This window comes from Typha latifolia, chromosome 2, assembly GCF_019914945.1.
Source record: "Typha latifolia isolate L0001 chromosome 2, TyphaL0001v2, whole genome shotgun sequence".
In the NCBI taxonomy this organism is placed as follows: Eukaryota; Viridiplantae; Streptophyta; class Magnoliopsida; order Poales; family Typhaceae; genus Typha; species Typha latifolia.
In genome coordinates this window covers 6,166,270-6,238,358 of record NC_133087.1, presented here as the reverse complement: position 1 = coordinate 6,238,358, position 72,089 = coordinate 6,166,270, and the positions used below count along the sequence as shown (strand labels likewise).

The 72,089-nt window shown below is 38.2% G+C and overlaps 6 protein-coding genes across 6 annotated transcripts; 4 read left to right on the top strand and 2 right to left on the bottom strand.

The window, feature by feature from the left end:
* Positions 1–4,639: 4,639 nt before the first annotated feature.
* On the top strand, positions 4,640–5,554 carry LOC140781430 (mitogen-activated protein kinase kinase kinase 20-like). Its single transcript, XM_073127384.1, has one exon. The coding sequence runs from the start codon at positions 4,640–4,642 to the stop codon at positions 5,552–5,554; it is 915 nt and encodes a 304-aa protein (XP_072983485.1).
* A 1,250-nt stretch (positions 5,555–6,804) lies between these two features.
* Positions 6,805–7,770, bottom strand: LOC140781429 (mitogen-activated protein kinase kinase kinase 20-like). The gene has a single exon (XM_073127383.1). The coding sequence runs from the start codon at positions 7,768–7,770 to the stop codon at positions 6,805–6,807; it is 966 nt and encodes a 321-aa protein (XP_072983484.1).
* A 21,391-nt stretch (positions 7,771–29,161) lies between these two features.
* On the top strand, positions 29,162–33,389 carry LOC140782882 (uncharacterized). Its single transcript, XM_073129731.1, has 8 exons — positions 29,162–29,444; positions 29,542–29,634; positions 31,489–31,567; positions 31,697–31,775; positions 31,889–31,928; positions 31,987–32,139; positions 32,692–32,829; positions 33,008–33,389. Exons 1-8 carry the CDS (start codon positions 29,338–29,340, stop codon positions 33,279–33,281), a joined length of 963 nt encoding a protein of 320 aa, XP_072985832.1. The 5' UTR covers positions 29,162–29,337; the 3' UTR covers positions 33,282–33,389.
* Positions 33,390–34,107: 718 nt separating this feature from the next.
* On the bottom strand, positions 34,108–35,073 carry LOC140781427 (mitogen-activated protein kinase kinase kinase 20-like). The gene has a single exon (XM_073127382.1). The coding sequence runs from the start codon at positions 35,071–35,073 to the stop codon at positions 34,108–34,110; it is 966 nt and encodes a 321-aa protein (XP_072983483.1).
* Positions 35,074–45,001: 9,928 nt separating this feature from the next.
* Positions 45,002–56,061, top strand: LOC140782524 (uncharacterized). The gene is made up of 13 exons (XM_073129137.1): positions 45,002–45,610; positions 45,703–45,798; positions 45,903–45,980; positions 47,587–47,667; positions 47,749–47,968; positions 48,047–48,105; positions 51,125–51,174; positions 51,277–51,364; positions 51,444–51,701; positions 51,787–51,879; positions 53,550–53,654; positions 53,845–53,961; positions 55,760–56,061. The coding sequence occupies exons 1-13, from the start codon at positions 45,545–45,547 to the stop codon at positions 55,823–55,825; spliced, it is 1,377 nt and encodes a 458-aa protein (XP_072985238.1). The 5' UTR covers positions 45,002–45,544; the 3' UTR covers positions 55,826–56,061.
* A 13,102-nt stretch (positions 56,062–69,163) lies between these two features.
* LOC140782139 (uncharacterized) lies at positions 69,164–70,262 on the top strand. Its single transcript, XM_073128553.1, has one exon. It carries the CDS (start codon positions 69,451–69,453, stop codon positions 70,021–70,023), a length of 573 nt encoding a protein of 190 aa, XP_072984654.1. The 5' UTR covers positions 69,164–69,450; the 3' UTR covers positions 70,024–70,262.
* Positions 70,263–72,089: the final 1,827 nt, after the last annotated feature.

The window sequence follows — 72,089 nt, the reverse complement described above, 5'->3', positions numbered from 1 at the left end:
CGCTAGAGCTAGATGGTTGCCGTCTACCATCATCAATAGCCTACTCAAAGGGATTCTCCTACCTCAACAATGGCATCTCAACTAGGTCAAGTGACCATCATCCTTTTTAATTTCATCCAGTGATCAAGGCTGCGGAGAAGTGCAAGCACAAGACCAAGACCAAGATGGAACAATATTTGAGGAAGTTCAAAGATTCTCCTTACAAGGTGGAGGACATGATGAACTTAAACAATACTAACTACGCAAGGAGAAGTTGCATGACCTCCACTTTCATCGTGCACTTAAACCTTTCAAGAAACTTGCAAGAAAGTTAAAATGTTGGCTGTCCATTTTGCCCCTCAAAAGATTGTGCTAATAAGTCTGAAAAAGTTAGAAGAAATTGTTTTCTCCTTTGCCTCTTTTTCAAAGTCATTGGTTACGGAAATATTTATAAAAATTAAAGAAAGATATCAAGAGATTGAGGTGTCGTCTCATCCTAATAATTATGTCTTGAAAGAATTTCCGATTAAGCTAGTTTGCATTGTGAATGACTCATTTACTTAAATATAGTAAATATGCTGAATAAATGATGTAGATTCAATTATTAGTTTTGTTTCATACTAGACAAATGAATATGAGAATCACTAAGCTACTAGGCTTATATGTGTGGATTCCCGTCGAGAAAAATTTATCCAAATTAAGATAGATTTTTATTGGTCAGGAACTTATATATGATTTTGTTTATGAATTTGTCACTACATAATATGCTTCTCCAAAGGCTGGACGTTATGGGTTTTCCTTTTGATAGCGTTAACGAGTTGGATGGCACCTAGCTTTAGTTTGTTTTCAACCTCATCCTTGCTTTTGTTGACCTACATAACACTTCTTCCTCTTCCTAGTAATATGCACTACGTAGAACATAGCAAATTATTTTACCCTTAATTTGTGACAAACTCATGTCACTGTTCGAGGAAGATTCTTTGCTACTACTCGTCCAATCTCCCCCAGCATTAATTTAGTCTTACTTTGAAGGCTTCATCTTTTAGGAGTTATTGCTTTGCTTGTACTTTGCCGGTTGTTCAGTGATGGTGAGGCAACATGTAAGGTTCTTTGTGCCTTGTCCGATTATTGATGAAGTAGAAACTGTAATCTTCCCTCGACATGTTGAAGATCAATAATATTAAATGGGTGAACTCTTTGATGTAGTCTTTGAATGTTCTTATTTGCTTCAAGTTTCGTAGATCCTCATGAGGAACTCTACATTTGTAGGGTAGAACTGAGCTTTCAACTCTTAGTTCAAGTCCTCTCAAGATTAGATAATGTAAAGATTTTTCTTGACTTCCACATAACATTGATTCCACCATAGCATAGGATCATCCTCCAAGTACATGGTTGCGACTTGGATTTGATCATCCTCATCTTCAAGCCTCTATGCTTTTCGAAAGTATTGGTCCATATGCCAAAAGAAAATCTCAACTTTCTTAGGTCTCTTGCACCTTTGAAGCGTTTGGGCTCAGTTATTCACATCTTTGGCGTGCTTCTCATTGAATTATCACTATGTGCTACTGCATTTTCAGGGAGGACAGCTTGAGTTTTGAGTTCATCAATACTTTAGCTCACACTTTTTCTAAGTAGTTGCTGTCTGCAATAGATTTCACATCGATGCATAAGTGCAGCCTTAAACTCAAAGATTTGAGCTTTGAAGCATCTATATCGGTATGGATGCTTTCGTAATAGCTTTTATGTTCTTGGTGCACGAGAGTCCTTCTTTTTTTCCTTTTTATTTTGAGAAATGTTCGTAGATAGATGATGCCTTAACCTTCAAATAGTGGTTAAAATATGATACAAAATATAAGAAGGTAGAGATAATATCCTAAAAGAAGCCCTGCTCGTAGGGATAATATCCTAAAACAAGCTCCGCTCTTGGCTGAAATATAGACTGACCAACAATTAATCCTAAGTATCAATATGTAAAATACAAGTACTCATGTAAAAAAAACGAAGGGGATAGGACATTGGCCATAGAGTAAGCCTCCCTATTGGTCTACCAAGACTACCCTGCATAGAAGAAATAGTTGCAAGAGACTTAGACTCAGAGCGCTTCTCAACAAAGGGTCAGCTTCCTATAGCTTTCACAGGCTAAAATAGACCAAACACACATATAGGCCAGCCAAACCAACCGAACAAACTTCGATCAAAATACCGTGTCAAATTCTGCCCCTAATGGAACCCTACTTGACAATAGAAGAACCTAGCACGGCAGCAAGGCAACCACCCAACGACTGCCCTAGCGGGTCCACCACCAACAGCAGTCGCAGCTAAGGAGGCCCGACAACGTGGTGGTCCAAGAGAGTTAGTAACCCACGAGAGCCCTTCTTTGGATGACCATTTTGGAGTGCTTAAAGAAAACTTTGGACTCACGTAGGATTGGCTGGAACATTATTGACGACGACAATTTTAGACATATTAGCCTCGATGATTGTCTCACTCTGAAACTAATTGTTAGAAAAATACCCTCCCTTTTGGTCTCTATGTGTGACACTCTAAGAGATGAAAAACTCTTTAAGGCAAGTACAGCATTGAAAGGGATCTTGACTAAGATACCTTTGTAGAAGGGGTTACCTTAGGAGTTCCCTGCATTGATTTGGGGCAATCTTCATTTTGGACTGCTTTGGGAATTCAATTGCATGTTGCAATGATCTTATGAGTTTTGGGGCATTTTTGTTATTCTAAACGTAAGGGTCAGGGTAGAAATATTCTAGTTCCTTACGAGCAATTTCAAAGCACTCCTCATCTAAACTTGAGTGACCTTATTATAACAAATTTAATTACGCTCATAGGCACATGAATCTATTGAGCAGATGGGCAATCAATGCATTAATTTGAAAATTACTTATTTGAAATCTTGAAGTGTTTGAAAATTTTAAAGATAATTTTAATCGAGTTAGAAAATTGGTAGAAAATAATTAAATTTTTTGTGTGCAAATTTTCACTTCAAATGAGTATGAGAGAGGTAAGGTTTTGGTATCCATTTTATAAATTACACATTTCTATTAATTTATATATATCTCTACTTTATTTTCAACTAATCAACATGAAATTAATCATTGGTGAATTGGGAGATTATTTTTAAATGAATAATTTTTTTCATAGAAATTAAGTTTTTCCTTACTATAAGAAAATATATATTGAGAATTTTATATCATTAGATGTATCCCTTATAAGAAAAACAACTAAAATTTAATATTTTAACAACCAATTTATAATTAAAAAAAGAAGAACATTTAGCACTTAAGAACAATTAGCAGATTTAGATTAATAAAAATATATTAACTATATACAAGGCTTAATACTCAACCTTTATAAAATTAGAAATTTATTAGCAGCGAGGTTAATAATAATTCAGTTCTAACAAAATTAAGAGAAATTGATTAAAAAAATCTTGCATTTTACCTTTTATTCTTAGTTGCACCATAGCATACGAGTATTTATTGTTAGAACCCTGCATTTTGAGTTTAATCATAAAAAAACACTAAATGTTAATTTTCTTAACTAAAGACAATCAAATACATTAGTTAACTTTATACTTGTAAAATTAGTAAACTACCTAATTTTGATCCAAAAAGACTTTCTTGTCCCTACATAAATTATTAAAATTAGTTTAATCTATCCAATATTATATGCAATACCATTTGGTGTTTATATATCTTATTTTATGCAAGATAAAATTATTAATAGATATTTCATACTCTTTTACTTAAAAGGGAGGAAATTTTAGGTATTTATATATATTTATTAATTTTAATAATGATACGTTAGGAATATTAATACCATAATTGTTATTCCGAAAGAGTCAAAAGAATTTAGTGGTAGTTTTGATATTTTAAAAAATATAGTGGTTTTTATCAAGAAATGTTTATAATATTTTGAAAGTTTTGGAGACAATTATGCAAAAATCTGTTTTATTATAATATGTTTCATGAGTTCATCTTTATAGAATTAATTGTAATTGGATTAAAAGAAAAAGAAATGCCGTGCATATTCGTAGAGTACTAATCAGGATTAGGATTAGGTTAGGATTAGGATAGGATTCATGCCTATATAAAGAATCCATGTATAGCAGGTAGGTTTAGAGGAGAGTAAACAAGTAATTAGTAATTAGTTAGCTATGGCTTCGACAAAGCATAATAATAATGTTATCTTGGGATATTCTGCTTAACTTCATATATAATGACTCCGTACTCTTAGCTGGTTGAAGCATAGCAATTTTATTCAATCATGTCTCCGCCGTAATCATATATAATGTGGATAAAGATAAGCAACTAGTTAAGCAGATTTTAGTTATTTACGTATATTTGTTAACTTATTTGAAATATTTCGTGGCAATTCTGATCATTTAAACAATGCAGTATCAATTACGATGTTTTAAAATTTTCAGTGGCAATTAATGTAAAAATTCTCCTTATTATAGTTTATTTTATGAGTTCAGTTTTGTAGAATGAATTTTAATTGGATGAAAAGAAAAAGAAAAAGAAAAAGAAAAAGAAATGCCATGGCAATTCGAATACGAATCAGATTAGGATTCGATTTGGGATTCGTGCCTATTTAAAGAATCTACGTAGGTTCTAAGGAGAGATCGTAGTAGGCAGAGGAGTTTGCTATGGCTTCGACCAAGCGGAAGATAGGCGCAGTGCTAGGGAGGGGAACCAGCGCAACGGTGAAACTCGCCATATTCGACGGCGACCATGACGAGGAGTCAATCCCAACCAAGTTGATGGCCGTGAAGTCCGCAAAATCTAATTATTCTTCCATGCTGAAACGAGAGAGGCAAATCTTGGAAGAACTCGACGGCTGCTCTCAAATCGTTCACTGCTACGGCGACGATCTTAGCGACAATAAATATGGCAAACCGGTGTACAGCATCTTCCTCGAGTACGCCCCTTCGCAGAGCCTCTTCGACTGGATGAAGTCCTCCAAGTCCGCTTTCTCAGAGAGCCAAGTGAGACGCCTCACCCTATCCATGCTCAAGGGTTTGGTGCACATACACAGCAAGGGCTATGTCCACTGCGACATCAAGCCGCAAAATGTCCTCTTATGGAGCTCTGATGAGGTGAAGATTATAGATTTCGGGTGGGCCAAGAGGTCGGGGCTGAGATCGTGTGGCACGTCGACGATCAGAGGCACGCTGCTCTACGTTGCTCCGGAGGGTCCAGCGCAGAATGTGTACGAGAAGCCCTCGGATATATGGTCTCTCGGGTGCACCGTCTTCGAGATGCTGACCGGAAATCCTGCCAGGTGGGTGCCAGACAATGCAGATATGCCGATGTTGTTGCTTCAAATCGGGTCTGGTGATTTGATGAGGAGGATACCGGAGACGGTGTCGGAGGAGGGGAAGGACTTCTTGAGGATGTGTCTTTTGAGGGAGCCGGAGAGACGGTGGACGGCGGGGATGCTGTTGAATCATCCCTTCGTCTCCTCAGGCTCGGCAGCGGAGAGGCCGCCGCTGCCGCCTCCGCCGTGCATCCTGCCTCCTGGCGAGCGGTCATGTTGGACGCGGTGTAGGCGTAGCTACTAATGGATTGTCATCAAGATAATTAGTTTATGGTGGCATCTCAGTTGCATTACCTTCCACCCCGACCGAGCTTAATCTTTGAATAGGATATATTTGAGGACATTGCTGTTGTTATATAATATAGAATTATATTGATGTAATTGAATTTATCAAATAGTGCGGTGAATTAATATGGTACCACCGGGTTGATGTGATTAACACTCTTATTCAACATGTACACACTTATTTCTTGGTCATGTCTTCTTCTTCTTTTTTTTCTTCTTTTTTTTAAATTTGGGTATCTGTGAAGATAGGGATAATAGAAATTTGTTACATCAAGTGCGTTCATCTATCGTTTCACCTCGAGTGTGTGATTTGAAACATGCAATATCCTTTTCTGATATTGTTTTCATTCATTTAAATGCATAAATGAAATTGTCATAATAACTGTAGCTTCAAATTATAAAGTTTTCTATAACCCTTCTAATATAGATACTAAAACATTTTTAAAACAAGAATAACCTTGTAGATATGGAGAAGAAATCCCTTATGCATTAATCCGGACTAAGAAATCAAGAAATCATTTAATTACAACTGTCTTATTATATTCTCTTCCTTCTCATATATTCACTCTACTTGACTTCAAATGATGTAGCCTGGTAGGAACAAGTCAACATGAGAACTAGAATTTAGTCTAATTACGTACTAGCCATCTTATGAGGATAGTCTAAACTAACTTAATTAGTAAACCCAACACCATAACATAACTCAAGATCAAATCAATGAAATATCACCCTTAACGCCCCCATCTTGCTTGGGAGACCTTTAAACCAATATATATATATATCAGGAATTAAATTACATTTGCCTGAAAGCTAGCTAGAAACGACCAATTAATTAAAATTAGTGAACAGGAACTTAGCGGTTCATGAAAAGAAATAAAGACTGCACTTATACTCAACTAGATGATGCATGCGTGATATGTAATATTTTACAAACTATAATTATCCAAGATAATTTGCAAATTATGTACATATATATACAGATCGAATCTGTCTGAATTGTAACAGTGAATTAATTCCTGACCAACAAAAGATCGTGTATTCATAGAAAATCTTGATCAACAAATTAATGTACATATAACAGAACATCTCAATTAAGGGGCTTTCAGATCCACCAACTTGTATTATATCTACAAAATATACAACAAATTAAACAATGGGCAAACTATATACATTCGTCCTCCAGATTAAAGAATTAAACCATGGATCAGGCTATACAAAGCCATGCAGCGGAGTTGCCACCCTACTAAACTTATCTCCCCCATGCTTCGAACCATCAGAATTACGCTCGTGGAAGCACGAGCATTGCATCAATAACGCAGACGCCTCCATCGGCCTCAAACCATCAGCCGAGACGAACGGATGCTCCAACAGCATCTCAGCCGTCCATCGCCTCTCCGGCTCGTTCTCCAGACACCTCCTCAGGAAATCCTTCCCCTCCTCCGACACCGCCTCCGGTATCTCCGCCGACAGATCCCCGCGTCCAATCCGAAACAACATGGCGGGCAGCTCCATGTTGCCCGGGAGCTTCCGCGCCGGCTCCCCGGTCAGCATCTCGACGACGGTGCACCCGAGCGACCAAATATCCGCTGGCTTCTCGTACTCGTTGCGCTTCACGCCCTCGGGGGCCACGTAGAGCGGGGTGCCTCTGATCAAGATGCCATGCGACCTCTCTCCGGACCTCTTCGCCAGCCCGAAGTCGGTTATCTTCACCTCGTCGGAGCTCCACACCAAGACGTTATGCGGCTTGATGTCGCAGTGCACGTAGCCCTTGCGGTGTATATGCGCCAAACCCTTGAGTAGGGATAGGGTGAAGCGTCTCACTTGGCTCTCCGAGAAGGCGCCTGAGCCGGCGGACTTCATGCAGTCGTAGAGACTTCCAGAAGGAGCGTATTCCAGGAAAATGCTGTAGGCCTCCTCGCCGAATTCGTCGACGGGGTGATCGTCGCCGAAGCAGCGAACGATTTCAGAGCAGCCGTCGAGATATTCCAAGATTTGCTTCTCGCGCTTCAGCACGGAGGATGAATCAGAAGATGTCGAGGACTTCATGGCCATCAACTTGACAGGAACCAAGTCCCCGTCGCCGCCGTCGTCGTCGTCAACGATCATTGCCAAGCTGACGGTTGAAGTGCTTCCACTCCCCAGCATTGCACCTCTCTTCCGTTTTCTCGAAACCATTGCTAACTACCAACTAACTCTTCTCTCCTCCAGTCTTTTACTAGCATCAAATCCTAATCCGAATTCCACTCTTATTGGACGGATTTCCGCGTCGTATTCTTTTTTCCGCGTATTTGCATGCTTTTGCCGTTATCCGATGGTAATGTAACTAAATTTTCTTCACAAATAATAAGAGATAAGTAATAAAACCGTTATGCACATAAAATCTCCGCCGTTGGAAATCTACTTCTCGCTTGATTTGATTTCATTAATTGACATGGAAATCTAACTTCCTACTGCCACTCGGAAAGCTACTTGGCTGTTACTATTCTCCGACCGTAAGACAAGCGTAATGTAGCTATCGCATCAACCGATTAATTTAAGGCTTTTTTTATTTACTTCTAATTTGATTGACCTTTCCGTACATCTATAATTAATTTTTAAGGCTTTTATTTTTATTTGCTTCTAATATTACTTTCTACCCTGAGGCTCCACCTACTCTTACTATTAGGCCTTGCCGATATATCTATACTCTTTTTAAACTTATCAAACTTATCTTTAGGTATAAAGACATAAATAGTCTCTTAAAATGATAACGTTCAATTCCAGATATGTAACAGTAAAAGTGACAAAATACCATAAAGTAATATTATATATACATATGGGGAGCATTCATATAAATTACATATCTATGCAAAAAGATTAAAAAAACAATTCTTTGAGGAGTATATATTCAAGAGCATCTATAGGGTATAAAAGTAATTAAAATAAGCACTTGGAAGGTTATAAATATAAAAATTCTCGGATAGAACATGAAATTGATGTAGCCAACAAGTGAAGACCTAGGAAATGAATCCACTGCAGATTAATTAAAATTTTTTATTATATAATCTTATTTTAGTGGTCATATGTCACTGTGATTCCATACACAGCTACCAATTGTAATTATGATTCAAAGCAAGATACGTGTGATAAGATTAGTATTCTTATTGGCTGATTGAATAATTTTCATCTTGGATGCATTAAGAAATCTAAGTCCTCTTATCAGTAGCTTTTCCAAAAAATATATTGTTGAAATTTGGATAAATACTTTGCCAAGAGTTTTTCTTTGGAAGAGAAATTTTATAGGCACATATTTTAAAGACGACTTAAAATAAAATTTGAGAGAGAAAATATGGAATAACTTTTTGACTCAAGTTTTACACTTATTTATGATAGCAAACATTACAACAAAAGAAAATATGATATCAATAAAGAACACAACCTTAGCAAATACACGAGCGCAAAAGACCAAAATTAACGTGCAAAATTCTTGAGAAATTGCGCAAGAACTCTCAAATAACAACAAAATGCTTCCAAAGAAAATAAAAAAAATAAATGGAAGTAAGTGAAGAACGAAAAAGGTGAAACACCCATGACCACAACGAGAAGGAGCGAAGCTGTCACCAATAGAGGAGGAGATGAGGCATCTAAGGTTGAGCTAAGAAGCAAGGAGTTGAACTCGAGAGCCAATTAGGGTAGGGGGCCATTGAAGCCAACTGGGGTCAAGATGGGTAGGGAGGAGTCAGACACGAGGGAAAAAGGTGATAAAAATAGTGATAGAAGAACGACAATAGCACTAAAGAGCATGACAAAGAGAGAGGATGGAGCGAAGTTGGAGGAGAAGGAGAGTGAGCTGGCAACGAGGGCGAAGAGGAAGGTAAATGAGATCAAGAGGACCCTTTAGAATGAGAAGAGAAGAAAAAGGAAAAAAGAGGAAGGTAAGGTAGAAAGCCTCTCCTCCTCTACTAGCTAGCTGCTAGGAGTGAGGAGGGGAGGAGTTTGCTGACGGCTTGAGGAAAAAAGAAGACGAGAATGATACGATTCGGACTTCACCGACGTCGTCTCGAGCATGGATTCACTTTAGGAGTGTTTTTATTTCATGTTTTAGTGTTTAATTTCCATTAAAATAAGTTTTCTATAAGTCGCGTTCGAACGCGGGTGGAGTGAGTTCGAACGCGATTTGTGAACGGGGTTGTGAACGTGGTGAAGAGAATGTACTGTGCGTTCGAACGCACTGTGAACTCCTGCATCGCGTTCACAAATACCGACAGGCACGTTCGATCGCGCGTTCGATCGCGCGTTCGAACGGCTACATCGCGTTCGCAAATCCAGAAGAGCGAACTCGGTGCGTTCGAACGCGGTCGGGCGAGTTCGTACGCGGTCGACGAAAATTGTGTTTTTAGGGTTAATTTGAGTTGTTGGTTAGCCTATAAAAGGATGTGGTAGGCAACCAAATTGATTATTGATTATTGAGAATTGAGTTTGCCTTGCCTCCTTCGTCTTCTTCGCTCCCGTTCCCTCAATCCTCGGCGACGCCGCTTCTAATCTCTCTCGACTGGCCAATCACCCTAGTCCCTTAGGAGTGGCCCTCTCCTCCCCCTTCTTCCAATCTATCCAACACTTGCCCTAACCTTTCCATCATCCATAACCCTTCCACCAATACTTTTCCACCGGTGCCACCCCATTAACGCCGGTCCTCCACCAACCACTATTACCTAGGATCTCGTGCCTCCATCCACGGATCCAAAATAGAGCATCCTGATGTTCGTCCACTAAACGGACAATATCTCGAGATCCCCAACTCAGATTCGCCTGAAACTTGATTTGTTGGAAGGCTCTTTGCTAGGGCTACAACATATCAAAATTTCACATCGATCCAACGGCGGCATATTTCGGGATCTTATTTCAAAGTTCCGTGTAAGATTAGTCCAGATCTGAGAATCGGAAGAGATCGATCCATAGCCAAAGGCGTGATCGTATCAGAGAAAAATCAAAGCCAAACAGTAGAGCTGGCTTGATGTAGTGCTTTTACTTATGTCAATCACGTGATCCTCCTCCCTTGTCCTTTACCAACAGATCAACAATATTCCTCTAAAATTCTAACATGCACTGATTCAAAGTTCAAGTTAGTACACCTGACTTATTATAAATAGGCATCCAAATGAAGAGCTAGCTCTTTAGTTCTGAATGAACTTATGATAAATTGAGCAAAATACTAAATACACTATTTAGGTCAAAGATCTAGAATCTACTAACAAGAGCAATAAGATTATTTTAACAATGAAACAGGAATACAATGCCCAAATAATTTCTTACGTCTTCTGATGTCCAAAAGAGAAATACTGACAACATACAAAGGGGGGATTAGCTAGTTACATACATACATAACATACAATCTTTAGTTTACCAAATAAATGATTACTGCTTAGAAACTAACATTACATTTTTAACATCTAACCAAGCAATTAGTCTACAGGAAAAGTTCTTCAAGATGATGATCCATGCATGATCTTGAAGATGTTCCAGGAATGTCATTTCACCACTACATGGAAGGACATTATCCTTTGCTTTGTAGATTATCTCTTCAATCTTGGATTCCTTCTCGAGTGTTTCCCTACGCAAGATGATGAGTCACTCCAAGGTGCAATCTTCAAACTGTATTAACAAAGAAGCAAAAAAGAGCTACTCTAATCATTAATAAATTTGAGACATGAATTAGGAGAGTAATCATATCATAGAGCTGAAGTACCAAATAACTATGACTAAGATGGACAGAACGCAAGTTAATTCCTATTAATTGATGATGTCACACTTACATTAGCTTACCAATTACATGATTACATTTAAGATAAGCAAAATACGAGATTGTCACCTCTAAGGCTATAATGTAATCTAAAGAGTAGTATGCCTAAACTAGCAAAATTAACAATATAATTTGCAAGTAGTTCTAAAGCACATATATTTTTCTTATTCCCCGTATTGGTATCCATTGTATATCTATCATATATCCATGCAATCTTAATACATATTGAATACGACTAGAGGAGTATCCAAATTAAAAGAAAAAAATTTAAAATTTTCAATACAGCTTTGATATGATGGGATACAAGATCAATACGTTTTTACGTTGTTTGGGGTTTAGCAGGTCGAGTTTGCAAAAAAAATAAAAGTCTCAACCTGTTAACCAGTTAACTAAAATGAAGTGAAAATAAAGGGTTAATGACCCTACATTTTGTTTTGATTAAAATCTAGTTTCCTTCTCACGTGACGAAACCTAGTATCTACTATGTGTTTGTTATTTTCATAAGCACTAGTTTGAGGTCACATAGACCTTAACAATTGTTCTCCACTATGATGATCTTTAGTTACTTTCTATTGTCATTAGTTTTATCTTCACTTTCTTAATATCATGTTCTGATTTGTAGCAAAGACTCTTCTAATCTCATTTTGTTCTAATTCTAATCATTCTAGTCACAGTGTATGAACTTATTTAGTGTGTGTATATATATATATATATATATATATATATTGGTTACAAAGGTTATTGCATTAACCTCAGAAAAGGACACAAAGCAACTCTAAGACAAAAAGGATTGAGATTTCCCTAAGTTTGCTAACCAGTAAGCAAGATAGTTAGCTTCTCTAAAATAGTGAGAGAAGGAGTTAATGTTTAAATCATACAATAAATTAAAAATATCTAAAAATATAGAATGCCATCTCTAGGGAAAGCTCGATTTTGCCTAAAGGATGTTGATAAGAGTCTTGCAATCTGGCTCAACGATCAGAATGCCATCTCCATGCACTTTAGCTTGAGTCAGCACAGTTTTGAAGGCTAAAGCTTCGACATGAAGGGCATTGTCAGCTAGCCCCAGAAGAGCACCCGAGAGGATAGGGTTACCCTGATGGTTGCAAATGATGTAACCCAAACCAACCTACTGAGATTTAGCAGAGGAAGTCATATCAGAGTTTAGCTTAAGATGCTCCTCCATGAGGGGGATCCATCAAGCTCATCTCCCATCATTCTCGTTAGATCTATTCAACTTCCCAAGATGCTGAAAGTTCTCGAGGGCGAGTACCAAGGTGCGATATAATAGTTGGCTAGTTGAGTAGTCTTTTTGTTGCTTCTTCATTCTTTTCTTTCCAAATTGACCACATTCTTGTGGCAGTAAGACATCTGATCATCTTAGCTGCCACTTTGTCCATGTGCTGTCCTTCGTGGAGCCAATTACCACGGCACCATGAGTCTTGGAACCTAAAAGTGATATCGAAATGATTTTTCAACCCATATCCATAAGCTATCCGCCCTGCTGCACTTGATGAATAAGTGTTGCTTAAGGATAATTTATGGAGCCTGCCCTTAGTAAGAAGATGGTTCCAAATAAGTGTTAATGAGTTCATTAGTATTGGTCCTAATTTTACTATTTTACTACATCTTTGCTGTATGATTGATCCTTGTTGTCAATGACTTCGCGAGATAATTGATCTTTGTCATGAAGAATAATACAGTTATTAGTATAAAAGTAATTAAAATAAGCACATAGAAGGTTATAAATGTAAAAATTCTCAAATAGAACATGAAATTGATGCTTGCATGGGCCAATGTTCCTTCATCAACATGGATAAAAGGCTTGTGGGTAAGAAGGTCGACTGGCTCATTGCTCACTAGTCCTAGCGTACAGGAAGGTTAGATGTGTTTTGGGCTTATCCTAAGATGGAGGAGCCTAGCAATTGGATCTGAACACCTAGTCCTTTGGGTAGGGCTACGGCCTCATCCATCTCTTATTTTACGGATGAAGCTAGACTTATGCCCACTTCTCCTTGGGAAGACTAACAAATCCTTTGGAAGCTCCTGATTACTCCAAATTAAAAATTTTCTACTGAAAAATTATTTGGAATCATCTTCTTACTAAGGACAGGCTCCATAAATTATCCTTAAGCAACACTTATTGATCAACTGCAATAGGGTAGATAGCTTATGGATATGGGATGAAAAATCATTTCGATATCACTTTTAGGTTCCAAGACTTATGATGCTGTGGTAATTGGCTCCGCGAAGGACATCACTTGGACAAAGTGGCAGAGATGATCATATGTCTTATTGCCACAAGAATGTGGTAAATTTGGAAAGAAAAGAACGAAGAATTTTTTTTAGAAAAAAAACTACTCGACTAGGCAACTATTATAACGCGCCTTAGCTCTCGTCCTCGAGAACTTTCAGCATCTTGGGAAGCCGAGTAGATCTATCGAGAATGATGGGAGATGAGCTAGATGGATCCCCCTCATGGCGGAGCATCTTAAGCTAAACTTTGATGCAACTTCCTCTGCTAAATCTCGGGAGGTTGGTTTAGGTTTCATCATTTGCAACCATTAGGGTAACCCTATCATCTCGGGTGCTCTACTGGGGCTAGTCGACAATGCCCTTCATGCTGAAGCTTTATTGTATGATTTAAACATTAACTCCTTCTCTCACTATTTTAGAGAAGCTAACTATCTTACTTATTGGTTGGAATTCTTTAGAATTAGGGTTACTTATTATTTTTGGACTTGTTGGCTAGCCTCTATATATAATTGGATGACAGCCAAATTCAGAATGCTATTTGAATATTGAATTTTTGTCTCTCTATCATTATCTACCCTAATCTCCCTCCTCCCTCTTCACCATCTTTCCACCTCTATCGTTGGCAAGGTCTCTCATAACTTTTAATCACCCTCGTCTGGTCGATTCCCCCTCTTCTTTGAGATCTCGACCACTTCTTCCCCTTCGTCTATATCCCTTAAACACATCCACTCTCCACCTTCATCTCCATACTCATCCATAACCCTATCATTCACTCCACCCGTCACCACCATCGTCATCCGCGTTCTTTCATGTTTTTGTCCTAGTTATAGTTCGAATCTGCGAAGGGCGTACATACAAAAATGATAGATCAGTGAGTTATGGATCAAATCCACTTATTTTATAATTTTCTAACTAAAGGAGAATATTTGATGAATATTTTTCTACGGTTATGCGGACTAATTCTAATAATAAATCCAGATCTTGAAGGAATCATTTCGTAGCCTATCTTTTAGTATAATAACCTATCAATTTGGTCTTAGAGCCAAGTGAACCTCAGAGCTCCATTAATGGTTGAAACAAGGAAGATGACATTAACAAAGAGACCAATAGAGAGCACACCGACAAGGGAAGATTCAACACACGATAACTCTAACCATGAGGCCGATTCCTTTGGAGCGACCATGGTAGGATCCGGTCAACCAACGTCCATGGATGTGAATATGGGCTTGGCGGATGAACTTAGGGGCATATTCCAAACATTGTTGCATAGAGTTGATGCAATACAAAAGGATCACAATGATCTAAAGGAATATGTCATAAACCGATCGGTTTCATCATCTCCTCGACGAAGATCGGTACCTCAAAAAGGACCAGTAGTGGAACCACACCGATCTGGTACCCCATAGGTCCAATTGCGATATGTTAGTGCCAATGATCCCCTCTTACCTATGCCTTCATATCATCCCCCACCTCCGATACAAAACCCAAGACCAACGGTGGTGGAACCCGAGAGGCGAGTGGCACCGGTGCACTTCGTCGATGAGAAGGATTGATATTTTGAGGATAAGATTGATCCCTTCGGAGATAGTGATGGACGTGCTCGAGGATTTAGAGAAGGAGATCAACATGCATAAAGGTTTAAACGTAAACCAAGGATCTTTCGCGAACCCGACAATGCTATTCGGGGGAGAACCTCACACTTGCACTTTCCAAAATTTCAAGGTGGTGATCCAACGGATTGAGTGCTTTAAGTTGAATCATATTTTCTTTTGTTGTAATGTTTATTATCATAAATAAGTGTAAAACTTGTCTTAAAAAGTTATTCCATATTTTCTCTCTCAAGTTTTATTTTAAATTGTCTTTAAAATATGTGCCTATAAACTTTCTCCGGAATAAAAAACTCTTGGCAAAGCATTTATCTAAATTTCAACAATATTTTTTTGGAAAAGCTACTGCTAAGAGGGCTTAGATTTCTTAATGCATCCAAGACGAAAATTATTCGATCGGCCAATAAGAATACTAATCTTATCACATGTATCTTGCTTTAAAGCATAATTACAATTGGTAGCTCTGTATAGATTCACACTGACATGTGACCACTAAAAGAATATTTTATAACAAATTTTCAATTAATCTGCAGTGGATTCATTTCTTAGGGCTTCACTTGTTGGCCACATCAATTTCATATTCTATCTTAGAATTTTTGTATTTGTAACCTTCCAAGTGCTTATTTTAATTACTTTTATACCTATAGATACTCTTGAACATATACTCCTCAAAGAATTGTTTTTTTTAACTTTTTGCATTGATATGTAATTTATATGAATGCCCCCTATATGTATATATAATATTACTTTATGGTATTTTGTCACTTTTACTGTTACATATCTGGCATTGAACGTGATCATTTTAAGTCTTTATATCCTTATACCTAAAGATAAGTTTAAAAAGTGTATAGATAGATTGGCAAGGCCTAATAGTAATAGTAGGTGGAGCCTCGTATTAGAAGTAAATAAAAATAAAAGCCTTAAATTTATTATAGGTGTACGGAGAGGCCAACCATTTTTTAAAATCCAAACTACCCTCTCGACTTCCTTAATTATCTATTGTATCCCTTGATTTATTAATAGATAAAAATTCCTTTTAAATGAATAATCGGTTGGTGCGATAGCTATAGTATGCTTGTCGAGTTAATTATAGTTACGGTCGGAGAATAGTAAAGCAGGCTTGATGCAGCGCTCTAACCCATGTCAATCACGTGATCCTCCTCCCTTGTCCTTTACCAACCGATCAACAATATTCCTCTAGCAATGGAAGTCCAAAAATTCTAATATGCACTGGTTCAAAGTTCAAGTTGGTACACCTGACTTATTATAAATAGGCAGCCAAATAAAGAGCCAGCTCTTTGGTTATGAATGAATCAATGATAAATTCAGCAAAATACTAACTACACTATTTAGGTCAAAGATTTGGAATCTACCAGCAAGAGCAATATGATTATATCAACAATGAAATAGGAATCCAATGTCCAAATAATTTCTTGTCTTTTGATGTCCAGAAGAGAAATATATATATATATATATATATATATATATATATATATATTTGGTTAGAAAGGTTAATGCATTTGCAACCATCAGGGTAACCCTATCCTCTCGGGTGCTCTTTCGGGGCTAGGCGACAATGCCCTTCATGTGGAAGCTTTAGCCTTCAAAGCTGTGTTGACTCAAGCTAAGGCGCTTGGAGATTGCAGTTTGATCGTTGAGCCAGACTGCAAGACTCTTATCAACATCCTTTAAGCAAAATTGAGCTTTCCCTGCAGATGGCATTCTATATTTTTAGATATTTTTAATTTATTGTATGATTTAAACATTAACTCCTTCTCTAACTATTTTAAAGAAGCTAAATATCTTGCTTACAAGTTAGCAAACTTAGGGAAATCTCAATCCTTTTTATCTTAGAGTTGCTTTGTGCCCTTTTCTAAGGTTAATGCAATAACCTTTATAACCAATATATATATATACACACTAAATAAGTTCGTACACTGTGACTAGAATGATTAGAGTTAGAACAAAATGAGATTAGAAGAGTCTTTGCTACAAATCAGAACATGATATTAAGAAAGTGAAGATAAAACTAATGACAACAGAAAGTAACTAAAGATCGTCATAGTGGAGAATAACTGTTAAGGTCTATGTGACCTCAAACTAGTTCTTATGAAAATAACAAACACATAGTAAATACTAGGTTTCGTCACGTGAGAAGGAAACTAGATTTCAATCAAAACGAAATGTAGGGTCATTAATCCTTTATTTTCACTTCATTTTAGTTAACTGGTTAACAGGTTGAGACTTCTATTTTTTTTTTTTACAAACTCGACCTGCTAAACCCCAAACAACGTAAAAGCATATTGATCTTGCATGGATATCTGATAGATATACAATGGATACCAATACGAGGAATAAGAAAAATATCTGTGCTTTAGAACTGCTTGCAAATTATATTGTTAATTTTGCTAGTTTAGGCATACTACTCTTTAGATTACATTATAGCCTTAGAGGTGACAATCGTGTATTTTGCTTATCTTAAATGTAATCATGTAATTGGTAAGCTAATGTAAGTGTGACATCATCAATTAATAGGAATTAACTTGTGTTCTATCCATCTTAGTCATAGTTATTTGGTACTTCAACTCTATGATATGATTACTCTCCTAATTTATGTCTCAAATTTATTAATGATTATAGTTCTTTTTTGCTTCTTTGTTAATACAGTTTGAAGATTGCACCTTCGAGTGACTCATCATCTTGCGTAGGGAAACACTCGACAAGGAATCCAAGATTGAATTGATAATCTACAAAGCAAAGGATGTTGTCCTTCCATGTAGCGGTGAAATGACATTCATGGAACATCTTCGAGATCATGCATGGATCATCATCTTGAAGAACTTTTCCTGTAGACTAATTGCTTGGTTAGATGTTCAAAATGTAGTGTTAGTTTCTAAGCAGTAATCATTTGTTTAGTAAACTAAAGATTGTATGTTATGTATGTATGTAACTAGTTAATCTCCCCTTTGTATGTTGTTAGTATTTCTCTTATGGACATCAGAAGATGTAAGAAACTATTTGGACATTGTATTCATGTTTCATTGTTAAAATAATCTTATTGCTCTTGCTAGTAGATTCTAGATCTTTGACCTAAATAGTGTACTTAGTATTTTTTTGAATTTATCATAGGTTCATTCATAACCAAAGAGTTGGCTCTTCATTTGGATGCCTATTTATAATAAGTCAGGTGTACCAACTTGAACTTTAAATCAGTGCATGTTAGAATTTTTGGACTTCCATTGCTAGAGGAATATTGTTGATATGTTGGTAATGGACAAGGGAGGAGGATGACGTGATTGACATAGGTAAAAGCACTGCATCAAGCTAGCTCTACTGTTTGGCTGCAATTTTTCTCTCCTTTTTTTCCTCAAGCCGTTGGCAAACTCCTCCCCTCCTCACTCCTAGCAGCTAGCTAGTAGAGGAGGAGAGGCTTTCTACCTTACCTTCCTCTTTTTTCCTTTTTCTTGTCTTCTCATTCTAAAGGCTCCTCTTGATCTCATTTACCTTCCTCTTCTCCCTCGTTGCCAGCTCACCCACCTTCTCCTCCAACTTCGCTCCATCCTCTCTCTTTGTCATGCTCTTTAGCACTATTGTCGTCCTTCTATCACTATTTTTATCACCTTTTGCCCTCGTGTCTAACTCCTCCCCACCCATCTTGACCTTAGTTGGCTTCACTGGCCCCCTACCCTAATTGGCTCTCGAGTTCAACTCCTTCCTTCTTAGCTCAACATTAGACACCTCATCTCCTCCTCTATTGGTGACACCTTCGCTCCTCATTGTGGTCATGGGTTTTTCACCTTTTTCGTTCTTCGGTTGCGTCCATTTTTTTTTTCTTTGGAAGCGCGATTTCTCAAGAATTGTGCAAGTTAATTTTGGTCTTTTGCGCTCATGTATTTGCTAGGGTTTTGTTCTTTATTGATATCATATTTTCTTTTGTTGTAATGTTTGTTATCATAAATAAGTGTAAAACTTGTGTCATGAAGTTAAGTAGAATATCCCAAGATAACATTATTATTATGCTTTGTCGAAGCCATAGCTAATTAATTACTAATTACTTGTTTACTCTCCTCTAAACCTACCTGCTATACATGGATTCTTTTATATAGGCATGAATCCTATCCTAATCCTAACCTAATCCTAATCCTGATTAGTACTCTACGAATATGCATGGCATTTCTTTTTCTTTTAATCCAATTACAATTAATTCTATAAAGATGAACTCATGAAACATATTATAATAAAAAAAAATTTTGCATAATTGTCTCCAAAACTTTCAAAATATTATAAACATTTCTTGATAAAAACCACTATATTTTTTAAAATATCGAAACTACCACTAAATTCTTTTGACTCTTTCGGAATAATAATTATGGTATTAATATTCCTAACGTATCATTATTAAAATTAATAAATATATATAAATACCTAAAATTTCCTCCCTTTTTAAGTAAAAGAGTATGAAATATCTATTAATAATTTTATCTTGCATAAAATAAGATATATAACACCCAATGGTATTGCATATAATATTGGCTAGATTAAACTAATTTTAATAATTTATGTAGGGACAAGAAAGTCTTTTTGGATCAAAATTAGGTAGTTTAGTAAATTTACACATATAAAGTTAACTAATGTATTTGATTGTCATTAGTTAAGAAAATTAACATTTAGTGTTTTTTTATGATTAAACTCAAAATGGAGGGTTCTAACAATAAATACTCATATGCTATGGTGCAACTAAGAATAAAAGGGATACATCTAATGAATTTTAGTTAATTATAAATTGTTTGTTAAAATATTGAATTTTAGTAGTTTTTCTTAAAAGGGATACATCTAATGATATAAAATCATCAATATATATTTTCTTATAGTAAGGAAAAACTTAATTTCTACGAAAACAAAATTATTCATTTAAAAATAATCTCCCAATTCACCAATGATTAATTTCATGGTGATTAGTTGAAAATAAAGTAGAGATATATATAAGTTAATAGAAATGTGTAATTTATAAAATGGATACCAAAACCTTACCTATCTCATACTCATTTGAAGTGAAAATTTGCACAAAAAATTTAATTATGTTCTACCAATTTTCTAACTCAATTAAAATTATCTTTAAAATTTTCAAACACTTCAAGATTTTAAATAAGTAATTTTCAAATTAATGCATTGATTGCTCATCTCCTCAATAGATTCATGTGCCTATGAGCGTAATTAAATTTGTCATAATAAGGCCACTCAAGTTTAGACGAGGAGTGCTTTGAAATTGCTTGTAAGGAACTAGAATATTTCTACCCTCACCCTTACCTTTAGAATTACAAAAATGCCCCAAAACTCAGAAGATCATTGGAACATGCAATTGATTCCCAAAGCAGTCCTGTAACGCCCCCACTCGGCACGGGCACGTGCACGCCCACGCGTGCCGGGTTCCCACGCGTCTATACGGCACGCGCGGCGTACGAGACAAGTCAGGCGAGGCCCGTCACACACAAATACTCTCCTGTACACATATAATCATGACATCATCAAATAAAACCTGCTAACCTATCCATGATCACATAATCCATCACCAGATAAATCATACTATTAATCAAATAAAATTATTAACATATGAATATCCCCGTCCACAATAATATACATTAAACCACTACATAATCTGGCAGGACCCACACAGGCCACAACAAATAATCAAGATACAACTAAAACGACTAATACAAGAGTACACCATGATTCGACCGTATCATAACAGATCATCGTCTAATATAAAAGAGTACAAATATCAAATACTAGTACAACTCAATTTCTATATAAACTATTATTTATACCGTCTCGCATCTATAGCTTATCTCATCTTTGCTCTAAAATATCTCATCAGGGTATCTCATGGCGATATCACATACCATAATATCTGTGAGGGTAAAAAAGAAAGAAATAAAGAGAGTCATGAGCAAAAGGCTCAGTGAATAGACCTTACCCCGAATTAGTGATGCCAAATAGCGAGTAAACATGTACTAGATAATATGAATCAGTAAGAATATCATGTCATGAATAAGTATATGAATATATCTTCAATAATATATAAATGAAAAGTAGATAATATGTTATAACTGATAAAAGTATATAATCATCAATAATGAGTAAACAGATCTCTGTGTTATACTATCATCACAACTCTCTCTCAAATATAACACATGATGCATGCCGACCATGACCATGCTATGATATCAAATATAACCATATATGATGCATATTGATCACTCGATAATCAGGTAACTAAATAATAATGAAATCATATGCATTTCTCAACATCACAATCATCACCGACATCTCGGTATAATATCATCATACTAGACCACCGTGCACAGTCAACACCCGGTACCCGGTCTTAACATCATGCCCGAAGGCTCCGAGCATACTCTGCCATCCACAAGGATTATCTCAAATATAACCATACCCTGCAATCCGCTAAGGGTATCAACATCCATCCAGACCGGGCACCCACATAGTTGATAGAAACATCGTGAGGATAACTCGCCACATATGCCCTAGCAAACGGCATGTGTCTGATTGTCTGTGCGCACAGACTCAACTGACTTCGGACATGGGCAATGAGATATCGCATATCAGCAATCCTAATCATCACTTCAGGCACTCCTAACCCTGACGCCTACTTGGGTATCCTCACGCTTTCTATCAACTATCCTATCAGTCACATTTCATGTTTTTCTTCTAAATGCCAAATCACATGTATATATCCAATACGATAACGAGTCAATGCACAACAGGAATTTAGGTGGTAAGGAAGTCAAGAAGAAAATAATGCAATGCAGTCTCTGACTATATATCTAACACATGTATACTCCTACTAGTCTGTCACATGTACACTCATACTAGAAATCACTCCAACACAAAATCATAATAGTATAATCATCTCTATTTATCATCATCATACTCATATCCAATATCAGCCTAATTCTATGCATGATAAAAATATGCTCGACTGTAATCATCTCTAGATAAAGTCATATAATCATGCTGGAGACCAAAACATGCATGTACATAATATATAATATAATCTAATTTGAGAAAGGCGTCTAGGGGATTAGACTACTCACACTTGATCAGAAGACACAAACCACATATCCCTCACATCCGCCAATCAACTGAGTGACACTCATCACTAGTAAGGTCCACGAGGTCTCAAATAAGGGGTTCGGGATCTGAAAATATTTAAGTAGTATGATGTTAGTCGTTTATCTAATTAGAATTAATTTAATTAAAATATAAAAATTTATTAGGTTTAGAATTACTTCTTTTTATTTTTAATTACATAACTAGATCTATATTATAAATATGATTCAAATACTATAATTAACTATTATCATAAAATGCTAATTATAGTATAAGGAGAAGACGATTGTTTTCTAAATATATAATTATAAAATAAAATAAAATAAAATAAAAGGATAAATAACTATAAGTATATTGTTGGTCTAATTATAATTAATTTTATAATTCATACTATCTTGATTAATTAGAGACTATGCAGTCATTACTTTATAAAATAATAAATAAATACATAAGCCGATTATTTTATTTGTTACAAAATAATAATGTATAATAAATTATTAGAATTATTTAAAATGTATCTCATAAAAATATTAGTATATAAATTTGATAATTATAATTTGTAGATCTATATATTAATCTAATAGAAATATAAATAAATAAATATGAGTATTACTTATATTTATACCTAATTAATAATTGATTATACAAATTATAATTAATACTAATCATATTGAAGATTATATATTATTATTAAAATAATTAATGTCTAGATAATATATTTGCATTAACTAAGAAGGAAAACGTAAATAAATAATATCAATGCAGAAAAAGGAAGGGGCAGAAGCCAAGGAAGGAGAAGAAAAAGAAAGAAAGAAGAAGAAGAAGGAGGAGGAGGAGAAGAAGAAGAAGAAGAAGAAGAAGAAGAAGAAGAAGAAGAAGAAGAAGAAGAAGAAGAAGAAGAAGAAGAAGGGAGGAGGGGAGGGAGGTGCGGACACGGGCCGGCGGGGAGGGCACCGGCAGCTAGTGGCCAGCTTGCTGCCAGCCTCTCGCCGGTGGCTCGACTCCGACGGGCCCGAGCCCAAAGCAAGAAAAAGAGAAAGAGAGAGAGAGAGAGAGAGAAGAAAGAAGAGGAAGAAGGAGGAGGCTCACCTGTGGCAGCACGATGACAGCAATGGCGGGTCGGCAGTGGGAGAGAGAGAGAAAGAGAGAGAGGAGAATACAGAGATAGAGAGAGAGGCGGTAGGGGGCGTTGGCAGTGACTGCGGCAGCGTTGAAGCCCACCGCAACCAGTTGGCCACAACCGGTTGGCTACAGCGACGCAAGGGGGTGCGTGGCACCCCTCCATGCTGTGCCCCATTGCATAGGCACGAGGCCAGCCACACTGTGGCCAGCCATGTCGTGCCCATGCAAATTTTTTTTAAGAATAGGTTGTTACATTTTTCCAATAATTTTTTTTAAAGAATAGGTTGTTACGAGTCCAAAATGAAGATTGCCCCAAATCTATGCAGGGCACTCCCAAGGTAACCCCTTCTATAAAGGTATCTTAGTCAGGATCCCTTTCGATGTTGTATTCTCCTTAAAGAGTTTTCCATCGCTTACTTTTTTTTTGCTCTTGTGTTTATGAATGCTAACTTAGTTCTCTCGAGAGAATTGGATGTCACACGGACCAAAAAGGAGGGTATTTTCCTTATTTTCTGATAATTAGTTTCAGAGCGAGACAATCATTGAGAGTAATATGTCTAAAATTGTCGACATCAATAATGCTTTAGCCAATCGTACGTGTGTCCAAGGTTTTCCTTAAGCACTCTAAAGTGGTCATCTGAAGAAGGGCTTTCGTGGGTTACTTGATTCTCTTGAACTTAATCTCATAACAATGTCTGAAGTTTGCTAGGGCTCAGTCGCCGTCTTCTTCCCCTCGCGTGAGGGGTTCTTCTCGCCGACCTTCTCTCTTTTCCCTCATCTAGCTGGCATGCTAAGGGAGGGGAGAGGCTTTCTCCCGCAAGGCTTTTCTCTTCCCTCCATCTTTTCTTTTTGTGTTTCCACTTCCTTTCTCCCCCTCCTCGCCGGGTTAGGGTTTAGCCGAATAAGTGGGTGGTGGTGCTGAGCCATATAGGTTAGGCCTGTCACCTCCTCCTACTCTGGACTTCCTCCTCCTCTAACTTCCTCGATCTCTTGCTCTGCCTTCTCCTCGCCCCATTTGTCAGAATCTCACTCCGCACTCTCCTTGCCCCATCTTTATCGGAATCTCACTTTGCCCTCTCCTCGCTCCCCCTTCGTCAGAATTTCATACTTAGTAGCCCAGCCTCCATTCCAGTCATCCCCTCCAGTCTCCTGCTAATGGAAATTCTTAGCCCATGTTGTGGTTTCTATGGCCCATGATCCATCTCCGCTGTTGCCCTCGTGCCGTGGTGGTCGTTGCCGCCTCTGGCTTGTCGGAGCTCCAAGCTGCGACCTAGTCAGCCTCCCTCTGCCATCGCCATCCCTTGCCCCACCTCACCTCACCCCTTGCCAGGCCTCCTTTGGTAGCTGCTATTGGTGGTGGACCTGCCATGGCAGTCATTGGGTGGTTGCATTGCCGTCGTGTTAGGGTCCGCTGTCGAGTAGGGTTCCATTAGAGGCGGAATTTGGTATGATATTTTGATTGGAGTTTGTTCGGTAAGTTTGGCCAGCCTCTATGCGTGTTGGATCTATTTTGACCTGTGAAAGTCATAGGACACCGACCTTTTGTTGAGAAGCGCTCTGAGTCAAAGTTTCTTGCAGCTATTTCTCCTATGCAAGGCAATCTTGGTAGGCCAAGAGAGAGGCTTGCTCTAAGGCCAATGTCCTATCCCCTCTCTTTTTTCTGCATGAGTACTTGTATGTTATATATTGATACTCTGGATTAATTGTTGGTCAGTCTATATTTTAGCCAAGAGTAGAGCTTAGTTCTAGATGTAATCCTATCTCCCATTCTTATATTTTGTATCATATTGTAACTACTATTTGAAGCTTAATGAATCATCTATCTACATATATTTCTCAAAAAAAATTAAAAGAAGAGCTCGTGCGCATTGAGAACATGAAGACTATTACGAAAGCATCCATGTCGCTATAGATGCTTCAAAGCTCAAATCTTTGAGTTTAGAACTGCACTTATGCATCGATGTGAAATCTATTGCAGACAACAACCACCTAGAAAAAGTGTGGGCTAAAGTATTGATGAACTCAAAACTTGAGCTATCCTCCCTGAAAATGCAGTAGCACATAGTGATAATTCAATGAGAAGCACACCAAAGATGTGAATAATTGAGCCCAAACGCTTCAAAGGTGCAAGAGACCTAAGAAAGTTGGGATTTTCTTTCGGGACCGGTACTTTCAAACAGCACATAGGCTTGAAGATGAGGATGATCAAATCTAGGTTGCAACCATGTACTTCTAGGATGATGCTAGGCTATGGTGGCATCAATGTTATGTGGAAGTCGAGAAGGGTCTTTACATTATCTAATCTTGAGAGGACTTGAACTGAGAGTTGAAAACTCTGTTCTACCCTACAAATGTAGAGTTCCTCATGAGGATCTATGAAAATTGAAACAAATAAAAACATTCAAAGACTACATCAAAGAGTTCACCCATTTAATGTTGTTAATATTCAACATGATGAAGGACAATTACAGTTTCTACTTCATCAATAGTCGGACAAGGCAAGAAGAACCTAAATGTTGCCCCACCTTCACTGAACAACCAGCAAAGTACAAGCAAAGCAATAACTCCTCAAAGATGAAGCCTTCAAAGCAAGACTAAATTAATGCCGGGGGAGATTGGACGAGCAGTAGAAAAGAATCTTCCTGGAACAGTGACATGAGTTTGTCACAAACTATGTACTACGCAGTGCAGATTACTAAGAAGAGGAAGAAGTGTTGTGTAGGTCAACAAAAGCTAGGATGAGGTTGATAACAAACTAAAGCTAGGTGCCATCCAACTCGTTAACGCTATCAAAGGGGAAACCCATAGCGTCCAGCCTTTGAAGAAACATATCATGTAATGACAAGTTCATAAACAAAATCACATATAAGTTTTTGACCGATAAAATCTCAGAGATATCTAAATATCCAAGAAAGGAAACCTACTTATCTTAATTTGGATGAATGTTTCTCGAATGGAATCCACACATATAAGCCTCGTAGCTTAGTGATTCTCATATTCATTTGTCTAGTATGGAACAAAACTAATAATTGAATTTACATTATTTATTTAGCATATTTTGAGTCATTCACAATGCAAACCAGCTTAATCAGAAATTCTTTCAAGACATAATTACTAGGATGAGACGACACCTCATTCTCTTGATATCTTTCTTTAATTTTTATAAATATTTCCATACCCAATTACCTTGAAAGAGAGGCAAAGGAGAAAACAATTTCTTCCAACCTTTTCAGACTTATTAGCTCAATCTTTTGAGGGCTAAAATGGACAGCCAACTTTTTTTTAACTTTCTTGCAAGTTTCTTGAAAGGTTTAAGTGCACGATGAAAGTGGAGGTCATGCAACTTCTCCTTGCATAGTTAGTATTGTTCAAGTTCAGCATGTCCTCCACCTTGTAAGGAGCATCTTTGAACTTCCTCAAATATCGTTCCATGTTGGTCTTAGCCTTGTGCTTGCACTTCTCCGCAGCCTTGATCAATAGATGAAATTGGGAAGGATGATGGTCACTTGATCTTGTAGCATAGTTAAGATGCCATTGTCGAGGTAGGAGAATCCCTCTTTGAGTACGCTACTGATGATGGTAGAAGGCAACCATCTCTAAGGGTCTAGGTGATATAACCATGGAAGGAAGGAATAAGGAGAAGGAGAGGAGAATATTTGTGGAAGAAACTCAATTCATTAGATAACCACAATAAGGTTGCTTTTCCATATATTTAAAAGCTAACCTAACAAGCAAAATAAATAAAAGATAACCTTAGAAACAATGCATTCTTGTCGAGCGCGTTTGAATGGAGTTGGGCGCGTTCGAACGGCAAAACACGTTCTCCACATCTGCCAACGTATGCAGGTGTTTGAACATGACTTTCCCACGTTTCAAACGGGCAAATCATGTTCTTTGCATTTGCAAACGTATGCAGGCGTTTGAACGAGACTTCCCCACATTCGAACAGAACAACCAAAATTCTTATTCTTGGAAAACAAAAGTGGTTCAGTTCGAGAGAACTAGGTCCAACCATAGTTGTATTATATTATATATAGTTCTTCTTCCTCTATGCCTTTACCTTCTATTACTCCTCCTGAAAGTGGTAACAATAATAAGCCATTGCTTGCCTGACTTAAAATGAGAACTTATTTATTTATTTATTTTGTGGGGGGGATCACTAAGCTTCAAGCATATTATAATCATTTTATAAGTGAGGATGAAATAGATACTTTAGCATGGTGAAAGACAAATGAGATGAGATTTCTAATTATTACTATCACGGACTATAATATATTTATCTTTCCTATGTCTACTTTACCTTTTAGAATCTACTTTCAGTACAAGTAGGAAGTTGATTGATCAATGTAGATCATGTTAGGGAAAAGAAATAATTGAAGTGCTGATGTGCCTACAAGATTGGTATGCTACCAAATCTAAATCCCAAGTGGACGACCATTTTGCAATAAAAAATATGGGATATGAGTTTTTAAATCTCAATGACTAATGTAATTTTACTTTAGTTATTACAATTAATGAATGAATTATGCAAATGATAGATAGGTGGATAGGTGCTAACCTAGTTGGGATGTGCTCATTCTATAGTGATGCAAAAAAAAAACCTCATATTTTTTGTGTAACTATTTATTTAATTATGAAAATCTTTCTATTTACTCATTTGTTTAACTATTTATTTTTTATAATTACTCATTTATTTCCAATTACTTTATTTCCAATTTTTTATTTACTTCATTTATTTTTTGGTTAAGAGTTGTCGTGTGCAAATTTGGATGAATAATAATAATGGCAAAATATATGGTGTTTTTGATAAACCTCTTAAAAAAAACTAAAGTCAGCAGAATTGATATTTGGTTAACCCTCATCCGACGATTAAAAATTTAGAATCACTGATCTAATGGTTAGAATCAATCTCCATGCTTATATATAGAAGTGAATAGTGATTTAGGATTTAGCCATTTAGGGTTTAGTGGTTTACTACTCGTTTGCTCGGTTGCTCGGGGCCTCCTACCTCCGGTCTTAGGTCGACATGATTTCTTGCTCCAAATTCGGATCTCAGTTCTATAATTCCATGGAGCACGAGAGCCTAGTAGCATTGTTCACCATCTTTGGTTAGAATCATTTCTTTTACTCCTTCATTTCCTCATATATGGCTCTGTTTTTTTGCCACCAGGTGAAGCACCGCTCACTAGCCAGGCAGCCACCAGCCCATTGCATGGAAGCCCCTTAGTGAAGCACCCCCTCACCGGCTAAGCAGTCAGGTAGCCACCAAATAACTATGCCAACTCCTTGCATAACTTTTTTTTATTCTCGAATATAACTCCTTATTCTAAAATATAACTCATTATTTCGGAATAACGACTAAATACTATAATATCTTCATTCTAGAATACAATGATATTTATCAAATTTATATTTTATACAACGTACTAACTCAATTACTAATTGATATATATTCTAGCAACTTACTTTTTTTAAATTAAATAGTATTTATAATAATTTTATAAAAAATATATTTTTTCCATCTCTTTGTTACTTTATATTATATTAAAAATAATTATTACAAACTTATTCTAAAATATAAGTGAACACGGTAGTAATTATTTCTAAAATAAAGCCCTAATTTTTAGTAATAACAAACATGAAGATCTATCCTAGAATTTACAGTAAATTTGGCCAATAGTATAACCGACTTGAGTGCACATTCGTCCTTTGGGGAAGAAGCCGACAGGTCTGATCTCAATTCTGTCACGAGATGGAGGCGATTCGCATCGTCTCGTCTCGCGGCAATTCCCGGCGAGTACTTCGCCTAGGAGGATTCGCCGCCCGGCAACTTCTCGTGTTGTGCCAATGGCGGCGGTGGCGGCGATGTCGGAATTGGGAGGCAGTCGTATGTTCGTGTTCGGGACGGGATTCGTCGGCCGATACGTATCGGAGCGCTTGATCCAAGAGGGATGGTAACACCTCTTCCTCTTTGATCGGTTCCAATCTTGCTACTGATGATTTCTCATGCGTAAGATTTGAGATTTAAAGCAATCGATGTTTGACTATTAGGGAAGTCTCTGGGACCTGCACTAGCGCTGCGAAGAAGAAAGAACTCGAGGATATGGGAGTTGGTGCTTTCGTCTTTGATGCAAGAAATAGCAAGTAGGCCTTTCTTGGGTTTTCGTTGAATCTGCTTTGAATAGTTACATTAACAATTATTTTGCATAAAATTGAGTTAGTTTAGTGTGCAGTTATGCTGCTAAAAGGAAGTAGCTTTCTTTCAAACTTTAGGGTAACAAGGAGGTTTGATATTTCCTGATCTTATCTCAAATAAGTGCAGCGGGTATACCATAAGACCAGAACATGATCTTAGTTTTCTCCTAAAACTAGGAATGGAAACTGAAGCATGTTTCGTTTGGTCTGAGGTGATTTGCATCAAGGCTATGGAACTGAAACATTAATGATTTAAGGTAGATTTTTCAAATATTAAAAAAGTTTCTGGTTTTTTTTCTTCCCTGAATTTTATAATTAAAACAAAATGTATTCCAACTTTATTCTTTACATTCTTTAACATTGTCTATTTCATTTTGTCATATGACATGTTCTTTGTATCTATTTCATGCAATTCAATGCACTTAAAATTTCTGAACAATAGGTAGTTACATGTACTAGAGTGCAAGTGTGCAATACATTGTAACTCTTTGGACTTCCATTACTGTACTAACTTGGACTGGTCAATAGGTGAGTATTCTGAACTTTGTTCTGTGAATTATCTTTTTTCTAACAGAACTTATTCCCTTCTGATTTTGGCTGCTGCAATTAGCGCTCGGTGCTCAATGCTCTGTGCTTGCTGACTTGAATCTTTGATGTAACTTGATCTAATTTGTCAATCAGCAACCTTGCCTAATGCAAGGTTCCAAAAATCGGTATCGGAATCGGGATCGGCCGTCCGGAAAAACGATACGTATCGGCCATATCGGTCGTATCGGCCGTATCGGCCACTTGTATCGGATCGGACTATTTTAATTAAATAAAATTCTAAATATTATTAAAAATGTTGAGAAATTTTTAAAAATTTAGAAAAATTATAAGAAAATAAGAAATAATAATTACTCACATATAAAGCCTAAAAAGTAAAAATATCTTTTTCTCCCTCTTTTCTTTCTTATCCCTCTAACTATTAGTCTAAAGTATCAATTCTCTCCCATACTTTTTTTAATCTTTTTCTTTCTCTCTTTTTCACCTTTTTTTTAATCTTTCCCTCTCTCGCACTCTCTCTTCCTTTTTCCCTCTCTCTTTCATACCCTCTTTTTTTTATCTTTCCCTCTCCCTCACTCTCTCTCCCTTTTTCCCTCTCTCTCTCGTACCTTCTTTTTTTTATCTTTCCCTCTCCCTCACTCTCTCTTCCTTTCTCCCTCTCTCATACCCTCTTTTTTTTTATCTTTTTCTCTCCCTCACTCTCTCTTCCTTTTTCCCCCTCTCTCTCTCATACCCTCTTTTTTTTATCTTTTTCTCCCTCACTCTCTCTTCCTTTTTCCCCATCTCTCTCTCATACCCTCTTTTTTTTATCTTTTTCTCTCCCTCACTCTCTCTCCCTTTTTCTCCCTCACTCTCTCTTCCTCCTTTTTCTCTCTCTCCCCCCTCTCTCTCTAGCTGCTGTTGACAGCAGTTGACAGCTACTGCAGACACCGCCTGCAGTAGGCAGCTGTCTGCTGCAGCCGCCTGCAGCAGCAGCTGTCTGCTGCTGCTGCAGGTGTACAGGCCGAAACTGAGTGGTTTCGGCCTGGATCGGGATCGGCTATAGCCGATCCCGATCCGTTTCGGCCGATCCCACTCGGGATCGGCCGAAACTGGAATCCTTGGCCTAATGTGTTCTACACATCAATAAGATACATATCTTGTATGTTTATGCTCATTGACTGCTTTATTTTCAGTTCAACTCTTGTCATTAACTTTTATCTTAGTAACTTTTCTTTTATCTTGTACTATTTGTATTTTGTATTTTTGACTCTCTAGGTTGACAGACCTCCACGCTTTGCAGCATGCGACTCATTTGCTCATTTCCATCCCAACTATGGCTGGAATTGGTGATCCTGTAAGTTAACTTTTACCCCAAACATGTTCTCATCTTTGGAATGCTTTTTGTTTTTCAATAGAGCTTGCTTCTAAATGCCATTTTAGTGAATGGCCATAAGCATGGTGATCTCTAATTTCTTTTTTGTAGTTGCTCTTTCTACATGAGGACTTGGAAAGTACATTGAGACAGGGAAATCTTCAATGGCTATGCTACCTATCCTCAACAAGTAGGATTACATCTAACTACCCTGCCATATTTTTGAGGACTTTGCGTTAGATTGTTTTATAAACAAGGTTGTGCGGAACAAAGCAGAAAGTCCATTCTAATATTTCATGGCAGGTGTTTATGGAGATTGTGGAGGTGCCTGGGTTGATGAGGAGTAAGAATATATGTTGTGCTGAAAATTCATTATTAACTTTCTAATGATGCATATTTAGAAATGCAGCTTGGTGTGATTTCATTCGTTCATCTTTTGTGCAGTCTGCAAAGTTAAGATATACAGCAGAAAAAGGGTGGCTTCAATTAGCGAATCAACTTGGTCTTTCTGCTTACATATTTCGACTAGGAGGGATATATGGTCCTGGAAGAAGGTTTGCATCTTATAACCTGACAATCTCTTCCCCGATTTTTTTTCTCTTATTTAAAAATTGGTTATAAGTTACTCCTTCAGTCCCAGAGACCAGGTCAATGAGCCAAGGATATAAGGTAGATATTTTTGGCAAATTGCAAGGTGTGTCTCTTAATTGTGCTTGATCCCTGCATACCAACATACACTTGTGGTACATTGCATACCCATGCTTCTTCTACAGATTTCTTCCAATATGCCTCGCCACATATTTATAGCCATGAAAATGACTCCATTGTGACATACGAGGGCTGCTATTAAGTATAAATGGGCTTTGATGTTATTACCAACTGACTGGAGTATTGGACTAATTGAACTACTTCTCTGGGTATCCTTTCAATTGTGTGTGCACTTGCTAGCTTGCTGTGAAGTTTCTTGTTCTATGAGTCTATTAGATGGAGGTTCTTGCATTGCTGCTAGTCGCCGTTTATGTTTTACTTTATCTTGCAAGTTTTCGTAATGACTCAATATTTGTCATGGCTTCTATCATTATAATGATTCAGTATCATTGTTCCAGTGCTCTGGACACCATCATTAGAAGGAAATCCTTGTCAGAAGGGCAGACGTTGAGAGAGTCCAGGTATTACACAGCACGGATCCATGTTGCGGACATCTATCGGGCAATTAAGGCTAGCATGAATGCTCCACTTTCAAGGTGTGTTCCATGTTTTTATAACCAGACTTCTCTCATCTTTATACCCCTCTGGACATGCTCCTATTGGAAAACAATTTCTACATTATAGTGGGCTTTTTTTATTCTTTATTCTCGTTCAGGGAGGAATAGTTCAGAAAAAATGTACATGGTTTGCTAATAACATTATTGTTTCTTTTAGGAAAGTATACAATGTCGTGGATGATGATCCAGCCCCTCGAGCTGAGGTGTTTGCTTTCGCTCAGACCTTGATAGAGAGAAAGTATCCTGACATGATAAGAAACTTAAGAGTTGCTGCTTTACCTGATACAAGATCAACATCTGAAAATACTAGTGATGAGAAGCGCGTGTCCAATGCACGTTTAAAAGATGAACTTGGTGTTACATTGCTATATCCAACGTATAGGTCTGGTCTACATAGTATTATTGGTATGTGGTTACCTGATTCTCCTTAGCCTTAAAGATGTTCTTTGAATCAGGCTTCACAATCCTTTTTTATCCTATATAACACCAGTCAATAATAACAGTGGAGATTTTATAATTAAATTAATTAGCTTGTCAAATCTGGTGAGCAGTTTCCTGTCCTTGGCTCTCTCTTCATCCTCGTCTACCTCTCTTTTTTGCTGGTTCTCTCTATCTATACTGCTGTTTTCTAATTTGTCTCCCTGATTACGAGAAGTAAAAGAAGAGCAAAGAAGTGCACAACTTTATTCTCTCTAACTATTTATCTCCTTACTGCTGCAGACGTTTCCTTGATTAAGAAGAATTGAAGAAAGCTAGCTAGAATCAATGAAATATCACCCTTAACGCCCCTATCTTGCTTGGGAGACCTTTAAACCAATATATATATATATCAGGAATTAAATTACATTTGCCTGAAAGCTAGCTAGAAACGACCAATTAATTAAAATTAGTGAACAGGAACTTAGCAGTTCATGAAAAGAAATAAAGACTGCACTTATACTCAACTAGATGATGCATGCGTGATATGTAATATTTTACAAACTATAATTATCCAAGATAATTTGCAAATTATGTACATATATATACAGATCGAATCTGTCTGAATTGTAACAGTGAATTAATTCCTGACCAACAAAAGATCGTGTATTCATAGAAAATCTTGATCAACAAATTAATGTACATATAACAGAACATCTCAATTAAGGGGCTTTCAGATCCACCAACTTGTATTATATCTACAAAATATACAACAAATTAAACAATGGGCAAACTATATACATTCGTCCTCCAGATTAAAGAATTAAACCATGGATTAGGCTATACAAAGCCATGCAGCGGAGTTGCCACCCTACTAAACTTATCTCCCCCATGCTTCGAACCATCAGAATTACGCTCGTGGAAGCACGAGCATTGCATCAATAACGCAGACGCCTCCATCGGCCTCAAACCATCAGCCGAGACGAACGGATGCTCCAACAGCATCTCAGCCGTCCATCGCCTCTCCGGCTCGTTCTCCAGACACCTCCTCAGGAAATCCTTCCCCTCCTCCGACACCGCCTCCGGTATCTCCGCCGACAGATCCCCGCGTCCAATCCGAAACAACATGGCGGGCAGCTCCATGTTGCCCGGGAGCTTCCGCGCCGGCTCCCCGGTCAGCATCTCGACGACGGTGCACCCGAGCGACCAAATATCCGCTGGCTTCTCGTACTCGTTGCGCTTCACGCCCTCGGGGGCCACGTAGAGCGGGGTGCCTCTGATCAAGATGCCATGCGACCTCTCTCCGGACCTCTTCGCCAGCCCGAAGTCGGTTATCTTCACCTCGTCGGAGCTCCACACCAAGACGTTATGCGGCTTGATGTCGCAGTGCACGTAGCCCTTGCGGTGTATATGCGCCAAACCCTTGAGTAGGGATAGGGTGAAGCGTCTCACTTGGCTCTCCGAGAAGGCGTCTGAGCCGGCGGACTTCATGCAGTCGTAGAGACTTCCAGAAGGAGCGTATTCCAGGAAAATGCTGTAGGCCTCCTCGCCGAATTCGTCGACGGCGTGATCGTCGCCCAAGCAGCGAACGATTTCAGAGCAGCCGTCGAGATATTCCAAGATTTGCTTCTCGCGCTTCAGCACGGAGGATGAATCAGAAGATGTCGAGGACTTCATGGCCATCAACTTGACAGGAACCAAGTCCCCGTCGCCGCCGTCGTCGTCGTCAACGATCATTGCCAAGCTGACGGTTGAAGTGCTTCCACTCCCCAGCATTGCACCTCTCTTCCATTTTCTCGAAACCATTGCTAACTACCAACTAACTCTTCTCTCCTCCAGTCTATTACTAGCATCAAATCCTAATCCGAATTCCACTCTTATTGGACGGATTTCCGCGTCGTATTCTTTTTTCCGCGTATTTGCATGCTTTTGCCGTTATCCGATGGTAATGTAACTAAATTTTCTTCACAAATAATAAGAGATAAGTAATAAAACCGTTATGCACATAAAATCTCCGCCGTTGGAAATCTACTTCTCGCTTGATTTGATTTCATTAATTGACATTGAAATCTAACTTCCTACTGCCACTCGGAAAGCTACTTGGCAGTTACTATTCTCCGACCGTAACTATAATTAACTCGACAAGCGTTCTGTAGCTATCGTATCAACTGATTGTTCATTTAAAAGGAATTTTAATCTATTAATAAATCAAGGGATGGAATAGATAATTAGGAAGTGAGAGAGGGCAGTTAGGATTTTAAAAAATGGTTGACCTCTCCGTACATCTATAATTAATTTAAGGCTTTTATTTTTATTCACTTCTAATATTACTTCCTACTCTAATACGTGGCTCCACCTACTGCTACTATTAGTAGGCCTCTTAAAAAAGCCCATTGGCTTGTGAGGCTTGTAGGCTCGGCTCGAGCTCTAAATGAGCTGAGCCGAGTCCAAAAATCATGCTCGAAAGATTTATTGAGCCGAGCCAGCACTAGCTCGCTTAGGCTCAACGTGATTAGGTATATATATATATATGTATGATTTAGAACCGTTGGATTTAAGATCCAACGGTTGATATGATATATATATATAAATATGAAGAAAGCCCTAGCTTTCTCTCCAAACCTATTGCTCATCTGCTCATCAGTCATCATGCTCAACACTGCTCAAAGCCCTAAACCCTCCACCGACCCTCTTCTCCACCAGATTCTCCGGTCACCAAAGGTGACCATCACCTTCTTCTTCATTGAGGCACCGACCGATGGTGATTATCTCTATCTTCATCATCGAGGTGTCAATGGCCAATCCTCTCTAGTCTCCACCGAACCATCAAAACCCCATCTTCACCACTGAGGCAACACCGACGGGAGTCAACGACCATGTCCTTCACCATTGACCCTCTTCTCCACCAGCTACTCCAGCCACCAAAAGCGACCATCGCCTTCTTCACCACCGAGGCGCCGATCGACGACGATCATCTCTATCTTCCCCGCTGAAGCATCGACGGTCAATCCTTTCTAGTCTCCAACTGATCATCTCTATCTTCACCATTGAAGCGACACCGACGGCAAGTCAGCGACTATCTCTTTCTTCACCACCAACGGCAACCACCTCTATCTTTATCGTCGATTCTAAATCCATCTCATCCTCCAGACCTGCACCGCTCAAGGTCAGTCAATAATTTTTTTTATGTTCAGAAATGCAATGGAAAATTTGGAGGATCTGATTGCTAATCTGATAAGATCCTCACTTGATCATTTAATTTAATGTGAGATGAAATAATTTGTGATCCATTGTTCAAACTAGGACAATGAATTTTTTATACAGTTTGATCTAATGTTTAATAAATTTCATGGATGTTTATTGAAATAGACCATGGGTTAGCCGAATCATGTATTGTTATGGGTGTCAAAATAAAAGAGCGGCTTGAGCTCGGCTCGATTGAAGCCCGGGCTCGACTAGGCTCGACTCAAGCTGAGCTAAGCCTAAGCTCAAAATTAAGGCTCGATTTAAATTTTGAGCCGAGCCTGAGGAGGCTTGCTCAAGCTCGGCTCGGTAGGCTCGTTTATCTCAAAAGACAATTCAAATAGGTGTCAGATAACAGTGGCAATAGTAGATTAGGGTCAACATTTTGGCTAGCCTGCAGCAAGCTAAGCTCGCCAAGACTAGGCATGGTCCTTATTTACTAGATATTGATGGGTAAGAGTAGAAGTACAATATATATTTAATGCTTAGAACCTGTGGTTGTTCTTTTCAATTGCATACCTCACCAATCGAAGGAATATTTTATTAAAACAACTCCTACTTCTACGGCCTCCTCATCCTCCTTCGACAAGTTGCCTCCTCATTTGGCCTCTTCCTCCTTTGACAAGTTGCCGCCACTGCCTCCATCTCCTCTTCCTTCGGCAAGCCGTCGCTGCCTCCATCTCCTCTTCCTTTGGCAAGTCATCATCGTAGCCATCTCTTTTGGCAAGTCTCCACAGTCGCCGCCTCCATCGACCTCCTTCCCTTTCGGCAAGCCATTGTCGTCGCTACCTCCTCCTCCTCCAATCAAGCTCGGACCCAGGCTCAAGCTCGACTCGAGCTCGGCCTGGCTCGAACTCGGGCTCAGCTCAATTTGAGTTGAGCCGAGCCTGAAGAGCCTAAGCTAGATTCGGCTCGCTCAGGCTCGGCTCGTTTACACCCCTAGTTAATTACTTATTTTATCCCCTAAGATGAACAAATCTCAGCTTCTTTTGTCATGAATTTGCTAAATTTATAAATATAATCTTGGTTATTCCAAATGCAAAACATTTGTAATTCTATATGTATTTTATATTTTTGTAGTTTGATTTATTACAATTTGATGTAATGTTTAATAAATTCCATGTATGTTTATTGAAATAGACTATGGGTTAGTCAAATCATGTGTTGTTAATGGTTAATTACTTCTTTCATCCCCTAAGATGAACAAATCTTAACTTCTTTTATCATGAATTTGCTAGATTTATAAATATAATCTTGATTATTCTAAATGCAGAACATATGTATGTATTTTATATTTGTTTTTATCTATTTTGAATTTTATATTTGTTTTTATCTTGTCTGTATGTATGAACATCTATTTTTCGTACAGTGATTAAATTACTAGCATATTTTCTTCATGTTTATTTTATTAAAAATTTTGTTATTTTTTTAGATGTCTGTCATTCTTTATTCATCTGAACAATCTATGACTTCAATTGTACTTGAAAAATATCTAAATACTGAAAATGAGGAAATAGAAAAAGTGCAACTAGAAAATGATGAGCTACCCAAGAATATAGTTCTAATGTATAAAATATGTCATCAAACATATCAAGGCTTCAATCTTCAAATAATAAGAGACCTATTACAAGGATTACTTCAGAATTTGATAAATTTCTAAGGTCTACTAGCACCACAAGACCTATTAAATCAGAATTGGATATAAATTTGTAGGAGCCAAATGAAACACATGATACTAGCACTTTTGATATATTAAATTGGTGAAAAATGAATACATTAAAATTTCCTATTATGTCTAAGATGGCTCGTGATATTCTTTCTATACCGATCACTATAGTAGCATCAGAGTCTAACTTTAATGCTGGAGGAAGAGTGTTAGATGATTATCGAAGTTAATTGACTCCAAAGGAAGTGGAAGCTTTGGTTTGCACTGGGAATTGGATTAGAGCTACTCAAAAGATAATGAAATGTCCATATGTAAGTTTACTACAAATTAGTACTTTAATTTTCTTTATTTTTGTTGTTATAATTTACAACAAAAAGTTAAACCTTTTTTTCAAGAAGAACAAAATGAAGAAGAGGATCTCCATATTTACTTGTTAAATTATTCATCACATGTCTAGTATTAGTGTATTACGCTGATATTTATTGAACTTTACTGATGTTAATAATTTTGTAGAAGTATTAATTATTTTCTTTGACTAATTTTTTTTAATTACTTGTAGAGGAAGATGGCACTAATAATCAAGGTTTATTAGTGGCAATATGGAGTATAAATGTGCAATGGAGCCTTGCTTGTTTTGTAGTCCTTGTGGAAATTTTTTGAATTATCATTTGCTTGTAATCTTTGAGGGGATAATATTTAAGTGATCAATTGCTTGTACTTATAAGCCTTGTGGGGATAATTTCAAATGTTCATTTGCTTGTAAGTTGTAACCCTTGTGGGGGATATTATTACTTTTTGTTGGTTTTTATTTATTGGTTTTTTAATCTTTGTAGGAATATGTTTTACTTGTTACTTGTAGGTAACTAGGTAAGTGATCAGTGGTTTTAATTTATTTTTGTACTTATCACTATAAGTTTGTTTCAAGCTTCAATTAAAATTTTTAAAGTCAGTTTTTTTATTCTCATATTTAACTGTAAAGCCCATGATAAATATACCCAGCCCATTCAGCCCACGAGCTGGCAAGCCAAGCTCGAGGCTCGTCGAGCTGGGCTCGAGTTGAACCGAGCTGAATTTCTCCAACTCGAATCGAGCTCGAGTTGAGCTTGAGCCAGAGTAAATATGCTATCGAGCCAAGCCGAGCTGGGTCTAGCTCGCTCAAGCTCGACTCGTTTACACCCCTAACTATTAGGCCTCGCCAATCTATCTATACTCTTTTTAAATTTATCTTTAGGTATAAAGACATAAATAGTCTCTTAAAATGATCATGTCCAATGCCAGATTTATTTTCATGATTTTCACATTAATATCCTCTAAGTTACTTTTTGGCAATTAGGAATTAAAAATCTAATAATGTAATAGAGAAAATGACAAAAGTACCATTGAATAAGAGAGATAATATGATATGACTCAGTCATAATGGCTCCACTCGCAATATTTGGTTCATTGGGATGAGCCTATTTATCTAGTTGAATTTTTGCTTGAAGAAATAAAGTTTTTTTTGCTGGGGGCGTTCGAATGCAATAGACCGCATTCGAACGCTTGCACGTGTTTATAAAAATAGAGAACGTAAATTGTGCGTTCGAACGACCTCGAGCCTGTTCGAATGCGGCTGTTCGAATGTCTACACACGTTCGCAACGACAAAGAACTATATTTGCGCATTCGAACGCACCACGGCAAAAATTGTTGGTTTGTTAGGGTTTTAATTTAGTTGTTTGGGTTCTAAGGGTGAGCATCTATAAATATATGAAGGAAACCCTAATTGGAGTTTATTTGATAATTGCAACGGCATTGTGCCTATATTTCTTTTCTTCTTGCTCTAGCCATTAATGTCCTCTCTCACCTCCTTCCTTCCACCGCCCAAGTTCTTGGTCAGCTTTCTCTAACTCCTAATCCTCCTCTTCTATAGTAACTTCTCTCCCTTCACTCCGAAGGAATTAACCTAGCACCTATCTAGCCATTGAAGGTTAACAAGCTAGGGTTTATCCGACATTCAGCCACTGTTTAGCCGATATCTTAAGATCTAGCCATCCAAACTATGCAATCTTGGATTCGTTGGAAAGCTCTCTTTAACAGCAACAACATATCTAAAATTCACCAAGCTCCAATGGCTAGATCATCCACAGTTACCTTCGAAAGTCACGTCCTCAAACTAGTCCAGAACCATTACGCATCACATCAAGTCGGTTCGTAACATTATATTAGCATCCATGAAGAGAGCAAGGGATTTTAGAGTTATATATGCAAAAATACCCAAATATATTAGTTAGCAACATAATTAGCAAACAATGTACCAGTAAAAATAACAAAATACCATAAAGTAATATTATATATACATATAGGGGGCATTCATATAGATTACATATATATGCAAAAAGATTAAAAAAACAATTATTTGAGGAGTATATGTTCAAGAGTATCGATAGGGTATAAAAGGTTAAAATAAGCACTTGGAAGGTTATAAATGCAAAAATTCTCAGATAGAAAGTTAGCATGAAATTGATGCTTGCATGGGCCAACAAGTGAAGCCTAGGAAATGAAGCCACTGCAAATTAATTAGAAATTTGTTATATAATCTTATTTTAGTGGTCACATGTCACTGTGATTCCATACACAGCTACCAATTGTAATTATGCTTCAAAGCAAGATAAATGTGATAAAATAATTTTCGTCTTGGATGCATTAAGAAATCTAAGTCCTTTTATCGGTAGCTTTTCCAAAAATTATTGTTGAAATTTGGATAAATGCTTTGCTCTAAGTCCTCTTATCTGTAGCTTTTCCAAAAAATATTGTTGAAATTTGGATAAATGCTTTGCCAAGAGTTTTTTTTTTCCTGGAGAGAGTTTATAGGCACATATTTAAAGACGACTTAAAATAAAAATTGAGAGAGAAAATATAGAATAACTTTTTGACACAAGTTTTACACTTATTTATGATAATAAATATTATAGCAAAAGAAAACATGATATCAATAAGAAACACAACCCTAGCAAATACATAAGCGCAAAAGACTTAAAATTAACTTGTAGAATTCTTGAGAAATCGAGCAAGAACTCCCAATTAACAACAAAATGCTACCAAAGATAATAAGAAAATAAATGGACGTAGCCGAAGAACAAAAGAGGTGAAACACACCCATGACCACAATGGGAAGGAGCGAAGCTGTTGCCAATAGAGGAAGAGATGTCTAAGGTTGAGCCAAGAAGGGAGGAGTTGAACTCGAGAGCCAATTAGGGTAGGGGGCCATTGAAGGCAACTAATGTCAGAACTAGAAAAAAAATTAATTGGGGGGTTGAGAGAGGAGGGTGCACGTGCTCTGCACGTGCAACCCCTCCCCTCTCCCTCTCCAGCATGCGACGAGGCGCAGAGATCTCATCTAATCCGAATTGGATTAGATTTGATCTTCTTTTAGTCTATAAATTAAAACCCTAATCCCTTCTCTCTCTCTGCTTAACCATTTCAGCCCTCTTCTCTCTCTTCTTCCTCCCCTCTTTCGCTTTATTCTTCCTCACCGTCAGAGTCACGTCGTGGAATTGGCCCGCCGGAGCGCCGTTGGAGCCATCGGAGACCATCACATGACTCCTTGGTGGTGATTTTTAGCACGTGAGCTAGAGATTTGAGATTTAGTTGTCTTGCATAGACTCAAGTGAGTGGGTTCACTCACATATTTATTTTATTATATTTCGTACCTTTGTTAGACTATGTAAAATTTCTATGTGCAAATTATTTATTTCACCCTTACATACAAAAATTTAATTGTTACAATTTCTGTGTGCAAATCTATTTATTTCATCTATACATGCGAAAATTTAATTGTTATATTTTCTATGTGCATTTAATCATTATACTCAGTGCATCATCATACTTCGTGCAAATATTAAAAATTGTGAAAAGAAAAATGAGACTAATATTGGTACGACTTAGATAACAGTCCTGGTATAAATTGCTTACGATTTTTTGTGGTGACTCAAGTTTATCTAGAAGTCCAGGGGAAAGTCCTAAATCAGATCACTACGGTGACTTTTTTTAGGTAACTCTAGCGGAGTTAGGGAACAGTCCTAGGATGAATGAGAAATTTCCTAGGTGACTCTAACTTCTCTTAACGGTTAATGGAAAAGATAGAGTGTGTTGATCACATAGTGATACCATCTGATGACCCTAACTGAATCAGCTATGAAGAAAAATCCCAAGCGTCATCTCGAGGTGACTTCTAGTTGATGTGGATTCACAGGGTTTAGACCCATTGAGACATATGACAATATAAATATTGAAAAGATGTTAATATATTGAAACCATATAAGGTTACAAGTTGTGACTCTCTCTATTGTTATCATTGTTATTATTTAAAGAGCATGCCTATTGCATATTGTTATGGATATTGTTGCCATTAGTTAAATTTTATTCAGCATTATTATGATTAAAAATTTATTTGGTTTTCAAGTGGATTTTACTCACTGAGCTATAGTTGTTGGCTCATGGATTCTTTTTTTGTATTTATTTATCTATCTCAGGTAATAACCAATGGGGCGACTGAGCGAGATGTACCCGGAGTCCACCTCCACTTAAGATTCACCTATTTACTTTTCCGCTCTTTTGGATTTTATGCTTTAGATTAAAAGTTTTATTTATTTCGTTTAGAGACTATAAAATATTAACATTGTTTTATGTTTATTGCAATTAGTTTAAATTTAACAAAGCAGATCTTCATTTTATTTATATATTTTGCCATCGTACACGTAGAAAGTACTAATAAGGTTTCGTGTATCTCAAGCATATTGAGATGCATAGCCGATCATGATTCCTATTTCGGGTCGTGACAACTAAGGTCGAGACGGGTGGGGAGGAGTCATACACAAGGGCAAAAGGTGATAAAAATAGTGATAGAAGGACGACAATAGCACTGAAGAGCATGACAAAAAGAGAGGATGGAGCGGAGTTGGAGGAGGAGGGTGAGTAGGCAATGAGGGAGAAGAAGAAGGTAAAGGAGGTCAAGAGGAGACTTTAGAACGAGAATACAAGAAAAAGGAAACAAAAAGAGGAAGGTGAGGTAGAAAGCCTCTCCTCCTCTACTAGCTAGCTACTAGGAGTGAGGAGGGGAGGAGTTTGCCGATGATTAAAGGAAAAAAGAAGAGAAAAATCATGACCAAATCGTAGAGCTGGCTTGATGCACCGACGATTAGGGGAAAAAAGAAGAGAAAAATCGCGACCAAACCATAGAGCTGACTTGATGCTGTGCTCTTACCCATGTCAATCACGTCATCCTCCTCCCTTGTCCTTTACCAACAGATCAACATTGCTCTAGCAATGGAAGTCTAAAAATTCTAATATGCACTAATTCAAAGTTCAAGTTGGTACACCCGACTTATTATAAATAGGCATCCAAATGAAGAGCCAGCTCTTTGGTTATGAATGAATCTACGATAAATTCAGCAAAATACTAAATACACTATTTAGGTTTAAGATATGGAATCTACCAGCAAGAGCAATAAGATTCTATCAACAATAAAACAAGAATGCAGCACAAATGTTCTAGTTTGATAGAGTTTGATAGAGTTTGATATTATCAATTGCAATCCAATGTCCAAATAATTTCTTATGTCTTTTGATGTCCAGAAGAAAAATACTGACAACATACAAAGGGGCGATTAACTAATTACATACATACATAACATATAATCTTCAGTTTACCAATCAAATGATTACTGCTTACAAACTTACATTATATTTTGAACATCTAACCAAACAGTTAGTCTATAGGAAAAGTTCTTCAATATAATGATCCATGCATGATCTTGAAGATGTCTCCATGAATGTCATTTCACCACCGCATGGAAGGACATCGTAGATTATCTTTTCAATCTTGGATTCCTTCGACCGAGTGGAAGATAGGCGCAGTGCTAGGGAGGGGACCGCCGCCGTTGTCGACCGAGCTCAATCTTTGAATATGATATAAGGTCAGTTGCATTACCTTCCACCCTGACCGAGCTTAATCTTTCAATAAGATATATTTGAGGATGTTGTTGTTGTTATATAATATAAAAATCATATTGATGTAATTGAGTTTGTAAAATAGTGTGGTGAATTAATAGGGTATCACCGGGTTGATATAATTAACACTCTTATTCAAGATGTTCTATAAACATGTACACATACACTTACTTCTTGGTCTTGTCCTTTTTATTTATTTGGGTATCTGTGAAGATAGGATATTAGAAATTTGTATATGGTTTATTTAGGTAGTTGAGTCCAGTGGGCATCAAGTGCATTCATCTATCCTCTTCATCTCGAATGTGTGACATGAAACATGCAATTTCCTTTTCTTATATTGTTTTTATTCAATTAAATGCCTAAATGAAGTTGCCATAAAATTTTTTCTTTGACTCCAAGATATGTAAAAGTTATAATTTCTTGATTATCTAAAAATTTAGTAGTTTTCTTTTTATGTAAGAATAAGATAAAATCATCTATGATTTGAAAAGGACAATACTATCAATTTGATCATTTTTATCCCTTATTCTAATTATTATAATTAAGCACCATTTTATCTGACAATTTGATTCTACTACTTATCCCTCTTTTTATGACCAAACACAAAATTAAAAGCGAATTAAATTTTTTAGAAAAAGCCATATTCCCCAAACCACCCCAATTGGCTAATAATATTAATATAGCTCGGTAGCCGCTAAAGGTCGGTTCGAGATCTGCTCAAGCTCTGAGCCGAGCCAAGCTAGAGCGAGCTAATGCATTTCAACAAATAGAATCTCGACACCTCATTATGTATATCTTGTGACATAGTTGAACTTTGTACAGAACCCACCTCAATCTTGAAGAGCATTCCATCTTGAATATTCCCCACCCTAACTCAGAAGTTTCCCCTTTCTACCTTACATTTCCGGCCGACAAACTCTACCCATTCCATCCTCTCTCTCTCTCTCTCCTGCCTCCGATACACCGATCATGTCATTGGTCGTCGTTTACTCCATCGCAGAGGAAGGCTAAAGAAAGACATCGTCGTCGTTCGTCATCAATACTGCCTAAAGCCATGGTCCGTTGTCGTCGAAATTGATGTTTTCTCCTTTCGTCGGCGGCGTCGCTTTTCGTCAATGCCTTCACCATTGCTGGGTTGATAGACGAGCTTAACGAGCTGAGCTCGATAATAAATCGATCCGACCGCGAGCTTGCTGATTTATAATTTCGAGCTGAGCCGAGCTCTGCTTAGCTCGCTCTAGCGCGGCTCGTTTACACCCCTACCAGTAGGCTACGCCACTGAAATAAACCTCCCCAATTTCGATTCCTACTTCCGACCTTCTACGCCCGTCTATTCCATCACCGGCACCGGGGTAACAACGACCCGATTTGCTCTTCTCTCATGGATTTTCAGGTCGTCGTCCTCGCTGGCGGCACTTCTGAGAAGCTCTCTCCTCTCGTCTCCAAGGTCTTAGCTTTATCTCCTATCTCACTCAATTCTTTATACCCCTCACCTTATCTTTTTCTTTAATTTTGCTTTGAACCTCTGATCGATGGCAGGATGTCCCTAAGGCTCTCCTTCCGGTAGCGAATCGTCCTGTTCTGTCCTACGTCCTCGAGCTCCTCGAAGCCAGCAATCTTAAAGACCTCCTTGTGGTGTGAATTTCTTGTTTCAATTCATCTTTTTTAAATTCACTTTTTTAGTCTTTGTGAAAGATCAGAGAGATAGGATATTAGAAGCTTGTTTGTCGTTTATATAGGTAGTTGAGGGTCAAGACGCTGCTGTGAGAGTGGGCGGCTGGATATCGAGTGCGTTTGTTGATCGTCTTCACGTCGAGGTGTGCGACACGAAACATGCAATTTCCTTCCAGATCTTGTTGTTCTATTGAATGCCTAAATGGAGTTATCGTAATTCTTTTTTTTTATTCCCGGATATGTAGAATTATAACTTTTTTATTGTCTGGAAAATTTGGTTGTTTTCTTTTTTATCTAAGAATGAGATCAGTTGATGGTTTGAAGAATGCGTGTGCTTTCATGCACGGGATTACCTTTTTTATTATAAAATCTTTTGATTTAAATTATGGAAGTAATCAGGAAGCACACTATTGTATTTCATAAAGATAAAAGGAGAAGTACAAGTAACTTCTTATACGATTGTCATAATCTTCCATAGTGAAATGGTTGGTCTTGGTATACATGTGTGCGTGAAAAAGATTTGTCATAAATAGAAGCCAAGCCTATATTATTTGTTCAATGTTTTCATCCTAATTCGTGTGTAGTCTTTCTAATTCTAGCATGTCTGATTAAATTTTTGTATTCACTTATATGCCGTTATATTGTAACAGATTCCAATCTAGATGATTAACTTTATAGATTGACATTATGTTCCTTTCTTGTGTAAAAATGTGCTAGATGTGAACTGAAGACTGATTTATGGACAAAATCCGGTTAATTCAAGATTCTATGATTTTCTTTATGTTGGTGTAGATTATTTATCCTTGTCAACTTTGAGGCCTCCTCTTGATTCCACATCATATTCATTAGAAAAAAAACTCGAGAAGCCAAATGCTATGAAAGCGATCTCTTATGCTTCTTGATAATGCTTCATCTTTGTATTTGCACGTTGTCATAGTGCAGTGCTATCACACATGCAAGATTGCTAAAGATCTGAGGAAAGAGTAATTTGAGAAATCTGTGGCCTTGGTTAATGCCCCATTTTGTAGTAATGATGCGTTATCGGGCTATCCCCTTTTCCAAATATAATGTAAAACTCATAGTATTGAGAAGCTCGTGTAGGAACTTTGACCAATTCATAGCTTATTTATAGTAACTGCATTTTTGATAGTTACTAGGGGAATGTTAGACTTGTATTACATCCTTGCTTATAACAGTGGGATACTCTTTCAAATGATCAACTAAGTGGAGCATTAATAGAATCTTGTGGCTCCAGTATTGGTTTCATTGTTCTAGTCCTTAACTGATTTAAGTAATCTGTTCTATACTGATTAAGCTTGATTCGATCAAGATATTGCTTATAGAAGTTTTGGAAGGAAATGAATATTATGACTGAATCAATAGGATCAGTAGGAACGAGCCTAATTGATGATCGTGATAAGTATAAATAAATTTCTGGAAGTTAATGACTAATTTGAATACTTATTTAATTCCCTAAGGCCAAAAAATTGTCAAAGAGATTACAATCTTCTTTATATATATATATTGACAAAAGGCACTACAATCTTCTATAATTATTGTCAGACAGAAAAGGGGTATAAGATGCCCTAATTTCTAAAGTAATTCCTAGGCTGCTGAACCTAGGCTGCTGAGCAGCTTGGCATGTTGTACATGCTTCTGTTACTGTTACATTTAGATACTTCTACTTCTATTTATATGCTGTCTGATTTCTTAATTAACTGAGAGAGGAGCACATGATCTTGTTTCTAGGTAGCTGCAGTCCCTGAGGATATTGGAACTGCAGGTGCATTGCGAGCTGTGACCCACCATCTCACTGCGAGTGATGTTCTGGTATTAGTGAACCTATCTGGATGATGCTATGGAAATCCATATTTGGAAAGCTAAATCAGCAATTGTCAAATTGTATTGTAGATTGTTAGTGGTGACATTGTTTCCGATGTTTCTCCTGGAGCCCTTGCTTCCACTCACAGAAGATATGGTGCGGTGGTAACTGCATTGCTATGTCCTTTACCAGTAAGTGGACCTTTGGATACTGGCTCGGCTGGTGGAAAAGACAAAGCTAAAAAACCAAGCTGCTGCAATATTGTTGGGCTGGATCCTACAAGACAATTCTTATTACATATTGCATCAGGTGTGCTCGTCTATCATATTAAACATGTATTTGGAACTTTTTTGGTGATTCATCTGAATATCAGATAAATCTTAACAGGGGCTGAGGTTGAAAAGGACATTCGAGTTCAAAAGAGCATACTTCGGGCTGTAGGTCAGGTCTGGTTGCACTTTTCTTTCTTTCTTTTTATTTTTTTTCCTAGAGATTAATTTGATGAAACAAGTTTGTACTGAATTTTATTGTATGGGTTCTTCAGATTTCTGTTCTTCCCTTAGATGACCTGGGAATATCAAATTTCTTACTTGTGTTACTTTGTATCAGTTGAAAACCTTAAGAAAGCCACATCCATAATTCCATAGATAGCCTACATAGGAAGAGTAGCATCTTCTTTTATAGAAAAAAAGCAACTCTTTTGTAAGTGTTGTGTAGAATGAGACTACTTGCATCTTTTATGCTTAAGATGGGGTGAGAGAGCTTATCTGTCGATTATATGTGATAGCATCTACTTTGACATTGTTAGTGCATAATTTGAGTTATGTATTTGATAAGTTCGGGCACATCTAGTCCCTAACTAATTCCAAATTTTATTCACAGAACTAATGTGGATCTTGGAAGTTCATCTAGCCTGCCCTTCTAGCTTTCTTAATCTTCTATTTTCTAAAAGCCAATTGTAGTGCAGGAGATGCCAACAAATTAATACCAAAGGCGATAGGCTTGCCAATGCCATAGCCCTTATCTGTCAATGGCTGGTAAGATATGTACCATGGCATGTGCTGTTAAATGTTGGCAGCTTGTTGTGCCAATGACAATTGACAAGAAGGGTGAATGAAGGGAGGCTGTAGTCAGCTCAAGAGGGACAGAAGTCAAGAAGAGGAACAACAGGGGTGTTTGTTTAAAGTGGTAACTTGAGAGGACAAGATCATGATTTCCTGCATAGGTCTTCCTATTTCTTTTCCACTAGTTACTCTTAGAGAATACCTATCTCTTCCCCTGTTTGCAGTGGTTTCTTAATATGCTAACAGGTGTTGGCAGCACCTGTAGCACATACTGCATGTGATACTAATTGATCAGTGTCAAGTTGTTTGCTTGGCATAATTAAGATACTGAGATGTGCTTATTATAGCACAGGATCAATTTGTTAAAGCTATAGGCATGAGATTCTGTGTGTTGCTTGTCAAACCAAATCTGCATACTGCATATGTGAGAGTGCATACTGTCCATTTTTTTGAAAATAGGAGTGTAAAATACTATAGAAGAGTAAAACATTATAAACTTATTAAGGAAATAAGTGTTGACATTAATAATATTGCACCAAAAATCTGCTCCCATGTTGCTTTGACATGTAAAGGGTCATTTTCAATGTTCTAGGAGGCCAAAAGTAAGCGCTTGCATACTTACTACTTTGCCAAAAGACAAGTTAGTGGCTAAGCTTCACATAGAATAGCCGGGGCTTGACAAGGACATGTATAATAATTTCGTCTTGGTTTGTTAGGACAAGATTGATCTTAGATCAAACTTTTTGAGCTTTGGAAAATTGATAATTTATTGATGTTATTAATTGATCAATGCAAAAAGAAATCAGGGAATGGATGTTAGAGGGAAGGAGAAGATAGATATATGCAGAAATGTGCCCAACCATGATCTGTTTTTTATATCTATCCATAGAACTTACATAATTTAACTCCCTTAATTCCCTAGTTGGACCCTTGGGCGATCTTAAAAAATTAGCTTTTCTCATCCTAGAAGGGCTATAATACAAATTTGGGGCTTTTATAATACAATTTCTCTTCCAACAAGATTCTAGAATTAAAAAAAATTTTGAAGCTTAGTAGAATATGTGGAGAAGGCATGATCTTTATATCTTTCAATTGCATATGTGTGTTACAGACCAAATTTGGAACGATCCGTCCGTTGGATGATTATGAAAATTTAGGTGGAGGTAGCCTCGTGAGTTAGGATTCTAATAGCTCTGATTTCACCTAAATGGAGGTCGGGATGAAAAGATAAAAATAAAATAGTGGAGATAGGTCAGAGAGGGCAGAACAGTAATTTCTGACGTTGTGGCAGTCGTCGGAGGGTGGCGGACGGCCAAGGGTGGTGGTGAATCCGTATTATAAGGTGGCTGCTGGAGGTAGGAGGTGGCTAGGGTTTGGATACTTGAAGGGGATCTATGATTATGATCTACTCCTATAAAAATAAAGACAATCTAACGGCTAATGAAAAAAAGATAAGGACAAGAATAATAATTGGCTAAACTTAGATTTCTCTCTATTCACTTTCATAAAATCAATACATGTCCACTTCTATTTATAGGAGTAAAAATCCATAGTGGATCGGATCCACATGCGGATTATCCGATTTATTTAAAATTCAAACAATAAGATAAAGCTAGCTAACTAACTAAATCAGCCTTCTTTATCTTTTTTGGATTAATCCTTCGTTTCGTCATAGATAGATTTCGAATCAAGAGAAGTCTTGAATACCAAAGTTGTAAATCTGGAGGTTGGTGATCTTATCCCACTGATTTGATATTATTCGGACGTCTGTAGAATATTCTTCGAATATTTTTCCGAAACTATGCAGAGCTGGATTTAACTAATTAAATAAAATCCTAACCTTCTAACTAAACCAAATAAGCAAATAAGATAACTAGACTCAATCTATTGAATCTAATCTCCCCTTGATGTGATCCGATCTGACCTGGTTCGCATCAATGTGGCATCTGTTCATCGTTTGATGGAACATAATCAACTGCTTGTAAACCTGCAGTACATCTGTAACATAGTAGAATTAGAGTGAATATTTCATGATCTGCTTGCATTCAGTAACCTGAAGTCTTGAATTAGTACACATGATGAATATGGTCAGTAAACAACATGACATTGTTGAAAAGTCTTAGAGAGATCGTACACTTTAAAACCTGTGATGTTCAGGCTTTCTTCTTCAAGGGATATATGTGGAATATCCAGTACAGCTTTGTTACACCTATATGGTTTTAGTGGCTTTGTTTTTTTCAATTTAATTTACTTATGTCTACTTGAAATGGACATTATCAACTTTAATGTATTGTTGGATATAGTTATGTTGCTGCTATTAAGTTCTATCCTTGCAACCCCATGTGTACATTATTTTGTCGGGTTACTAACAAAGCCTTGATATTTTATCGTTTGCCTATAGATGGAAATCCGAGCTGATCTCATGGATGCTCATATGTATGCATTTAAGAGGTTTGGCATTGCTCAGCTCATGAATATTGTTTTTCCAGTTTCCATAAATTTCTTGGTTTTTTTCTTCTTCTTGCATGACCTCTAATCTCTGTTGTTCATCAGGACTGTTCTGCAGGATATCTTGGATCAGAAGGATAATTTCCATAGTATTAGACAGGATGTGCTACCCTATCTTGTTAGAACCCAGTTGGTATGGTCATCTTTGGCTATATGTGTTTCTTTATGTAAACTAATCTTCTTCATAGTCATTATAACTTTCGTGACATCAGCGGTCAGAAGTATCAGCCAATGAAGCACCTGTAGTTGATGAAGCTGGGAATGGATTAGATCCTTCTCATAGAAATTTACGATGGTTGTCTCAACATCGTGAAGTTGCACCAACTGCTTTTCAAGATCTCAATGTTTCAGGTCATGGTACTAAGTTAGAATCTCCACGAACACATAAATGTTGTGCTTACTTTTCCAGCAAAAACAAGTATTGTGCTCGCCTGAACTCTATTCAAGCATTTTATGACATTAACCGAGACGTAAGGATCTTCTGTATTGAGTATGATAGATTCTTGTCCAAAGTGCATATTTCTTAAATTTTTGTTTGGGATTAAAATATGACAGGTGGTAGGAGAGGCTAGTCACCTATCTGGTTATTCTTTCTCTGCACAAAACAATATCATTCATTCGTCTGCTGTGCTTGGATCTAAAACAACAGTAAGCTAATCTCTTACCTTGTTGTAGAATTGTCCACATTGATCTATGGACTTCAAGAAACATAGTATTGCTTTTATATTTTGCTGTGTGTTACAGAACTTCTGTTGTCTTTGTGAAGAAGAAACAGTCTAGATGTATCCTTAAGTAGTGAAACATACAATTTACACATGTGGTTAGGCCTTAATTTAGCATGCCTCCCAAGACTTTTGTTTATCACGTAACCAGTCTAGCTAAACCACTTACTAAATTCGGCTAGGTATGCCTAATTGGCTGATCCCGCTGATCCATGTCTGGAACCAGTCAAGCTAAACCAGTCGCTAGATTGGTTTTGACTAGGTATCAGCTAGATCGGTTGATCCCGCCCTATACGGGCTCTCTCTCTCTCTTCTCTCTCTTCTCTCTCTTCTCTCATTTCTCTCTCTACGCTCTCTCTAGCCTCTCCTCTTTTTCTTCCTCTCTTTATTTCATTTGATCTCTTCCTCCCTTTCTATCTTTCTTTCTCTTTTAACAAAGAGTGAGATAGAGAGATGAGAAAGAAAGTGGAGAGTGAGAGAGGAAGAGAGGGAAAGAGAAGGGGAAGAGAAGAAATGAAAAAAAATCAGAAAAAATTTGCCTTGTAGCAATACGAGAGAGAGGGAGAGAGAGAAAAAGAGAAGGGAGAAAGAAAGGAAAAAGATTAGAAACAAAATTTGCCTTAACAGTAATAGAGAGAGAGAGGGAAAGAGAAGGGAGAGCTAATTTCGTATTCATTAAAGTTTAGGGTAAGTTAATATACTTTTTACTTTTTATGCTTCATATATTATTGATTTCTTAATTTCTTGTCATTTTTCTAATTTTTTTCAAAAAATTCTGCTATTTAATTAAAAAAATAATTCAATCTACCATGGTTGATATGGTCGATACAGTTGATATGCATTACTTTTTTTAGATATTCGATCCTAATCTCGATTCTGATATTAAGTTTTGGAACTTCGCACATAACTCTCTTATAATTCTAATGTATATCCAATTGCTTGGTAGACGTTAATTTTAATATAAAGATGAAAATGCCCTTTTCTTTATGACAACTAATTAGATTATTTTTGAGTGAAAATTCTTTGATATATATTTCTTTAATCTCAATCTTTTTCATTTTTACATCTTAGATGCTACAAATATTCCAATCAAGATAATATAAAGAGCAAATGATCAAATGTTTAGCAGTTTGAATAGAAAATTCTCAAAAAACTAAGGTCTTGTTTGGTTTGAAAGTAAGCTCCAAACTTAATTATTTAGTCTCATTTCTTAGTCTTGATTTTTTGAAGAGTAAACTTGATTAGATATGATAAAAAATAAAAAGATGTTTGGTTACTTAACTAGTTTAAACTCAAAGCAAACAAGACCTAATGGTTTTACATAAAATGGAATTACAAGGGGTTAAGTGAAGCAACTCAAAGTTAGGGTGTCACATTGGAGTTTAACCTAACTACAAGGGGCAATATGTATTTTCCCCTTTTAATTTTTTGTGAAACTCACATTCTGGGATGACCATTAAAGCTCAATTGTTTCAGATGATTGGTTTAGTGAAATCAGATTTAGACCCACTTATACGAAAATATTAAAACTAGTTTACTTATTCACTTTAGTATTCATTGTTTTCTTTATCTTTGATCTTGCATTTTAATTTTCAGGTTGGTCCACAATGCATGCTTGCTGACGGTTCACAATTAGGTGACAAATGTAGCGTGAAGCGATCAGTGATTGGTCGTCATTGCAGAATTGGTTCCAATGTGAAGGTGATAGAATCTAAAATTCTCTCTCTTTATACTTTGTTTTAGTATTCTATACTCAAGGAATGCTGCCATTTTGAGCCTTGGGATTGAGTTACTACAAGTCAATGTGTATCACTGGAAGATAATTGTCTGCAATATTCATTTGCATTGATAACAAAAGCACTTACACTTTTCTGTTTCTTTTGTCCTGCAGATTGTTAACTCCGTTGTGATGAACCATGTAACTATTGAGGATGGATGTTTTGTTCAGGGATCTGTTGTATGCAGTAATGTGCAGCTTCAAGAGCGTGCTGTATTGAAGGATTGCCAGGTAAATTTCTTTTCTCTTGTGCACTTAAATTTTCTTTTTTATTTTACAGCTTACTACTGATGGATGATGTCAACAAACTTGTGTAGCGCCAAGTGTCTGATATTCTACTTTATGATTTATCTAGTCAATCGGCACCTTCAATGATGCATATTTTGATATTCTAATGTCCACTTTTGTTGTATATGATTTTCACCTAGGTCTAAAATTTAAAATTTCATTGTGCTTGGGAAGAGGTTTGGTCTACATTTAAAAAATTTATGTCTACCTCCAATGCGTGGATCTCAGAAAAAAGGTCACATCCAACCTATATTCACACTTGTTCTAAGTGTACTGTTGTTATCCAGATTATGAATCAAAGTATTGGCCAACATGTAACTGTATTGGTAAGTGTCGAGCCAAAACAAAGGGCGAAACAAGCTTTTCAGTTGGCTTTGTCTGGGATCCATTTCAGTTTGGAACAATGAAATTTTCGGACGATCATGAAGAGATGTCAGCTTTTTAAATAACCAATGAAACAATGAAAGTCTCTCTCTCCTACACTTTCCTTCTTACTATGGCAATCAAAACAAATCCATAGATTCTACGGTTGATCCAGATGACTCCCCAGGTAGATCTGATGGGTCCGACGTTTGCATGGTGTTCTCCTGGTGGACATGTTCTTTTCTTCCTTTCCTTTTCTTTTCTATTTTTGGGCTCCGGTGTGGCCTTATACCAGAGATTTGCCATGGACCCACCTTTGCAGCAGTGGTGATTGTTTGCCCACCTCTACCACAATGGTTTTAAGTATTACATACCACTCTTTATGCAAGTAATCTATATTTCCTAACTTCCTTTATAATTTTTACTGAATTTTTAGGTATCATTCTATATCAGTTCTTTAGAGTTGCATTAAATTAAGAAGATAGCTCGATGCTTAAATGGCTGATCTCAATACTTAAATGGCTGATACAACGGCCTAATTGTATCATTTATTTTTGCAACAGCCTATTTGTGTCACTTTTTTCAATGGCCAGTACCGATATCGATTTTCATAACTTTTATCCAAATACAGCATTGCAGAAAGACATAAGACCTATCTGATAACCAGACATCCGTTATTGTACACCTCATATCATCACACTGATGTTTAATCATCTTGGGGAGCTATGCTGCTCTCGGCATATTAACACAGAGAGTTAGTAGTTTGATCATGACTAGTGGGATCTAATTTGTAAGTTCGATGAATTGCATGCGGCAATTCCTAGTATTCAATTTCCATGATGCTTATGATCAATCTTTCCAACAAAGTCTGCAGGATGTGAATAAAAATGGGCAACCTCTTATCTTGGACACACCGAGAGAGTTTTTTTAGTTTGATCGTATGTCTTGCCACCATGCAACCTTTCAGTGACTGGTTTGAGCATGGAAGTAATCTGTGCACAAATGGTTGCAAGACTACTTTATATCGTCCTCCCAGGATTCTTCAGTGGTAGGAATCTCATGCCATTGTACCCCATTTATGAAGTGATGTCTATGTTCTAATTAGTCTGCTGTCCATTACTTGGTGGGGCCTGTTGAATGCTGTTTGATTTCTGACTACCAAAGATTACTGCAGTAGGTGGCCAGGGAGATATTGTAACAGTGCCAATTGGTTTAGTATTTTCATTTCTCGAAAGCCTTCTGTCCTTTGAACTGTTGTTTTGAGAAGATTCCACTAACAAAATGAACTTATTGGTGCCTTCATTGTCATTGCTAACATTCTTAACCCTCCCTCGGATCTTAAATTCTGTTTAATCTTTCCATTCTCATTTTGCTTCAGGTTGGAGCCGGTTATGTTGTTACTTCTGGGAGCGAGCACAAAATGGAGGCTCTTACAAAGAAGTAGGAAGTTTTGCTAGTTCTTTTCTGCCATCTATAGATCTTTAAATCTATTTTTTACAACAATGTATGGTCACATGCCCGAGTGTTCTGCAACGAAAGCCTGTGGCAAAATACCTACTGGATTGAGTGCTTGGCATGATTATCTTCTTTTTTGGTCCTTTCTTATTCTTTGTGTTGTTTTACTTGTCTGATGTGAACTTTAATTACTGAAATGAATACATTCAATTTTTGTTCAGAGAAGTATTTCTCTTGCCTGTAAAAATTTAGCCTTTCAGTTCGTGCCACAATTAAGATTGCATCCGATAATGTTTATGGTCAAGCCAAACTTGATTGACATTAACAGTTACATTATTTGAGTGTATGTAGTCAGAGCAAATTGAGGTGATAGGCTGTCACTTTCATTCTGCTTAAAGCTTCAAAGGTGTTTTTCTACTTCAAGGGCCTGTTTGGGTAAGGAATTCTTTCCCTAGGAAATTTCTAATGTAGGAATTGCAAAGTGAAGCATCTTATGTGAAATTTTTTCAGTTGGACTGAACTAATTTATCTTGTTTGAATTAGAAAGAGATGGGAGGAGGTGGGAGAAGGAGGTGGTGGTAGAGGGGGCGGGCGGAGGAGGTGGTGGAGAATGTGGTGGTGGGCGTCGGAGGAGGAGATGGTGATGGTGGTGGTGGCGGCGGTGGTGGTAGGTGGAGTAGGGCGGTGATAAGGAAGGGAGGGGAAGGGAGAACAGGAGAAGAAAAATAAAATTTTCATCCAAACACTCAAAATCTCCTATCCTGTAAAAATTTCTGAGGTTTAATATAGGTATTTATGCTATCCAAACACCACCCAAAAGGGGAGCAATGTAAAGGAATTTGTGATATGTTTACTGAAGAGGACCAACCAATAGTTTTTAATAAAAAAGAACTGTAGTTAGAAGCAAGTTGAGTTTGGGGCAAGAGATCATGTTTATCATCTGCTTTACTATCTTTAAATTGCCTTTTTTTTTTTAAAAGGTCTCTTTCTGAGCTAAAGGTTTACGACTGCGATATTTGCACAATAATTAAAAAGGCAAGTATTGTGGATATTTGGCTAAGATGCGGTCCTTCTGGAAATTGTATTGATTATTTTGATGCTAATACTGGTGATCTACTTTGTCATAGTTCATTTCTTTCATATAGGAGGTATTTTATGAACGTTTGCAAGATTTCCCAATTTATGTTGGAAAACAGCCAACAGCTAAAAAGAAAAAAGAAAAAAGAAAAAAAAAGAAAATGATATTGTGGTTGTTGGACTTGTTATCTTTTAATCGATAAACTGAGTCATCTTTCTTTTAGGTGTTCTTTTTTTTTTTTTGGTTTAAGAGAAGCAATTTCGTAAGGGCACACAAATATTTAGATATCCAAGAAAAATACCCAGAGCATCTCTATACAATAGGTTGGCTAGGGAAGTTGGGGCCAAACCAACCCGAACAGAGGGAAAGAATTAGGTTGTCTCTAAGTTGGCTAACTCATGTACAAAATAATTATTCTTCGTATAACAATGGAAGAAATGAGATAAATTGAGATTCTTAGGTTTCTTAGCCATAGCCCTACCTCCAAGGGAAAACAATTTTGAGTTGCATAACGTCAATTAGCATTTGAGAGTTTGATTTAATTGAAGAGATGAACAAGTTATATTGTTGAGCTTTGATAAGAGCACAATGCAAAGCTTCCTCCACGACTTGGAAAGTATCACCAGCCAAGCATTGCAGAGCACCTGCAAGAAAGGGTCTTGTCATTGGAATCATCGAGAATATATATTTTTTTTATTAAAAAGGAGCTGCTTGGGGGGAGTGGTGATCCCTAGGGCGTCAACACCCAAAATATAACAGAGATTTCAAGGGAGCAAGAAATGCTCAGTCCCCAACAAATACCTGCCCGTTTACCAAAAAGAGTAGCCCAATCGGCTGCCCAATTACAACTTCGATCGGCATACGAAAAGGAGATAAAAAAGAGATTCAGTAACACTTTGCATAGTCAATAATGTCTTGAAACACCCAGGCGAGTAAGGGTGTAAACGAGCTGAGTCTAAGCGAGTCAGTTGCTGCTTAGGCTCGGCTCGCTTTAATCGAGTCCGAGCCTGAAACAAGCCTATTATCAAGCCTCAGGAGGAGGAGGACGTGGTGGCTTGGAGAAGGAAGGTGAGGCGGAGCTTAGAGGAGACGACTATCGTGGGAGGAGGACGATGCGGCGGCGGCGGCTTGGAGAAAGAAGGTGAGGTTGAGCTTAGATTAGGTGACTGCCGCGGGAGGAGGACGACGTGGCGGCGACGGCTTGGAGAAGGAAGGTGAGGCGGAACTTAGAGGAGACCACTGCCGCAGGAGGAGGACGACGCGGCGGCGGCGGCGGCTTGGAGAAAGAAGGTGAGACGGAGCTTAGAGGAGACGACTGCAGCGGGGAGGGAATGTGGGACTTAGATTTGGGGATTAGAGTTTTATAATTTAGTTTTATACCGAGCCGAGCCTGAGCGAGTCGGCATCAGCTCAGGCTCGGCTCGATATTGATTTTGAGCCTCTTTCAGCGGCTCGGGCTCGACTTAGCTCTGACCGAGCTGAGCTAGACTCGAGCTCCAGTAGAGCCGAGCCTGAGCTGCTCGATAAGCTTGACACCCCTACAGGGGAGCTCCTCCGGATGACAAACGACATTCATGACAATGCTAGAGTCCCCTTCAACCAAAATGTAAGAATTGCCAAGTTGAACAACTATAGTGAGGGCTTGGAAAAGAGAGCCTCAGCTTCCAAAGTAGAACCCACTGAAATTGGGCCAGCTGAAAGATGGATTACATTAACTTGGTTAGTATGAACTACAACACCAAAGCCTCATGATCTGTCCACCAGGTCCCATGAACCATCAGAATTAATTTTAACATGTCCAGCACCTAGGGCGGTCCAGTTGCTTGGTAGATGTTGCTTCCTTCTGGAGGGCTAATTACCCATGCTTTTGTTATAGTAGTCAATAGCCATTTGCATGGCCTTCAACACCATATGGTTAGCATTCCCTTTGATTCTTTGAAAACACAGCATATTCTTGGGCTTCCAAACCTTCCAGACAACAAGAAATTTATCTTGGCTCCCCCTAAGATGACCTAGTCATAAGCAATCCAATTGTAGTCTAGGGTAAAGGTAAAAGTTCTGGGCAATGACATACCAAACTTCAAGTGTAAATCTACAACCATTGAAGAGATAGCCAACATCTTCTTTCATAGCCACACATTGGACACAATTCAGCTGGTCCATTGTGTAGGTTATGGATGAGAGCACGAGTGAGAGCACTACCCCCACAACACTTTTCAGAAAAAACTTTTGGCTCTTGGGTTAACCCTAAGCCCGAACAACATTTTCCATTCAAGGCATTCATGATTAGCTTGAGGCTTAATGAAGGAGTAAATGGATCCGGTAATAGCCTCCCCTTTTAGATCAGGCTACCAAACTTATTTATCCTCCAGTAGCCTAACCCTCAAGTCTAAGATGGAATTACAAAGAGTCGGTCCAAAAGCATCTCCAACTCAGGTTCCATCCTAGCATCCATTAGTCATAAGACATGGACCAGTATATCATTATTAATAATAGTGATGTTCACAAAATATGTCATACGAGTAAGGGGTTTAGGAGTAATGCAAGGGTCCTTGGAACCTTAACCTTAAGCCCATTCCCGATCACATTTTTCACACTATCTATCATATTTCTTGTCATAGCCCACAAAGCCTTCTAGGCCCAAGAAGCACCTTTCTTAGGCTTATCAGCCTAATTATCAAGAGAATCATATTTACATTTCATAATGGAAACCCAAATGACATAATTATTATTTAAAAATTTAAAAATATGTTTTATTTTTCCAAACATAGTAGTTTAAGCTAATCCTAAGTCCCTTATAGCGAGGCCACCCCTAGCCTTGGGCTTAGTCACTATTGCCCAGTTCACAAGATGGAGGCCCATTCGATCCTTACTAAGGCCTTTTCAATCCTTAACCTTCTCTCATAGGAATCCGAGAGCAAGTTTAGTGACCTGATTGATCCAAGGTAAAATCTGAAGCCCAAGTGGAAGTCAGACAGCAACTAGGACTAGATGTAAGGATAGAGTTAATCAAAATATGCATACTTGCAAAAGATAAGGTATCCTTCTAGCTAGCCTGTTTGCTAGCAACCCGATTGATTAGATCTCTCCAATTAACAACTGGAATGCGATTAAGAGAAATTTTAGCTCCCAAGTAAGTGAAAAGAAATTGGCCAAGACTAATGTTGAGAATGGACAACATTGAATCCTTGATGCCTGAGGAGACATCCTGTCATGACTGACTCTTTGGTTTGTAAGAGCATAGTACCTATCAATAGCTTCCTTGACCACGTGACCCGAAGTTTAGGTAGCCTTATCCACAATAAGGATATCATTAGCAAAGAAAAGATGTATCAAATCCATGTGCCCATCCCCAAAGGGTAGCCTTTTAAGTTACCAAGGGTGGCTTGCTCATTGAGGGAAATCAACACTTGGGAATACATGATAAACAAATAAGAGGATAAGGAGTCTCTTGGCATATGCCACACTGTGTTACAATTTACTTAGTGGGGGGGCACCATTAATAAATAGCGAGAATCAAGGGGACTCAATGCAAGCCTTAATCCACTCACACAACTTAGTAGGAAATCCCATGATAGCATGGGCAAACAGAATTGCCTTCCCACTAAGTCTATCATAGATCTTCTCCATATCAATTTTAATTAGTATCACGTGGTGGTTCTTCCTATTTTTAGACATACAATGAGCTAGCTCTTGGGCAGCCAAAGTATTATCAGTAATACTTCTACCGGCTACAAAGGAAGCTTGTTCTCTATCTATAAGGGTCCGAAGAAGGGGACGCAGCTAATTAGACAAAATTTTTGCAATAATTTTATAGCACACATTACATAGGGAAATAGGGCAAATTTTTTTAACATACAGAAGATTCTCTTTTTTTGAAATAAAAATAATGTAGATAAGGCCCCATTGTGCACGAATGGTTTCATGCTAAAAAAAAAATAAGAAACCCCCTTAGAAATATTCAGACAAATAATATCACAATAGGCACGATAACCTCATCATGAAAGCTATTAGGCCAAGGAGCCTTGCTGGCCGGCAATAGCCTAAAGGGCTCTCTTGATCTAATCACTAGTAACTGGTTGCTCAATAAGAGTGGCCTCAATCTGGTTAATCTGACAGAAGTTAGGCCAATCCAAGGGAGACCTAAGCTCACTTAATTCAACAGCCCACAAATTCTAATAGAAGGAAGTTAAGGTATTCCTAAGTTGATCCTTATTCTCAACCCAAAAAACCTCAGTAGCGTCAAAGATTCCACCGATGAGATTTATTCGGCATTTAATGGTGGCAAAGGTATGAAAGAACTTGGTGTTAAGATCACCATTATTCACCACCTAACCCTAGACTACTATCACCATAAGGTATTGATCTAGCGATTTAGGGCAATCTAAAGGTTATAGAGGCTCCCAAGCAAACTCCTATCATCCCGATTAGCATTTTTAGAAGCATCAAGGCTCTCGAGGTCTCTAATCTAGCCCTTAACCAAGCCTAGATGATTATTGAAGCTAGCAATATAGGTTCTATTCCATTTACCCAAGACTCTCCTAGCTTTTGAGATAGAATGGTTGAAATGGTGAATGGATTACCATGTAAACTACCGGTCCAACTATTCGCCAATTACTACCTTAAATGCATTGGTCGACTTCGCATCCAACCCAATCCTCCTCAGCAAGCACTCATTTATGAAGTTATGTGTGCCTCCCAAATCAATGAGGATGTGCATGTAATGCTTCTTGTCCAACCCGTCTATCCGAAGCATCTTTGGTGCAGCGGTTCCAGAGTAGGAATGCATTGAAATTTCGGCTTGGATATCCTTCTCTTCATACGCCTCTAGGGCCTCCTTAAGAAGCTCTTCCATAATCTCTTCCTCGGCCAATTCCCCCTCTGGATTATCTTGACCATCAATCAACATTACGCTCCCCGTCGCCTTGGCACATCGATGACTAGGTGTGAAACGTTCATCGCATTTGAAATATAAGCCTTTTGCCCTCCGCTCTTCCACCTAGGCAAGTGTGAGAGTTCGGATAGGAGCTCTATAGTTCCTATTCACATCATTAGAGGGCCGGAGTGGAGCTCTCGATCCTAGATTTTTAGCAGCCAGCTTTGAAGTTGTTGTTGTAGTACCAATTGCTTCAATTGGCCGATGAGGTTGTCACGATTCTTAGGTAGGCCATGAGTTTTTGCCTTGGTTCCTCAAGCCCTGGTGCTTCCTCTCCATAATGATGGCATCCTCATATGCTTCCTCTAAGGTTCTTGGATGCAAGGCTTCAACATCCGCCCGCAATTCACTTTGCAACCCAGCTAAGAAAGATTTCAGCAAGGCGTCCGGCCATGGTGGATCACAACGTGCACTAATCCGATCGAACTCTTCTTGGTACGCTATGATTGTAGTTTGTTGTACCGTCTTGGTGAGAAGAGCATCAAAATCTTCATACCTAGCAGCCCCAAACCTTTTCATAATGCCCCTTACAAGGTCAACCCATGTCCCATACTGCCCGTTCCTTGCGATGCCGCGATAACAATGAAGGGTTGGTCCTTCAAAATAGAAGCTTGCGAGCATCACCTTGGAGTTTTTCGGCGTTCTTTGGAACTCAAAAAATTGCTTAGCCTTGTATATCCAATCAAGAGGATCACCACTTTATAATTTTAGAAAATCAAGGCTACCGATCGACCCCATACACCAAAATCATTGTTAGAACCGTAGCCTTGACCCGGCCTAGCTGCAGGGGGTGTTGTTGAGGTCGGTATGCATCCCTTCTCCATTGTATGAAATCACACCAGTGTTCCACCTCATCATACTCCACCCACTCCTCATCATCTTCAGGTAAAGTTCGCACCTAAGCCCTAGGATTCTCCTTGGGTTTCACCAGTCTAGGGATAACCGAGGCTGCTTGCACCATGGGATGTAGAAGAATTGTCTTATGGTGGTGGATGACGTGTCCGTTGATAGAGCTAACCGGACTCGATGTTTGACACTAATGTATTGAGGTCTCACCGCGTTCCAACATCAATCCATGAATCGCTTCGCGAGTGGCGTAGTGGTCTTCCTTGTTCTCGTCACTGGCCTTCACCAACCTTTCCAAGATCATGTTGGTCAGTGCCAAGGCAGACATTAATGCAGACACTAGGCCTTCTGCAGTCATTGGACTTTCTGTGGAAAGATCTACTCTCCGTGCTTCATGCTTTGGTGTTTCAATATTTGTGCCATCATCCGTTACATTTAGATCTTCTATTTTCCTTCTAGAAGCCATCGCTCGAGTCGTCGTCATCAATGATACGTCCGATGTCAGCTTGGCTCTGATACCACTTGATAGATTCAGGGATAATAAGAGTGCAACAATATGAAGATCAACCAAAATTCTCCTTAGGGCAGAAATTTTGAGGAAATCTGCGGGAGCTCAAACCATCCGATAGATTTGTAACTTGAAAAGATTATTCCTCTTGAAGAAAGAATTCCAATGCAACCGAGACACGTCGATCGGGTTTGTAGATCAAAATTTATGGGAAAAATACTGACCGTGGGTCAGATGGTGGTGTGGATAACGTGAGTAATGGAATAGGAAAATAATGGTTAGGTTTTGTGGAGGTTGGTGGCTATGGTGGTGAGGTAGAGCATAAAGCTAGACGAAGGGGGAGAGAGTGGACGGATCCTTGAGAGACAAGGGGGCACGATCAGATGGAGGGAGGAAGAAGACAATGTCCAAGATTGGATGCCATTGGAGGAAAGAGAGAGAGTTGGGAAGGAAAACTTCATTATGTCATTAATAATGTCAATTAGGTTGCCTTCTCTGTCATTGTGAACATGTGTAGGCGTTCAAACACACTAAACACGTTCTCTTTTCTTATGAACGTATGTAGGCATTCGATAGCCGCATTCGAATGCAGGAAGTTGCATTTGAACGCGACTGTCAGAAATCCTCCAGAGATCCTACTCTTCCCAAAATAAAAGATATTTCTAAAATAAAAAAAAACTAAACAAAAGTTAGAACTAGCTAAATCGTAACATATTATTGGACCAAGAGCTCCCTTGAAGCTCTCTAATGATGTGAAGCATCCACTTAGAACCTCTAGACGGATTCTCAAACCTGCTCAAGTGAAGGAGCGATGCTCCAAGGGGTTATGCTTCTGTTGTGACGAGAAGTATGTGCCCGAACATCGCTGCTCATAATCGAGGGGCATTGTCTTGCGTCTCAATGATCTAGAGGTTGAAAATGATGACTATGCTACTATGGAGAATCTAGAGGAGTACAAAGAATTATTGGTAGGTGAGGAGGAGGCTAAGGAAGAAGAGATGGAAGTCGGAGCTTCTCTACACATGTACTCGAGCATGGTTGCACCAAATCTATTATGTGTGAATGGGATGATCAAGCAAGCCATGGTTTAGATTTTGATAGACACAGGAAGCACCTACAACTTCATAGACGAAAGGCTCCTAGGAGAGGTTGGACTCAAAGTGGAACCGATGGGGGTCTTAACGGTGATGCTAGGTGACAGCTTGATGCTTAAGACTGACAGGCTATGCCAATGCGTGTCAATGTGAGTGCAAGACTCCTCCATCAACATGGATCTCTACCCAAACCTTGGAGAAGCAGATGTCATCCTAGGATTCCGATGGCTACATAGTTTGGGGTCAGTAGCATTTGACTTTGTCGACATGCGGATGACATTTAGGACAGATGGATAAGCAAAGCTACTTGAAGGCGTGGAGATGAGGTTAAGCCCCACCTTGCACTCCATGGAAGGGCTACCATGGTCACAAAGAGCCACGATGAAGATGGTGCACCAACGGGAGGCCTCACCTGAGATCAAGCTCAACATAGTTCCAAGGGAACTCAAGGCAGACTCACACCTAACAGTGTGGAATGACTTATCCCAAATTTCCTTATGTTACAAGCCAAAAGGGTAATGACTTGGAGGGACTAATCCGGATGAGCAGGCTTCGGCAAGAGAAGGTTAATTCAGATCGTTCACGACAAATCCACAAGACTGGGTTCCATAAGCTTGAACCTGAACATGAAGAGATCAAGACCACCGAATTGCATTGAGCTGAGGATATCAAATTTAAGATTGCATTACGAGGAATTGAACCTAGGGTGAGCTCGATAGCGATGAGGCCAAACCAAACCAAGGAGATGCAACTTGAAGACAGACTCAATTCAGGTGAGGAGGTGAAACCATTTGGGTTTGAGGAGGAGGAATCATGCTATGATACACCGATGCAAAAGAACCGGTTTCGTGAACCAAAGAGTGGAGAGATTCAATCTAATTCGACGCATCGGGCTGACATTGTTGAGTTTAATGATGTTACCATGTGGATTGAAACTAAACTAAGTCCCAAGGCAAGGAGGTCAAAATTGTCCAAAAGAACGCAAGTGGACAGTGAGCTCACATTGGATAGAGACCCAACCCAATCTGGGCTAGGTCCACATGGAAGAGAAAAAGGCAGTGATGGCTCAAGTAGACTAAAGGGCACTAACGATTCGGGCTCCTTAGAAAAGGGTGACTCTCCCTCAGCACAACTAGGTTTTATAAAGGAACCTCCTTCCTCAAGGACTCAACGGATGGGGAAGAATGACGCTAGCCTCACGGTATTTTTCCCACACCTTGGCGTTAGCAAGAAAAAACAAGGATAAAGTGCGGCGCATGGGTGCCAAATTGAGATTGAGCTTGAGCGAAACCTATCTAGGTCGTTGATCCCTGAGGAAGAACCAATGTGGGAAGCATGGGAGCAGTGGTTGCATCAAAGACTAAGTGATTTTCCCAACTTGGAGTGTCAACCACATCATATGGAAGGTTGATAAACCAAGTTGGGATCAACAATCAGTCACCGAGGCATGAACCACCACGAAACCACAATGCGCATCAAGGATGGGAGAAGCGCATAGGTCAATTGAGGAGTTGTTGAAGGGAGTTGAGGGTCGTCTTGTCTCTCGAATTGGACCCAAGAAGGCAATTAACTCGGTTGATCTGAGCTAATCGAAGGATGCTCAAGAAGATCATACAATCGAGAGCAAGGTAGGAAGCCATCGATGGTGACCACCAACTTTGCACCTTGAAGTCAAGGTGATGAAAGCTTGGTAGAATGATATGATTCGGGCCAACCTAGTCACCTCAAGTTAACTAGATAAGGGCCGAAACCCCTTAGATTAATTAGATTTGCTTGTGTGCTTTTACAATTTAGTCCTTATTCAAGTTAGTCAGGTCGACCTCTTAAAGATGGTCGATTGAGTCAAGTTAGGTAGCCACCAACTTGTGGTGCGCCCCTAACCTAGCATTGATGTTAGGCGCATTTTCTTTGGTTCTTTAATTAGGGTTAAGTCGAAGCAGTCGCTAGCCGAACTAAGTTGTACTGTGGCCACCTATAAATATTTAGGCATTGAACACATTTTGATCATTGAATGAATATTGAACCCATTGGCTTTTGTCGCAAGACTCTTCTCCCTCTCTCTCTCTCTCTCTCTCTCTCACGTATGACCTCCCTCTCTCTTGTCGAGTTTCATCCTCGACCATGCATAATGCTACCGTCTCTATCCTTTACATCTAATTGTCCCCTCTCATCCTTAAGAGTCCAGTCCACTTCTTCCTCTTCGTTTAACTTTATATTTTATTCCCACTACTGTAGCCATATCCACCTTCCAAAACTATAACGCTAGCCATTATTCCATCTTCCACCTTCCATGTCCATATCGCCACCGGTTGACTCTTGGTAAGTATTTCCATCACAACTTCTAATCTACACCTCCAATCATCTTGATCTCGGTTGCTTTGGATTCCTGACTTCCAAAAGAACAACCTACAAGAGTTTTAGACCCTTTGGATGGTTAGATCGATCATCATTGCCCTCCAAAGTTTCAAGTCTAGATTTGTTTGAGCTGATCCTTTGTTGCGATCACAACCACCATGAGGGTGATCATAACAAAGCTCACCATGCAGTTGGCAAAGGAGTATGAGGGATCTACATCCATCATACTTGCTAAATGGTAGGCACTTGCACCTAGCTGGGTAAAGCTAAATACCAATGCCGCTTCTACGGTGTAAGGATATTAAGTTGATGCTAGTGCCGTGGTCCGCACTTAGACTGGTGCACTGCTTGGGAGCCTTGTCCTAAGGTGTCTACCCTCCATGCGGAGGTTTGGGCTATTCGGCTAGGGATTGTCCTAATCGACATTTGGTTGAATTTAGTACATCGAATCTAACTCTTTGAAAGCGCTTAAATTTCTATGAGGGTAATCAATGAGTCTTTCGAGGGTTTGAAACCTTGTAGTTGAATGTGTCTTTCGATTAAGGACCTTTTGGAATGTGTGAATCCTACATGTTGGCCGCGAGGATACTAACTAGGATGTTGGGCAAGGTAAACTAGGATCAGACTATTCCTCTTGATTTGTGTAATCTCATCTTCTGTGACACCTCACCGGCAAATGCTGGTTCAGGGGTTTAGTTTAATACAGCTCTATATTTCAAAAAGAAAAGAAACGCTCTTTCTCCCTTCAAACTAGGGGTCGCAAATTTTGACCCAACCTAATAACCCGCCTTTTAATCGGTTTCGGATCATAAATGAAACAACTCGCCTAACCCGATTAATAATCAGGTCATATTCAGGTTTATATAGCTGACTCGTTTAAGTATGTTTAAGTATACGTCAACCTGCTAACTCCTACTCTCTTACACACTCCCTCAACTCATCTCCCATCGTTCTCTCCCCCACGCTGCAGCTGCCCTCTTCCCACTCTGTTGCGGCTGCCGGGCTCATCTCCCGATGCCACCGCGACATCCCCCCGGTATGTTAACTTGAGAACATCCTTACAAAGAAGTTTCTTAGATTTCTATCGATGAGGGCAGAGGCATTCCAAGTTCTGAGGAGAAAGCCAGTGCAGGTGTTGTTATGTTGGTTCACCTTAAGATTGCAAGTTCTTAGTAACATCGATAAGTTATCTGATGTCTTCTGGTTCTGGGAAAAGGATGTTACATCTGTCTACATATTACTGTGTTACCGGGCATATTATATCATCCATCAGTTAAACTGTGACATGTTAATATTTTGCTGCCGTGATGATAGATAAATGTATTTTAGCTGGATTTCTGCTTTTATATGTCACTTGGTACTTTCTTTCAGAACTTAATGTGTACATCACTGATCTTCTAATCTATTTCTTTGGTAAACATTTTTTGACCATAACTAAAAGTTAATATATCTCTTATGTCTTATGTATTCTCCAGCTGCATCTTTTACTAATGGAAAAAGTTATAACAAATCCTCTCTCTTACAGGGTTATGATATTAGTTTTCTAATAACAAACTATCATTGTGAGGACATGCACAACCATAAGCTGATAGACTTTTCTGTGCAGTTCATGGAGGTAAACTTTTTCATGCCTACAGTTTATATATTTATTTTCAAACTTTGTGTATGGTGCTTCAGGTGCCTTCTATTTTATATGCTAAAGTTGAGGTTCAAAACTGCATGTTTTCGACGATAACAAAACTCTGTAAATCGTCATATCGGTCATTCGATTGGCTATTTATTTAAAGAAACTGTGACTCTTATAGTACAATCACAGATCCACTTCCTAATATTCATTCAGAATGGCGTCTATATTTTTCAGTTGGAAGATAGTTGTTCAGTGGACAATTGAGTCATGGCTTGAAATGTATATCAGCTCATGTGTTTTTGTTGTATGGATCTTGATTCATCCTTTCAATCAATCTCTGCTGAAAGTTTCATTATATGTTTTGCACTCATCTTTGTTTTGACAAATGTATCGAGAAAAGGTACACAAGTTTTTGCTCATTACTTCCCTAATTCTGTTGCTGTGATCTCTACTCTTAGTATCATCTTTCATTTCCAAGATGCATGACCATATCCTTCATGTGAAAGCTAATTTGTTTTAAGTTAACCTAGGTATCTATGTGAATTGGCTAGATAAATTAATGGAATAAATTATGAGACACTGATTCTTTGGTCTTAATATTTTCTAATATCTATGATGGTTCTAATGATCTCTTGAAGAATGTTATTTTTAACTAAAAAATTAATAGACGTCTTCTATTCTCTTCTTCAGGTATAAGGAATCTGAGCTCAATATTATGATATAAAATTTGATAGTATTGAAGGAATTAATAAAAGATACTATAAATTTGAACTCAATGACTAATGCAAATGAAATTATAGAATCGACGAATACTTAAATATATAAATCTAATTTTTTTAATAATCGAATCGTGTTCCTGTCTACTAAATGCAACCCATTTATTAATGAAGTCGTATTTGTATTAAGATGAAATTGCCGATTGCCGGCCCTACCACCCCTACTTCAAACCATGAAAATTGCCACTCCCTCCCTTCTATTTGTTAATCCCTCCTGCTCTCCTTTCTCCCACACCAACTCAGTAATAATCAAACTGGTCACCCACTTCAGGCTTACAAAAATAAAAGAAGAGTAAAAGTAAATAAAAGCCAAAACTTGGCCGACCAAGCAAAGAAGTGAGGAAAGCGAGATCCCACTTCCCACTCTCCCCCTTCCCACTTCCGCAAAGCCACTATGGATAAATCTCCCGACTCCCACTCCGGTCGTCGCCGCCGCGGCGCCACCAACCTCGCCTCCTGCGCCGTCGCCGGCGTCTTCCTCCTCCTCGTCGCCGCCGCTTCGGCCGTCGCCGTCTTCGTCCTCTTCCGCCCCCGCGACCCCACCATCGAGGTCGCCTCCGTCCATTTCCCCTCTTTCTCCGCCTCCAACGGCACCGCGGCCTTCACCTTCTCCCAGTACACCGCCGTCCGCAACCCTAACCGCGCTGCCTTCTCCCACTACGACAGCTGGCTCCAGCTCGTCTACGGCGGTAACCAGGTGGGCTTCATGTTCATCCCCGCTGGCCAGATCGACGGCGGCCGGACCCAGTACATGGCCGCCAGCTTCGCCGTCGATCACTTCCCCCTCGCGGCCGTTCCTCCTACTGCCCCGTCCGCCGCGGCGGCGGCGGTGGAGGTGGAGTCGAAGATGAGGGTGAAGGGGAGGGTGAAGGTGCTGAAATTCTTCACACACAACGTGGAGGCCACGGCCGGGTGTCGCGTGGCGGTGTCGCCGACCGATGGGTCCGTCCTAGGGTTACGGTGCTGATCTGATCGGATCCGATCGGGGAAGAGGAAAGCATAGGATACCAATAACCAAGGATAAAAAGGATTTTTCTTTCTTCCTTTTTTTTTTTGCTAGATTAACTGTGCCCTGTTAACTGTAGTTAATTTGTAAGGGTTTGTACGATTTTTTTTTCCTTTTTTTTTTCTTTTTTTTCTTTTTTTTTTGTGGCTTGTTTGACGGATGCTTTTTGTCAATGTGGGCTTGCTTTTTAGACTTACAAAGCGTTGGGTTTATGGGTAATATTGGAATTTGGTAGTGGATAGCCAACTAGATAATTCCTGTTCCTTTTCAATTTTGTTGGACGGCAAAGGGGAAAATAAATCCAAGCTGGAAACGATCTTGGTACCAGAAAATAGGGCACTTAGAAAGAACATTAAACTATAATACATTATTTTCCAACAAATCCATTATATTATTACTATAAATTAGGGTAGTAGTAGTTGAATCATTGTAGCTTTGACCTTACTTTGTTTTAATCCTGACATGCCAACACATACACTACATGGTTAATAATTGAAAAAGAAGAGTTAGGTGTAGATAACATGTGGAAAGTCTTAGCCTGTAGAAATAAACATTTGCTTATCATTTACACCACAGTGGAATAAAGTGTAAGAAAGTAAACTGCAGATAGTCAACGTAAATCTCAGTTATTCCGTTTAAAGGCTTCGAGTTTGAGATCAATTCACTTGACTATCTGCAGTTTACTTTCTTACACTTTAATTTGTGTAATTATATTTAAGTTGTGCCAGTTTATCTCCGAATAATTATATTTAAATTGAAATCATTACTTTTTTCAGTATTTTTAATTAATCTATGTATTGGATTTGAGGATACTCATTAGATACAAAATTATAGAGAATTAAATAAGTTTTGTAATGCATCTAAAATAATATCTATTAAATTTTATATGACAAAGATATAAAAAATATATTCAATGGATGTAGTTTTTTTTCATACATTTATCATCAATCTGTATTATTCTAAATATGTTAAAAAGCTTATTTTAATTTTCTACAACTTTATCTTTAATAAGTATATTTAATTTTTTACTTATACGTTGGATAATTTTAGTTTGAATATAACTAAGGGAGTAAAATGATATAAAAGAAACTACACGAGAAAGAAGAGAATTTAATCTAACTGGGAGTAAAATATAATTTATCCTAATTAAATTGTATAATGAAATTGTAGATCTTGGAACATTTTTAATGGGCCCAAGATGTAGTTTGAATTTAATATGTGGTGTTCTATTTCCATATCTGACTAACATTAGGTCTTCTAAGACAAAAACTTAATTGGAGTCTCCTGAAAAAGAGGATTAAATATAATTTACCAAGACCTATCATAGAAAAATAAAGGTAATTTGAGCGAAGTTATACCTGTATGTTCCAGTGAAGAACAAATTGCCTAATTCACAAGATGGTCACACTACAACAAAACGAATTATTAGCGAGATTGACAAATATCACCAAGTAGGTCATTTAATGCCGCTAAATATTGTTCGGCATATGTAGCAATTCATGACCAGCAATTAAATCTTAATGCTGGTAATTTAATACTATTAGCGATAGTGGAAAGAGAAAAAGTGTAAAACTGTACATGTGAGATATGACATGACTAGCAATTACTATTTTTTTTTATAATTTATATTATTAACTCTATTAAATAATTAACACTTAGGACACATATATAACTATTAGCATGTGTGCTAGAATTTCCCCTAGAAAAAAAAACATTTTAGGACACATTCTAATGAGATTTAAATTTATCCCTTCGCCAAGTCGGCTACTCCTCTATTAGGGTGTGCTATAAGTCTTCTCCTCCTTTCTAGTGGAGAGGCCTTCTTTTTTCAATTTTTTTTTCTTAATTTTTTTTCTTTTTTAATTTACGCTATTGTTCTTCCTCATCTCTTCCCCAGCCCTTCCTTATATTGCATCCCAGCCGCCCAATGTTAATAACATTTTTTACCACCTTTGACCCCGAGTGCACCTCTCCCACCTCCCCTGCAACTTGGACAGATTCACCCTCACCACTCTTATCCCATCTCT

What these genes read in the sequence shown, in the direction of transcription:
- LOC140781430 (XM_073127384.1), top strand. Translation starts at nt 4,640, where the DNA reads ATGGCTTCGACCAAGCGGAAGATAGGCGCAGTGCTAGGGAGGGGAACC.
- LOC140781429 (XM_073127383.1), bottom strand. Translation starts at nt 7,770, where the DNA reads ATGGTTTCGAGAAAACGGAAGAGAGGTGCAATGCTGGGGAGTGGAAGC.
- LOC140782882 (XM_073129731.1), top strand. Translation starts at nt 29,338, where the DNA reads ATGGCGGCGGTGGCGGCGATGTCGGAATTGGGAGGCAGTCGTATGTTC. An exon ending in TTTGATGCAAGAAATAGCAA is followed by an intron (nt 29,635 to 31,488) that starts GTAGGCCTTTCT and finishes TTGACTCTCTAG; the next exon opens with GTTGACAGACCTCCACGCTT. An exon ending in ATGAATGCTCCACTTTCAAG is followed by an intron (nt 32,830 to 33,007) that starts GTGTGTTCCATG and finishes TGTTTCTTTTAG; the next exon opens with GAAAGTATACAATGTCGTGG.
- LOC140781427 (XM_073127382.1), bottom strand. Translation starts at nt 35,073, where the DNA reads ATGGTTTCGAGAAAATGGAAGAGAGGTGCAATGCTGGGGAGTGGAAGC.
- LOC140782524 (XM_073129137.1), top strand. Translation starts at nt 45,545, where the DNA reads ATGGATTTTCAGGTCGTCGTCCTCGCTGGCGGCACTTCTGAGAAGCTC. An exon ending in CATATGTATGCATTTAAGAG is followed by an intron (nt 51,175 to 51,276) that starts GTTTGGCATTGC and finishes GTTGTTCATCAG; the next exon opens with GACTGTTCTGCAGGATATCT. An exon ending in CTGTATTGAAGGATTGCCAG is followed by an intron (nt 53,962 to 55,759) that starts GTAAATTTCTTT and finishes ATTTTGCTTCAG; the next exon opens with GTTGGAGCCGGTTATGTTGT.
- LOC140782139 (XM_073128553.1), top strand. Translation starts at nt 69,451, where the DNA reads ATGGATAAATCTCCCGACTCCCACTCCGGTCGTCGCCGCCGCGGCGCC.